The sequence below is a fragment of the Salmo salar genome, chromosome ssa20 (assembly GCF_905237065.1).
Source record: "Salmo salar chromosome ssa20, Ssal_v3.1, whole genome shotgun sequence".
NCBI classification, from domain to species: Eukaryota; Metazoa; Chordata; class Actinopteri; order Salmoniformes; family Salmonidae; genus Salmo; species Salmo salar.
The window spans coordinates 95,107,032-95,179,120 of record NC_059461.1 but is presented as its reverse complement, the minus strand read 5'-3'; the positions used below and the strand labels follow the sequence as shown (position 1 = coordinate 95,179,120).

Here is a 72,089-nt window from a genome sequence, read left to right as displayed (position 1 = left end):
ATCCATCGTTATATCCGAATAGCGGCGTTTTGTTCGTGCGTTCCAGACACTATCCGAAATAGTAAAGAAGTGTCGCGCTTGGCGCAATTCCTGACAATAAAATTCAAAGTATTCCATTGCCGTACGTCGAAGCATGTCAACCGCTGTTTAAAATCAATTTTTACGTCATTTTTCTCGTAGAAAGCGATAATATTCCGACAGGGAATCTCCTTTTCGGCAAACAGAGGAAAAAATCCCAAAGGCGGGGGCGGTCGGGGTCACGCGCATAAGCTAGTGTCTCTTGATGGGCCACTTGAGAAAGGCGATAATGTGTTTCAGCCTGGGGCTGGAATGACGACATTCTCTTTTTTCCCGGGCTCTGAGAGCCTATGGACGACGTGGGAAGTGTCACGTTAGAGCAGAGATCCTTAGTAAATGATAGAGATGGCAAAGAAGTTCCAGAAATGGTCAGACAGGCCACTTCCTGTAAAGGAATCTCTCAGGTTTTGACCTGCCATTTGAGTTCTGTTATACTCACAGACACCATTCAAACAGTTTTAGAAAATTTAGGGTGTTTTCTATCCATATGTAATAAGTATATGCATATTCTAGTTACTGAGTAGGAGTGGTAACCAGATTAAATCGGGTATGTTTTTTATCCAGCCGTGTCAATGCTGCCCCCTAGCCCTAACAGGTTAAAAACTGTAATATTTTCTGTTTCACCGGGTCGTGGCTGTGCATTGGCAGGACAGAACAGCTACATCGGGTAAGACGAGGGCTGGTGGTTTGTGTCCATGTCTAATATTAAGGAAGTCTTGAGATATTGCTCGCCTGAGGTAGAGTCCAACACTCAGACATGACTTTCAGACAGCCAGGGGTACACTCCAACACTCAGACATGATTTACAGATAGCCAGGGGTACACTCCAATACTCAGACATGATTTACAGGTAGCCAGGGCTACACTCTGACACTCAGACATGATTTACAGATAGCCAGGGGAACACTCCAACACTCAGACATCATTTACAGATAGCCAGGGGAACACTCCAACACTCAGACATAGTTTACAGATAGCCAGGGGCACACTTCAACACTCAGACATACTTTACAGGTAGCCAGGGGAACACTCCAACACTCAGACATAGTTTACAGATAGCCAGGGGAACACTCCAACACTCAGACATGACTTGCAGATAGCCAGGGGCACACTCAGACATAGTTTACAGATAGCCAGGGGTACACTCCAACACTCAGACATCATTTACAGATCGCCAGAGGAATACTCCAACACTCAGACATCATTTACAGACTGCCTGCAGAACACTCCAACACTCAGACATGATTTACAGATAGCCAGGGGAATACTCCAACACTCAGACATGATTTACAGATAGCCAGGGGTACACTCCAACACTCAGACATCATTTACAGATAGCCAGGGGAACACTCCAACACTCAGACATCATTTACAGATAGCCAGGGGAACACTCCAACACTCAGACATCATTTACAGATAGCCAGGGGAACACTCCAACACTCAGACATCATTTACAGATAGCCAGGGGCACACTCCAACACTCAGACATCATTTACAGATAGCCAGGGGTACACTCCAACACTCAGACATCATTTACAGATAACCAGGGGAACACTCCAACACTCAGACATCATTTACAGATAGCCAGGGGCACACTCCAACACTCAGACATCATTTACAGATAGCCAGGGGTACACTCCAACACTCAGACATAGTTTACAGATAGGCAGGTGAATACTCCAACACTCAGACATCATTTACAGATAGCCAGGTGAATGCTCCAACACTCAGACATAATTTACAGATAGCCAGGGGAACACTCCAACACTCAGACATGACTTGCAGATAGCCAGGGAACCACTCAGACATAGTTTACAGATAGCCAGGGGAGCACTCCAACACTCAGACATAGTTTACAGATAGCCAGGGGTACACTCCAACACTCAGCCATACTTTACAGGTAGCCAGGGGAATACTCCAACACTCAGACATAGTTTAGAGATACCCAGGGGAGCACTCCAACACTCAGACATAGTTTACAGATAGCCAGGGGTACACTCCAACACTCAGCCATACTTTACAGGTAGCCAGGGGAACACTCCAACACTCAGACATAGTTTACAGATAGCCAGGGGTACACTCCAACACTCAGACATCATTTACAGATAGCCAGGGGTACACTCCAACACTCAGACATATTTTACAAATGAAGCATTTGTGTTTAGGGAGTCCGCCAGATCAGAGGCAGTAGGGATGACCAGGGATGTTCTTTTTATAAAATATTTTTTAACCTTTATTTAACTAGGCAAGTCAGTTAAGAACAAATTCTTATTTAGAATGATACATCTGTGAATTGGACCATTTTCCTGTTCTGCTAAGCAATCAAAATGTAACGAGTACTTTTGATTGTCAGTGAAAATGTATTTTCTTTAGGAATGGAGTGAAGTAAAAGTTGTCAAAAATAGAAACAGTAAAGTAAAGTACAGACATGACCCCCAAAAACTACTTAAGTAGTACTTTAAAGTATTTTTACTTAAGTACTTTAAACATATGCTCTCTACCAAGAGAGTTCTCATCTGTATTTTTCATAGCCGTCTATTTACCACCACAAACCGATGCTGGCGCTAACACCGCAGTCAGCGACCTGTATAAGGCTGTTAGCAAGCAAGAAAATGCTAATCCAGAGGCGGCGCTCCTAGTGGCCGGAGGAATTTAATGCAGGGAAACTTAAATTCGTTTTACCTCATTTCTACCAGCATGTCACATGTGCAACCAGAGGGGGAGAAATCGAGATCACTTTTACTCCACACACAGAGACGCATACAAAGCTATGCCTCGCCCACCATTTGGTAAATCCGACCACAACTCTATCCTCCTGATTCCTGCTTACAAGCTAAAATGAAACCAGGAAGTACCAGTGACTCGCTAAATACGGAAGTGGTCAGATGACGCGGATGCTACGATCCAGGACTGTTTTGCTGCACAGACTGGAATATGTTTCGGGATTCATCCAATGGCATTGAGGAGTACAACACCGCAGTCACCGGCTTTATCAATAAGTGCATCGACGACGTCATCCCCAATGACCGTACGTACATATCCAAACCAGAAGCCGTGGATTACAGGCAACATCCACGGCTTTCTGAGAGCAGGACACTAATCCGGATGCTTATAACTACACCTTATAACTACGCTTATAACTACTAATCCGGACGCCTACTACACTCTAATGCTCTAACGCTCGTTGGATGTACGGACTACAAAGGGAAGCCCAGCCGCGAGCTGCCCAGTGACGCGAGCCTACCAGACAGGCTAAATGCCTTTTATGTTCACTTCGAGGCAAGCAACACTAAAGCATGCATGAGAGCCCCAGCTGTTCCATTATTAATTATTCATTAGAAAGACGGAGTGTAACCTGGCTCAGCCAGACTAGTTCAGAAAGTGTACCATCAGACGACGCCACAAGAGACGCAGACATGGAGCTTGATGGAGGACGAATGTTGCTCAGAGAAATGTATTTTCTTTACAGCTCTCCCTTTTTAAATCATATCAAATCCAATTTTATTGGTCACATACACATATTTAGTAGATGTTATTGCTGGTGTTGCGAAATGCTTGTGTTCTTATCTCCTACAGTGCAGTAGTATCTAAAAATTCACAACAATACACACAAATCTAAAAGTTACAAAAATGGAATTAAGAAATATATAAATATTTAATCGAGCAATCTCGGAGTGGTATTAACTCAAATACAGTAGAATCGAATCCAGTGTATACAGTTAGGGGGAAATTATTTCCCTCATTAAAATGCAAATCAATTTATAACATTTTTGACATGCGTTTTTCTGGATTTTTTTGTTGTTATTCTGTCTCGCATTGTTCAAATAAACCTACCATTAACAATATAGACTGATAATTTCTTTATCAGTGGGCAAACGTACAAAATCAGCAGGGGATCAAATACTTTTTTTCCCTCAGTGTATATATATGAGATATATATGAGATGAGTAAAACAGTATGTAAACATTATTTAAACATTATTAAAGTGACCAGTGATTCCAAGTCTATGTATATGGGGCAGCAGCCTCTAAGGTGCAGGGTTACGTAACTGGGTGGAAGCCACCTACTGATGGCTATTTAATAGTCTGATGGCCTTGAGATAGAAGCTGTTTTCAGTCTCTCGGTCCCAGCTTTGATGCACCTGTACTGACCTCGCCTTCTGGATGATAGCGGGGTGAACAGGCAGTGGCTCGGGTGGTTGTTGTCCTTGATGATCTTTTTGGCCTTCCTGTGACATAGGGTGCTGTAGGTGTCCTGGAGGGCAGGTAGTTTTCCCCCGGTGATGCGTTGGGCAGACCTCACTACCCTCTGGAGAGCCCTGCGGTTGAGGGCGGTGCAGTTGCCGTACCAGGCGGTGATACAGCCCCGACAGGATGCTCTCAATTGTGCATCTGTAAAAATATGTGAGGGTTTTAAGGGTCAAGCCAAATTTCTTCAGCCTCCTGAGGTTGAAGAGGAGCTGTTGCGCCTTCTTCACCACACATTTACATTTTAGTCATTTAGCAGACACTCTTATCCAGAGCGACTCATACATTTCATACATTTTTTCCCATACTGGTCCCCCGTGGGAATCAAACCCACAACCCTGGCGTTGCAAACACCATGCTCTACCAACTGAGCCCCACGGCACTGTCTGTATGGGTGGACCATTTCAGATTGTCAGTGATGTGTACGCCGAGGAACTTGAAGCTTTCCACTTTCTCCACTGCGGATGTGGATAGGGGGCTGCTCCCTCTGCTGTTTCCTGAAGTCCACGATCTGCTCCTTTGTTTTGTTGACATTGAGTGAGAGATTATTTTCCTGGCACCACTCCGCCAGGGGCCTCACCTCCTCCCTGTTGGCTGTCTCGTCATTGTTGGTAATCAGGCGTACTAATGTTGTGTCATCTGCAAACTTGATGATTGAGTTGGAGGCCTGCATTGCCACGCAGTCATGAGTGAACAGGGAGTACATGAGGGGGCACGCACCCTTGTGGGGACCCTGTGTTGAGGATCAACGAAGAAGAGATGTGGTTTCCTACCTTCACCACCTGGGGGGGCGGCCCGTCAGGATGTCCAGGATGGTGATTGCATTGTCTGTGGATCTACTGGGGCGGTATGAAAGTTGGATCTGGGTCTAGGGTGTCATGATATGATATGTCATGTCATGATATGATCCTTAACTAGCCTCTCAAAGCACTTCATGATGACAGAGGTGAGTGCTACCGTGCGATAGTCATTTAGTTTGTTTACCTTTTGCTTTCTTGGGTGCAGGAACAATGGTGGACATCTTGAAACAAGTGGGGACAACAGACTGGGATAGAGAGAGATTTAATATGTCCGTAAACACACCAGCCAGCTGGTCTGCGCGTGCTCTGAGGACACGACTAGGGATGCCATCTGGGCCGGCAGCCTTGCGAGGGTTAACAAGCATAAATGTCTTACTGACGTTGGGCATGGAGAAAGAGATCCCACAGTCCTTGGTAGCAGGCCGTGTTGGTGGAACTTTGTTATCATGGTTTCTGGGTGGGGGGGGGGGATGGAGGATGCGGGTGGGTGGATTGGGACTATCTTTGTATGCATTTACTTGAGTGGTTGTGGACCTGTAACCCCCCCTCCCCTCTGAAAAAGTGGTATCATAGAGAGAATCCAGGATTAGAGGAGTGGTATCATAGAGGAACCAGGATTAGAGGAGTGGTATCATAGAGGAACCAGGATTAGCGGAGTGGTATCATAGAGGATCCAGGATTAGAGGAGTGGTATCATAGAGGATCCAGGATTAGAGGGGTGGTATCATAGAGGATCCAGGATTAGAGTGGTATCATAGAGGAACCAGGATTAGAGGGGTGGTATCATAGAGGATCCAGGATTAGAGGAGTGGTATCATAGAGGATCCAGGATTAGAGGGGTGGTATCATAGAGGATCCAGGATTAGAGGGGTGGTATCATAGAGGATCCAGGATTAGAGGAGTGGTATCATATAGGAACCAGGATTAGAGTGGTATCATAGAGGAACCAGGATTAGATGACTGGTATCATAGAGGAACCAGGATTAGAGGAGTGGTATCATAGAGGATCCAGGATTAGAGGAGTGGTATCATAGAGGATCCAGGATTAGAGGAGTGGTATCATAGAGGAACCAGGATTAGAGGGACGGTATCATAGAGGAACCAGGATGAGAGGAGTGGTATCATAGAGGAACCAGGATTAGATGACTGGTATCATAGAGGAACCAGGATTAGAGGAGTGGTATCATAGAGGATCCAGGATTAGAGGAGTGGTATCATAGAGGAACCAGGATTAGAGGAGTAGTATCATAGAGGAACCAGGATGAGAGGAGTGGTATCATAGAGGAACCAGGATTAGATGACTGGTATCATAGAGGAACCAGGATTAGAGGAGTGGTATCATAGAGGATCCAGGATTAGAGGAGTGGTATCATAGAGGAACCAGGATTAGAGGAGTAGTATCATAGAGGAACCAGGATGAGAGGAGTGGTATCATAGAGGAACCAGGATTAGATGACTGGTATCATAGAGGAACCAGGATTAGAGGAGTGGTATCATAGAGGATCCAGGATTAGAGGAGTGGTATCATAGAGGAACCAGGATTAGAGGAGTAGTATCATAGAGGAACCAGGATTAGATGACTGGTATCATAGAGGAACCAGGATTAGAGGGGTGGTATCATAGAGGAACCAGGATTAGAGGAGTGGTATCATAGAGGCTTGGGAGGATCCAGGACATGTGATTCCAGGAGATGATTGTCTCTGGTCTGGGCCTTTGATGTCTGGGTGTAGATGGATGATGTTGTTGGGCATTGAGGTGTCAGAATGTTGTTTTAAGCAACCATGTTCATCACAGTGGGAAACTTATTTTTCATTATTTCATTTGTATTCCTTTCTTTGAGTTGTGCATTTCCAAATATCTTTTTTGTTGTTGTTGCAGTATGTGGACAGCATCCCTTATTTTGAAATGCCTTTATCCATAAACAAAGCACAGACAGTGCCATCCATATAGTACATTGTGCATTTGCAATGCTAAGGTTGTATTGTGCAGTGGTATAAAGTACTTCAGTAAAAAAATACTTTAAAGTACTAATTAAGTAGTTTGTTTTGTATCTGTATTTTACTTTTAATATTTTTGACCACTTTTACTTTTTACTTCACTACATTCCTAAAGAAAATAATGTAATTTTTTACTCCATACATTTTCCCTGACACCCAAAAGTTATATTTGTGACTGGTTTCAGGAAACTGGGCGTATGTAGCACATCACTATTTCACAGGAGAGACATTTCAACTTAAACGCGTATTTCTTTATCAAAATGCTTTCTGGAACATGTGAACTTTCATGTGTTTTAAATAATACATTTGTATTTGATGCGTAAATACGAATAAAACTCTTAAATTAAGTGCCTGGTTGGTTTAGCCACAGAAAAAGACAGGAATCTTCCCGCTAGTCATTGATTGGCTGAGATAATGGAGATACATTTGGATTGGTCTGCCATATAGCATGTGTCTGTCTATAACATCAGCTGTTCGGTATGTGTAGATAATCCTTTCTACCGCTGCGTTTTTGAAAGATAAAACGTTAGCCATCAATAACTACAAAAGTTTTGCTACTTTTCTTAACGACATTGATGACCTGAATGTAGCAGAGGCTATCGACAGATCAGTAGGAGGAAGTGATGGGCTATTTTCTACACACGCCACGGTCAGTGTGAATCGGAGTGACTTGACACAACGCTGGCCAAACAAGATGCAGCTACAAACAAAACAGAGTTATAAATGGTTCCAGTCTGCTGTGAAGTGATCATCCATGTCTACAGGTAAGAGTCTAGCTACATTTTCAGATATTATAACTTTCTAATTTTGTCAGAAAGTCTCTTTCATTGCAAGTTAAAGTGTACTGTTAGCTAGCTAGCAGAAGTTAGCTGACTGGTTCACTAGCTAGCTAGCTACATGTCTAAACAAAAGACTCAAAATAAAACAATGGACATGTCTAGATAATAGACCCATCCACTTAGCTAGATGTGATTACAGCCATCTATAGTATTACACCAACATGTCTAGATAATAGACCCATCCACTTAGCTAGATGTGATTACAGCCATCTATAGTATTACACCAACATGTCTAGATAATAGACCCATCCACTTAGCTAGATGTGATTACAGCCATCTATAGTATTACACCAACATGTCTAGATAATAGACCCATCCACTTAGCTAGATGGGGCTGTAGGGTGATTACAGCATTTCCTTCACATGACCCATCAATTTAGACAACAGTGTGTCGGGTAAAAGTCATCTAATAATTTTTAAAATCTATAATATATTTTTTATCTGGACACTTTCTGTTGTTGATATTGTTCGTATGCAAGTAACCATTTCACTGTATCGTTTACACATTCTATATATTGATTTAATTTGATATAATGTGTGTTTACCAAAGACGGTAATGTGAAGAACAACATGACCTGTACCAAAGTCAGATTAGGATCCAGGCCAAGGACAAAGTGTATTTTTACTTGGAGTTTTTCCTTATTCTAGGCTACTACTTTCACCACTTTTAGTCCTGAAATCTTTGGTTGGTTATTACACTACCTTACTCACTCTGTTTAGCACATGGCCTCTCATGTGAATTCTTAAAGAGATTGGTGGGGCTCAGGTTTAAGAGGGTGTGAATGATGCTGAATGGGTGTAGACAAAGAAGAGCTCTCCAGTAGGTTTACCAAAACATTCAAGGGTTATTTTCTCAAAAGTGGGGTTACAAGTTTGTCAACTTTCAAAGCACAATTACTTTCCCATTGTTCCTCAACTGCAGTGTATGATATGCCATTTTCTAGTCTCTACTTCTATCCAATGTAAACAACACCTTTTCAAAAGTTCTACATAAGAACGAATCGAGGAGGTCGGTCACATTTTTAAAGCTTAGCAGGACAGGAAAATGGTTCAATTCATGCACTTATGATCTGGCGGACTCACTAAACCCAAATGCTTTGTTTGTAATAAAGTCTGAGAGTTGGAGCGTGCACCTGGCTATCTAAAAATAAAAAAAAGTTGCCATCTGGTTTGTTTAATATAAGTAATTTGAAATGATTTATACTTTTACTTTTGATACTTAAGTATATTTTAGCAATTACATTTACTTTTGATTGTAAATATGTTTAAAACCAAATACTTTTAGACTTTTACTCAAGTCACCAAAGCCCCATTCACTAACCACCATTGCAACCTGTACGCTCTCGTTGGCTGGCCCTCGCTTCATACTCGTCGCCAAACCCACTGGCTCCAGGTCATCTACAAGACCCTGCTAGGTAAAGTCCCCCCTTATCTCAGCTCGCTGGTCACCATAGCAGCACCCACCTGTAGCACGCGCTCCAGCAGGTATATCTCTCTGGTCACCCCCAAAGCCAATTCCTCCTTTGGGCGTCTCTCCTTCCAGTTCTCTGCTGCCAATGACTGGAACGAACTACAAAAATCTCTGAAACTGGAAACACTTATCTCCCTCACTAGCTTTAAGCACCAGCTGTCAGAGCAGCTCACAGATCACTGCACCTGTACATAGCCCATCTATAATTTAGCCCAAACAACTACCTCTTCCCCTACTGTATTTATTTATTTTGCTCCTTTGCACCCCATTATTTCTATTTCTACTTTGCAATTTCTTCCACTACAAATCTACCATTCCAGTGTTTTACTTGCTATATTGTATTTACTTCGCCACCATGGCCTATTTATTGCCTTTACCTCCCTTATCTCACCTCATTTGCTCACATTGTATATAGACTTATTTTTCTACTGTATTATTGACTGTATGTTTGTTTTACTCCATGTGTAACTCTGTGTTGTTGTATGTGTCAAACTGCTTTGCTTTATCTTGGCCAGGTCGCAATTGTAAATGAGAACTTGTTCTCAACTGGCCTACCTGGTTAAATAAAGGACTTGTTCTCAACTAGCCTACCTGGTTAAATAAAGGTGAAAAAAATAAAATAAATATATAAAAAAAGTCGTATTTTAAAGGTTGACTCACTTTTACTGGAGTCATTTTCTATTAAGGTATCTTAATACCACCACTGGTATTCAAATCAAATCAAATTTATTTTTATATAGCCCTTCGTACATCAGCTGATATCTCAAAGTGCTGTACAGAAACCCAGCCTAAAACCCCAAACAGCAAGCAAAGCATGTGAAAGAAGCACGGTGGCTAGGAAAAACTCCCTAGGAAAAACTCCCTAGAAAGGCCAAAAACCTAGGAAGAAACCTAGAGAGGAACCAGGCTATGAGGGGTGGCCAGTCCTCTTCTGGCTGTGCCGGGTGGAGATTATAACAGCACATGGCCTAGATGTTCAAATGTTCATAAATGACCAGCATGGTCAGACAATAATAATCATAGTAGTTGTCGAGGGTGCAACAAGCACGTCCGGTGAACAGGTCAGGGTTCCATAGCCGCAGGCAGAACAGTTGAAACTGGAGCAGCACGGCCAGGTGGACTGGGGACAGCAAGGAGTCATCATACCAGGTAGTCCTGAGGCATGGTCCTAGGGCTCAGGTCCTCCGAGAGAAAGACAGAAAGAGAGAAAGAGAGCATATTTAAATACACACAGGACACCGGATAAGACAAGAGAAATACTCCAGATGTAACAGACTGACCCTAGCCCCCCGACACATAAACTGCTGCAGCATAAATACTGGAGGCTGAGACAGGAGGGATCAGAAGACACTGTGGCCCCATCCGATGAAACCCCCGGACAGGGCCAAACAGGCAGGATATATTGTGGAACATTCAGCATTTCAGGTTTATCTGGGGGTTTTATTGACATTTTTATGCCTACATTTATGTTTCCTTGGCTATTTCAATTAACCACGTTATGTATTTTTCCGTCGTCGCTGTCTTTGTTTTGGTCTGTAAAAAGAAGAAAAAAAAGAACGAGAAAACCCAGACCTCACGGGGAGCTAATTTAAACAACATCATTTGTCTTTTAAGACATATACGTGAATCCATTCTCCTTAATGAGAAATCTCAGCAGGGAACTTTTGCTTACATTCGTTATGCAAATGAAGGCGTGAGTGAAACAGCCTAACTTTTGTGATACAGGAAGACACGCTAACACAAATAAAGCCATCTGGTTGGTAACAGGTCTGGCTCTCTGAAGACAGGTAATGTTGGCGCAGCGATTTCGGTAAAGCTTTATTTTAAAGCCCGTTTTAAACTGGTACTTATGGTACCTGGATTTCACATGTTATAGTAAGTAAAAGACTCTTATGACGGTAAACACAATTATACTCAACATCCAAACCACTGTCTAACTACACAAGTATATACATATTCTGCGTCCCAACTGACATCCTATTCCCAATATAGTGAACTACATTGTAAAAAAAAACATTGTTGCATTATATAGGTAATTGGTAGGTAATTGGTAAAATGATGAAAGCGTTTGTTTACTCTAAAAATGCATTTCACCATATGGAGATTTGAAGTAATTAAACGTGACCTGCTGTATGGGTGACTACCATCAATAACGAGTTCAAGATTGCAGTCACTGCATCGCAGCATTGTTTATTGCTGAGCAGATTGTTTTGGACAAGGATACTATTGACTGCATGGATTACAGACTGCATGGATTACAGACTGCATGGATTGCAGACTACATGGATTGCAGACTACATGGATTGCAGACTACATGGATTGCAGACTACATGGATTACAGACTACATGGATTGCAGACTGCATGGATTACAGACTGCATGGATTACAGACTGCATGGATTGCAGACTACATGGATTGCAGACTACATGGATTGCAGACTACATGGATTACAGACTACATGTCTACCCAGACTGACTACATGGATTACAGACTACATGGATTACAGACTACATGGATTACAGACTACATGGATTACAGACTGCATAGATTACAGTGTTACATGTCTACCCAGACTGACTACATGGAATACAGTGTTAAATGTCTACACAGACTGAGGGCATGGATTACTTGGCAACAAGTTTTTTGATACATTTCCAAGTAAACTATTTTGTATTCAAAATAATCAACAATTTTAGTTCAATATGAAAACATTGCATTTCATATAGTCTTTGACATGATGATAAGAGGCCTGCAGACGTCCATGTTGACTTCAGGGAAGATTATCAGAACTATCTAATGTACAGAACTACTGAATACCATCTTTTACATTTTGAATTATTTAAGTGTATTTCAGCCTTCAACCAAGATGCTTTTAAAATATGTTTTTAATGTCAGAATTTAATTAGTTTTATTTAGATTTTCATTTCTCCTTCCTTTGTTATTGTATTATTTAACCATGTGGAGCACTTTGTTACTTAGTCTGTGGTAAAGGAGAGCTTCATCAGGCACAGTAGTGTGTGTGTGTGTGTGTGTGTGTGTGTGTGTGTGTGTGTGTGTGTGTGTGTGTGTGTGTGTGTGTGTGTGTGTGTGTGTGTGTGTGTGTGTGTGTGTGTGTGTGTGTGTGTGTGTGTGTGTGTGTGTGTGTGTGTGAAGGCTGGGGAGCACCAGTTCTTCTCCTAGCCTTTAACAGCTTCATTGGCTGTATTACAGTTAAACCCAGTGTACTGGACACTTCCACTCTCTATGTGTGTGTACCCAGTGTAGTGAAACCTACAGTAAAGCCCAGTGGAGTGAAGCCTCCAGTAAAGCCCAGTGGAGTGAAACCTACAGTAAAGCCCAGTGGAATGAAGACTCCAGTAAAGCCCAGTGTACTGAAGCCTTCAGTAAAGCCCAGTACAGTAAAGCCCAAATTGGTCTACATGGACAAGTTCTGGCCTGGTTTAGATCTTATCTGTCGGAAAGATATCAGTTTGTCTCTGTGAATGGTTTGTCCTCTGACAAATCAATTGTAAATTTCGGTGTTCCTCAAGGTTCCGTTTTAGGACCACTATTGTTTTCACTATATATTTTACCTCTTGGGGATGTCATTCGAAAACATAATGTTAAATTTCACTGCTATGCGGACGACACACAGCTGTACATTTCAATGAAACATGGTGAAGCCCCAAAATTGCCCTCGCTAGAAGCCTGTGTTTCAGACATAAAGAAGTGGATGGCTGCAAACTTTCTACTTTTAAACTCGGACAAAACAGAGATGCTTGTTCTAGGTCCAAGAAACAAAGAGATCTTCTGTTGAATCTGACAATTAATCTGGATGGTTGTACCGTCGTCTCAAATAAAACTGTGAAGGACCTCGGTGTTACTCTGGACCCTGATCTCTCTTTTGAAGAACATATCAAGACTGTTTCAAGGACAGCTTTTTTCCATCTACGTAACATTGCAAAAATCAGAAACTTTCTGTCCAAAAATGACGCAGAAAAATTAATCCATGCTTTTGTTACTTCTAGGCTGGACTACTGCAATGCTCTACTTTCCGGCTACCCGGATAAAGCACTAAATTAACTTCAGTTAGTGCTAAATACGGCTGCTAGAATCCTGACTAGAACCAAAACATTTGATCATATTACTCCAGTGCTAGCCTCCCTACACTGGCTTCCTGTTAAGGCAAGGGCTGATTTCAAGGTTTTACTGCTAACCTACAAAGCATTACATGGGCTTGCTCCTACCTATCTTTCCGATTTGGTCCTGCCGTACATACCTACACGTACGCTACGGTCACAAGACGCAGGCCTCCTAATTGTCCCTAGAATTTCTAAGCAAACGGCTGGAGGTAGGGCTTTCTCCTATAGAGCTCCATTTTTATGGAATGGTCTGCCTACCAATGTGAGAGACGCAGACTCAGTCTCAACCTTTAAGTCTTTACTGAAGACTTATCTCTTCAGTAGGTCCTATGATTAAGTATAGTCTGGCCAAGGAGTGTGAAGGTGAACGGAAAGGCTGGAGCAACGAACCGCCCTTGCTGTCTCTGCCTTGCTGGTTCCCCTCTTTCCACTGGGATTCTCTGCCTCTAACCCTTTTACAGGGGCTGAGTCACTGGCTTACTGGTGTTCTTCCATGCCGTCCATGGGAGGGGTGCGTCACTTGAGTGGGTTGAGTCACTGACGTGGTCTTCCTGTCTGGGTTGGTGCCCCCCCTTGGGTTGTGCCATGGCGGAGATCGTTGTGGGCTATACTCGGCCTTGTCTTAGGACGGTAAGTTGGTGGTTGGAGACATAGTGGTGTGGGGGCTGTGCTTTGGCAAAGTGGGTGGGGTTATATCCTGCCTGTTTGGCCCTGTCCGGGGGTATCATCGGATGGGGCCACAGTGTCTTCTGATCCCTCCTGTCTCAGCCTCCAGTATTTATGCTGCAGTAGTTTATGTGTCGGGGGGCTAGGGTCAGTCTGTTACATCTGGAGTATTTCTCTTGTCTTATCCGGTGTCCTGTGTGAATTTAAATATGCTCTCTCTAATTCTCTCTTTCTCTCTTTCTGTCTTTCTCTCGGAGGACCTGAGCCCTAGGACCATGCCTCAGGACTACCTGGTATGATGACTCCTTGCTGTCCCCAGTCCACCTGGCCGTGCTGCTGCTCCAGTTTCAACTGTTCTGCCTGCGGCTATGGAACCCTGACCTGTTCACCGGACGTGCTTGTTGCACCCTCGACAACTACTATGATTATTATTAATTGACCATGCTGGTCATTTATGAACATTTTAACATTTTAACATCTTGACCATGTTCTGTTATAATATCCACCCTGCACAGCCAGAAGAGGACTGGCCACCCCTCATAGCCTGGTTCCTCTCTAGGTTTCTTCCTAGGTTTTTGGCCTTTCTAGGGAGTTTTTCCTAGGGAGTTTTTCCTAGCCACCGTGCTTCTTTCACATGCTTTGCTTGCTGTTTGGGGTTTTAGACTGGGTTTCTGTACAGCACTTTGAGATATCAGCTGATGTACGAAGGGCTATATAAAAATACATTTGATTGATTGATTTGATTGAGTGTAGTGAAGCCTTCAGTAAAGCCCAGTGTAGTGAAGCCTTCAGTAAAGCCCAGTGGAGTGAAGCCTCCAGTAAAGCCCAGTGTAGTGAAGCCTCCAGTAAAGCCCAGTGTAGTGAAGCCTTCAGTACAGCCCAGTGTAGTGAAGCCTCCAGTAAAGCCCAGTGTAGTGAAGCCTTCAGTAAAGCCCAGTGTAGTGAAGCCTTCAGTAAAGCCTAGTGTAGTGAAGCCTTCAGTACAGCCCAGTGTAGTGAAGCCTTCAGTAAAGCCCAGTGTAGTGAAGCCTTCAGTAAAGCCCAGTGTAATGAAGCCTCCAGTAAAGCCCAGTGTAATGAAGCCTTCAGTAAAGCCCAGTGTAGTGAAGCCTCCAGTAAAGCCCAGTGTAGTGAAGCCTCCAGTAACGCCCAGTGTAGTGAAGCCTCCAGTAAAGCCCAGTGTAGTGAAGCCTTCAGTAAAGCCCAGTGTAGTGAAGCCTCCAGTAAAGCCCAGTGTAGTGAAGCCTTCAGTAAAGCCCAGTGAAGTGAAGCCTCCAGTAAAGCCCAGTGTAATTAAGCCTCCAGTAAAGCCCAGTGGAGTGAAGCCTCCAGTAAAGCCCAGTGTAGTGAAGCCTCCAGTAAAGCCCAGTGGAGTGAAGCCTCCAGTAAAGCCCAGTGGAGTGAAGCCTACAGTAAAGCCCAGTGTAATGAAGCCTCCAGTAAAGCCCAGTGGAGTGAAGCCTCCAGTAAACCCCAGTGTAGTGAAGCCTCCAGTAAAGCCCAGTGTAGTGAAGCCTTCAGTAAAGCCCATTGTAGTGAAGCCTCCAGTAAACCCCAGTGTAGGGAAGCCTCCAGTAAAGCCCAGTGTAGTGAAGCCTCCAGTATAGCCCAGTGTAGTGAAGCCTTCAGTAAAGCCCAGTGTAGTGAAGCCTCCAGTAAAGCCCAGTGTAGTGAAGCCTTCAGTAAAGCCCAGTGTAGTGAAGCCTCCAGTAAAGCCCAGTGTAGTGAAGCCTTCAGTAAAGCCCAGTGGAGTGAAGCCTCCAGTAAAGCCCAGTGTAGTGAAGCCTCCAGTAAAGCCCAGTGGAGTGAAGCCTCCAGTAAAGCCCAGTGGAGTGAAACCTCCAGTAAAGCCCAGTGTAGTGAAGCCTTCAGTAAAGCCCAGTGTAGTGAAGCCTCCAGTAAAGCCCAGTGTAGTGAAGCCTCCAGTAAAGCCCAGTGTATTCTCTCCACCTCCTCCAGGTGTTTTCCCCAGTGTATTTATCCCTGTGTTTCCTGTCTCTCTGCCCCAGTGTATTTTTCCCTGTTTTTCCTGTCTCTCTGTGCCAGTGTATTTATCCCTGTGTTTCCTGTCTCTATGTGCCAGTGTATTTATCCCTGTGTTTCCTGTCTCTCTGCTCCAGTGTATTTATCCCTGTGTTTCCTGTCTCTCTGTGCCAGTGTATTTATTCCTGTGTTACCTGTCTCTCTGTGCCAGTGTATTTATCCCTGTGTTTCCTGTCTCTCAGTGCCAGTGTATTTATCCCTGTGTTTCCTGTCTCTCTGCCCCAGTGTATTTATCCCTGTGTTTCCTGTCTCTCTGTGCCAGTGTATTTATCCCTGTGTTTCCTGTCTCTCTGCCCCAGTGTATTTTTCCTTGTTTTTCCTGTCTCTCTGTGCCAGTGTATTTATCCCTGTGTTTCCTGTCTCTATGTGCCAGTGTATTTATCCCTGTGTTTCCTGTCTCTCTGCTCCAGTGTATTTATCCCTGTGTTTCCTGTCTCTCTGTGCCAGTGTATTTATTCCTGTGTTACCTGTCTCTCTGTGCCAGTGTATTTATCCCTGTGTTTCCTGTCTCTCTGTGCCAGTGTATTTATTCCTGTGTTACCTGTCTCTCTGTGCCAGTGTATTTATCCCTGTGTTTCCTGTCTCTCAGTGCCAGTGTATTTATCCCTGTGTTTCCTGTCTCTCTGCCCCAGTGTATTTATCCCTGTGTTTCCTGTCTCTCTGTGCCAGTGTATTTATCCCTGTGTTTCCTGTCTCTCTGCCCCAGTGTATTTATCCCTGTGTTTCCTGTCTCTCTGTGCCAGTGTATTTATCCCTGTGTTTCCTGTCTCTCTGCCCCAGTCTATTTATCCCTGTGTTTCCAGTCTCTCTGTGCCAGTGTATTTATCCCTGTGTTTCCTGTCTCTCTGTGCCAGTGTATTTATCCCTGTGTTTCCTGTCTCTCTGTGCCAGTGCATTTATCCCTGTGTTTCCTGTCTCTCTGCCCCAGTGTATTTATCCCTGTTTCCTGTCTCTCTGTGCCAGTGTATTTATCCCTGTGTTTCCTGTCTCTCTGTGCCAGTGTATTTATCCCTGTGTTTCCTGTCTCTCTGTGCCAGTGTATTTATCCCTGTGTTTCCTGTCTCTCTGCCCCAGTGTATTTATCCCTGTGTTTCCTGTCTCTCTGTGCCAGTGTATTTATCCCTGTGTTACCTGTCTCTCTGTGCCAGTGTATTTATCCCTGTGTTTCCTGTCTCTCTGTGCCAGTGTATTTATCCCTGTGTTTCCTGTCTCTCTGTGCCAGTGTATTTATCCCTGTGTTTCCTGTCTCTCTGCCCCAGTGTATTTATCCCTGTGTTTCCTGTCTCTCTGTGCCAGTGTATTTATCCCTGTGTTTCCTGTCTCTCTGTGCCAGTGTATTTATCCCTGTGTTTCCTGTCTCTCTGCCAGTTCGTCTTGTATGTTCCTAGTAAACCAGCGTTTTTTTCCCCCGTACACCCTGCCTTTGCTATTGTCCTTTTTCTAGTTTTGGTTTTGACCCTTGCCTGTTCTGGACTCTGTACCCGCCTGCCTGACCTTTCTGCCTGCCTTGACCACGAGCCTGTCTGCTACTCTGTACCTCCTGGACTCTGATCTGGTTTTGTCTGTCCCTTTTGTCTGTCCACCACCGTTCTCTTGCCTACTCTTATTAAACATCTAAGACTCCAACCATCTGCCTCCTGTGTCTGCATCTAGGTCTCGCCTTGTGTAATGATACTATTAACCTCTATCAAGCAGTGAAAGACTCAATAGAATAAAAAGCTATTCGTAAAAATAAATAAAAAATCCACATCTGTTAAAACGTAATTAGATATTGTTGATGACACTTTTTGTAGATTTGAGAAGGTAATCATTAGACAATTTATGGATTATAAAGCAAAGAGTCACATTGGTTTATAATTTTAAGGCAGTATATCGTCACAATGGACCCAGCCCAGCCCAAAGCCTCTGAGTTACATTTACATGGTGTTCTGATCCAATGTCTGGTAATATCCTGAAGGTAGGGGTGGTTCCTTATTGTGAACCAATAAATAGGCTTATTGGCTAAGCCTTCCTTTACAAAAAAATCTAACACAAACTCTGGTATCCTGTTTGTGTGTCCGTGCGTGTGTCTGTCTCCGTTCCTGTGTTCATTCTCTTAAATAAAGGTTCCAGACTGGCTAGGTCACGTGTACTCAGACTCCCAATCCCCTGCAGACGACCAATAACACCTGGTAGTACAATTAGACAACACAACAATGACACCCAATCAATCCACTCGTTTGTCAATAAGGACAGTCGTCAACAAGTTGTCTGCTTAAAGCATTGACCGTTCACTGTTTGTCACTGTCTCTCCCAGAGCAATGTAATGGTTCAATACAGTATGTCTTCAGCTCTGTACAGCAGCAGCCCGATAACCTTTCACCAGACCAAGCAGGCCTATAACTTCAAGGTAGACCTTCTTTGGAAAACCTAATGGTACATACACACCAAGAAATCTGCCTGCCAAGAGGTATTCGTCACAGTAGGAGGCCGTTCCTTCTCTTGCTAGAACAAAGACGTACTGTACTGTACCTGCTGTGTACCAACCTGGTACTGACAAACCTGCCATTTATACTTGTAGAATCACAATGCTCCTCAGTGGCTGAGAACTAGACTTTGAGCCTTATCAGAAAAGCACAAATCTCAACGTGAGGAACCGACAGAAGTGACAAGAAAAGGATAAAAGACTTCTCCGTGTATAATCCACCCCTTTCATCACAATTGTTCAGCTGCAAGATTACATCTTGTTTTTTTCCTAGAGCAAGTATTTCAATATCTAGCTAAGGAGTTTTGTGCTTAAAGGATTTTTTTTGTGAGGTTCAGTTTGATAGTGAACCTGCTCATTAGTTATCTAGCTAGCTAACATTAGCTCGCTAACTGAGCCAGGCAGTAACACACTTCATATGAAACAAATGGGGTGGTAAGTGCACCACAATGCACACAACACGGAATGCTTTACCAAGCTAGCTCTCGATCATTTATTTCACTTTCGATTGTCCCGTACTGCCAGTGCCAGTTCGCTTGCTAGCTAATGTTAGCTAAACGGTTAGCATCGGCCTTTAGCAGGACAGAGTGAGCTAGCACGCAGCTGCTTCATTCAAAAACAAATCCATTGTGAATGAATTATAAATGTTGCTAGATAGTTATTTAGTGATGTCCTGTTTCAAATTCTAGCTAGCTAGCAACAACAGCGCAGTTTACTAGTTAGCTTACACTGGCTACAGCAGGCAAAAGCAACACTGCCACCTTGTGGCCTGGAGTATTTAAACGAAGCAAATTGGATATAAACATGTTCTATGTGAACAACAAAAACGTGAGCTGCCGACACTGGGCAGAGGTGCTAAGTACCTATCAGGCAGTCAGATTTCTCAGTGTGTCTGGGAGGCGTTTTTAAAAGACGGACTGGATGGACAGGACAGACAGGTGATTGGACATGACTGTCTCTGAAATTACAACACACGTGAACTTTTTTTCATAATTAATGTGAAGCAGCAATTTATCAGCCGTAGTCAATACATACTGTGCCTTGCAAAAGTGTTCACTCCCCTTGGCATTTTTCCTATTTTGTTGCATTACAACCTGTAATGTAAATTGTAAATAGATTTTTATTTGGATTTCATGTAATGGACATACACAAAATAGTCCAAATTGGTGAAGTGAAATTTTTAAAAAATATAATTTTTTTTAAATGCAACAAAATGTACAACTGAAAAGTGGTGAGTGCATATGTATTCACCCCCTTTGCCATGAAGCCCCTAAATAAGATCTGGTGCAACCAATTACCTTCAGAAGTCACATAATTAGTTAAATAAAGTCCACCTGTGTGCAATCTAATTGTCACATGATCTGTCACATGATCTCAGTATGTATACACCTGTTCTGAAAGGCCCCAGAGTCTGCGACACCACTAAGCAAGGGGCATCACCAAGCAAGCGGCACTATGAAGACCAAGGAGCTCTCCAAACAGGTCAGGGACAAAGTTGTGGAGAAGTACAGATCAGGGTTGGGTTATAAGAAAATATCAGAAACTTTGAACATCCCACAGAGCACCATTAAATCCATTATTAAAAAATGGAAAGAATATTGCACCTCAACAAACCTGCCAAGAGAGGGCCCCCCACCAAAACTCACAGACCAGCAAGGAGGGCATTAATCAGAGAGGCAACAAAGAGACCAAAGATAACCCTGAAGGAGCTGCAAAGCTCCACAGCGGAGATTGGAGTATCTGTCCATAGGACCACTTTAAGCCGTACACTCCGCCGAGCTGGGCTTTACGGAAGGGTGGCCAGAAAAAGCCATTGCTTAAAGAAAAAAATAAGCAAACACATTAGGTGTTTGCCAAAAGGCATGTGGGAGACTCCCCAAACATATGGAAGAAGGTACTCTGGTCAGATGAGACTAAAATTGAGCATTTTGGCTATCAAGGAAAACGCTATGTCTGGCGCAAACCCAACACCCCAAGAACACCATCCTCACAGTGAAGCATGGTGGTGGCTGTATCATGCTGTGGGGATGTTTTTCATCGGCAGGGACTGGGAAACTGGTCAGAATTGAATGATGGATGGCGCTTTGAGATTTGAGACTGGGGAAGAGGTTCACCTTCCAGCAGGACAATGACCCTAAGCATACTGCTAAAGCAACACTCGAGTGGTTTAAGGGGAAACATTTCAATGTCTTGGAATGGCCTAGTCAAAGCCCAGACCTCAATCCAATTGAGAATCTGTGGTATGACTTAAAGATTGCTGTACACCAGCGGAACCCATCCAACTTGAAGGAGCTGGAGCAGTTTTGCCTTGAAGAATGGGCAAAAATCCAAGTGGCCAGATGTGCCAAGCTTATAGAGATATACCCCAAGAGACTTGCAGCTGCAATTCCTGCAAAAGGTGGCTCTAACAAAGTATTGACTTTGAGGGGTGAATTTTCATTTTTTCACCTCTTCCACACTGACATTTCGGAATTCAAAAGTACAATTCTTGTCTTTCATAATTAGGTCTAGATATACTTGGATGTGTAGTGTTAGCGTTGGTTGCTGGCATGTCATCCCTAAGTTTGCTTATCTTGCCAATGAAAAAGTCATTAAAGTAGTTGGTAATATCAGTGGGCTTTGTGATGAATGAGCATCTGATTCAATGAATGAAGGAGCCGAGTTGGCTTTTTATCCCAAACTTTCATTTAAGGTGCTCCAAAGCTTTTTACTATCATTCTTTTATATAATTTATCTTTGTTTCATAGTGTAGTTTATGTCTGACCCATTGACCCCAGAGTAGATCTAATAGTATCTGACTGTTCCAACATAGTAGTATAATATAATAACATAGTAGTATAATATAATAACATAGTAGTGTAATATAGTAATATAGTAGTATAATATAATAACATAGTAGTATAATATAATAATATAGTAGTATAATATAGTAATATAGTAGTATAATATAATAACATAGTAGTATAATATAATAACATAGTAGTATAATATAGTAGTATAATATAGTAGTATAAAAAAGTACTATAGTAGAATAATATAATAATATAGTGGTATAATATAGTAATATAGTAGCCTATAGTAGTATAATATAGTAATATAGTAGCCTATAGTAGTATATTATAGTAACAAAGTAGTATAATGTAGTAACCATAGTATAATACAGTGGTATAATAGTAATACAGCAGTCTATATATAGTAGCTTATAGTAGTATAATATAGTTGCCTGTATGTATAGTAATATAGTAGCCTGTATATATAGTAACATAGTAGGCTATATACAGTTGAAGTTGGAAGTTTACATACACTTAGGTTGGAGTCATTAAAACTTGTTTTTTCAACCACTCCACACATTTCTTGTTAACAAACTATAGTTTTGGCAAGTCGGTTAGGACATCTAATTTGTGCATGACACAAGTGATTTTTCCAGCAATTGTTTACAGAGTATTTCACTTATACTTCACTGTATCACAATTCTAGTGGGTCAGAAGTTTACACTAAGTTGACTGTGCCTTTAAACATGTCACAGTATCCACAGAAAATGGTCCCCCTCCTCGGCCGGGCGGCGCTCGGCGGTCGTCGTCGCCGGTCTGTGTTTCTGTGTTCATTGTGTTTTGTCTGTCTAGGTCCGCACCTGTTTTCGTTTCTGTCATTAGTGGGGGGGTATTTAGTTTGTTCCTTTGGGGTTGTGTGTTGTGCGGGATTGTTGGTTTGTCAGCGGGTTTACGCTGTGGCCGTGTCTTCTCTATCGTTTTTTATTGGAGGATTTATTTTCTCGCCGGGCTGCGCCCCGTGCGTGATTTTCCCTTTGTGGATTACCTGTTTCCCTTTTGGGTATTGTGCACTCCCTGGCCCTTTTTGATCACCTAGTGTTTGGGTATGAATAAACTTCGAGCTACTAGACAATATCTCCTGCATTTGACTCTGCTCCTTCCTCTTGCCCTAAGCACCCGTGACAAAACAGCTTGGAATAAACCAGAAAAATAATGTCATGGCTTTAGAAGCTTCTGACAGGCTGATTGACATCATTTGAGTCAATTGAAGGTGTACCTGTGGATGTATTTCAAGGCCTACCTTCAAGCTCAGTGACTATTTGCTTGACATCATGGGAAAAACTAAATAAATCAGCCAAGACCTCAGAAAATCATCCTTGGAAGCAATTTCCAAATGCCTGAAGGTACCACGCTCATCTGTACAAACAATAGTACGCAAGTTTAAACACCATGGGACCATGCAGCCGTCATACCGCTCAGGAAGCAGAAGCATTCTGTCTCCTAGAGATGAACGTACTTTGGTGGGAAAAGTACAAATCAATCCCAGAACAACAGCAAAGGACCTTGTGAAGATGCTGGAGGAAACAGGTACAAAAGTATCTATAGCCACAGTAAAACGAGTCCTATATCGACATAACCTGAAAGGCCGCTCAACAAGGAAGAAGCCACTGCTCCAAAACCACCATAAAAAGCCAGACTACGGTTTGCAACTGCACATTGGGACAAAGATCATACTTTTTGGAGAAATGTCCTCTGGTCTTATGAAACAAAAATAGAACTGTTTGGCCATAATAACCATCATTATGTTTGGAGGAAAAAGGGGGAGGCTTGCAAGCAGAAGGACACCATCCCAACCGTGAAGCACGGGGGTGGCAGCATCATGTTGTGGGGTTGCTTTGCTGCAGGAGGGACTGGTGCACGTCACAAAATAGATGGCATCATGAGGTAGGAAAATTATGTGGATCTATATTGAAGCAACATCTCAAGACATCAGTCAGAAAGTTAAAGCTTGGTCGCAAATGGGTCTTCCAAATGGACAATGACCCCAAGCATACTTCCAAAGTTGTGGCAAAATGGCTTAAGGACAACAAAATCAAGGTATTGGAGTGGCCATCACAAAGCCCTGACCTCAATCCTGTAGACAATTTGTGGGCAGAACTGGAAAAGAGTTCCTCTGTCCAGTGTCGGTGTTCTTTTGCCCATCTTAATCTTTTATTTTTATTGGCCAGTCTGAGATATGGCTTTTTCTTTGCAACTCTGCCTTGAAGGCCAGCATCCCAGAGTTGCCTCTTCACTGGTTGACGTAGAGATGTTGAGACTGGTGTTTTGTGGGTACTATTTAATGAAGCTGCCTGTTGAGGACTTGTGAGGCGTCTATTTCTCAATCTAGACACTCTAATGTACTTGTCCTCTTGCTCAGTTGTGCACCGTGCACCGATGCTCCAGATATTCAACTAGTCTAAAGAAGGCCTGTATTGCTTCTTTAATCAGAACAACAGTTTTCAGCTCTGCTAACATAATTGCAAGAAAGATTTTCTAATTAAAACTATACACTAACACAACATGCCATTGGAACACAGGAGTGATGATTGCTGATAATGGGCCTCTGTATGCCTATTTCGATATTCCATACAAAATCTGCCGTTTCCAGCTCGATTAGTCATTTAGAACATTAACCATGTCTACATTGTATTTCTGATCAATTTGATGTTATTTTAATGGACAAAAAAACATGCTTTTCTTTAGAAAACAAGGACATTTCCAAGTGACCCTAAACTTTTGAATGGTAGTGTAGATACATTTTACATTTTACATTTTAGTCATTTAGCAGATGCTCTTATCCAGAGCGACTTACAGTAGTGAATGCATACATTTCATACAATTTCATACATTTTTTTCTGTGCTGGCCCCCCGTGGGAATCGAACCCACAACCCTGGTGTTGCAAACACCATGCTCTACCAACTGAGCTACAGGGAAGGCTGTAGTAAATAGTAAAGAATAGATAGTGAAGGATACAGTATACAATATATACTTATGAGATGAGTAACGCAAGATATGTAAACATTCTTAAAGTGGCATTATTAAAGTGACTAGTGTTCCATTTATTAAAGTGGCCAATGATATCAAGTCTGTAGGTAGGCAGCAGCCTCTCTGTGCTAGTGGTGGCTGTTTACCAATCTGATGGCCTTGAGAGAGAAGCTGTTTTTCAATCTCTCTGTCCCAGCTTTGATGCACCTGTACTGACCTCGCCTTCTGGATGTTAGCGGTGTGAACAGGCAGTGGCTTGGGTGGTTGTTGTCCTTGATGATCTTTTTGGCCTTCCTGTGACATTGGGTGTTGTAGGTGTCCTGGAGGGCAGGTAGTTTTCCCCCGGTGATGCGTTGTGCAGACCTCACCACCCTCTGGAGAGCCTTACGGTTGCGAAGGGTGCTGTTGCCGTACCAGGCGGTGATACAGCCCGACAGGATGCTCTCAATTGTGCATCTGTAAAAGTTAGTGAGGGTTTTGAGGGTCTCCGGCAGCCTCTGGAACTGCCGATCTGCAGCCAACAAGGCTGAGTTCATCTCAGCCTATGCTACCCTCCAGTCCCTAGACTTCCTGGCGCTGACGGAAACATGGATTACCACAGATAACACTGCTACTCCTACTGCTCTCTCTTCGTCTGCCCACGTGTTCTCGCATACCCCTAGAGCATCGAGCCAGCGGGGTGGTGGCACTGGAATCCTCATCTCTCCCAAGTGGACATTCTCTCTTTCTCCCCTGACCCATCTGTCTATCTCCTCATTTGAATTCCATGCTGTCACAGTTACCAGCCTTTCAAGCTTAACATCCTTATCATTTATCGCCCTCCAGGTTCCCTTGGAGAGTTCATCAATGAGCTTGACGCCTTGATAAGTTCCTTTCCTGAGGATGGCTCACCTCTCACAGTTCTGGGTGACTTTAACCTCCCCACGTCTACCTTTGACTCATTCCTCTCTGCCTCCTTCTTTCCACTCCTCTCCTCTTTTGACCTCACCCTCTCACCTTCCCCCCCTACTCACAAGGCAGGCAATACGCTTGACCTCATCTTTACTAGATGCTGTTCTTCCACTAATCTCATTGCAACTCCCCTCCAAATCTCCGACCACTACCTTGTATCCTTTTCCCTCTTGCTCTCATCCAACACTTCTCACTCTGCCCCTACTCGGATGGTATTGCGCCGTCCCAACCTTCGCTCTCTCTCTCCCGCTACTCTCTCCTCTTCCATCCTATCATCTCTTCCCTCTGCTCAAACCTTCTCCAACCTATCTCCTGATTCTGCCTCCTCAACCCTCCTCTCCTCCCTTTCTGCATCCTTTGATTTTCTCTGTCCCCTATCCTCCAGGCCGGCTCGGTCCTCCCCTCCTGCTCCGTGGCTCGACGACTCACTACGAGCTCACAGAACAAGGCTCCGGGCAGCCGAGCGGAAATGGAGGAAAACTCGCCTCCCTGCGGACCTGGCATCCTTTCACTCACTCCTCTCTACATTCTCCTCTTCTGTCTCTGCTGCTAAAGCCACTTTCTACCACTCTAAATTCCAAGCATCTGCCTCTAACCCTAGGGAAGCTCTTTGCTACCTTCTCCTCCCTCCTGAATCCTCCTCCCCTCCCCCCCTCCTCCCTCTCTGCGGATGACTTCATCAACCATTTTGAAAAGAAGGTTGACGATATCCGATCCTCGTTTGCTAAGTCAAACGACACCGCTGGTCCTGCTCACACTGCCCTACCCTGTGCTTTGACCTCTTTCTCCCCTCTCTCTCCAGATGAAATCTCGCGTCTTGTGACGGCCGGCCGCCCAACAACCTGCCCACTTGACCCTATCCCCTCCTCTCTTCTCCAGACTATTTCCGGAGACCTTCTCCCCTTCCTCACCTCGCTCATCAACTCATCCTTGACCGCTGGCTACGTCCCTTCCGTCTTCAAGAGAGCGAGAGTTGCACCCCTTCTGAAAAAAACCTACACTCGATCCCTCCGATGTCAACAACTACAGACCAGTATCCCTTCTTTCTTTTCTCTCCAAAACTCTTGAACGTGCCGTCCTTGGCCAGCTCTCCTGCTATCTCTCTCAGAATGACCTTCTTGATCCTAATCAGTCAGGTTTCAAGACTGGGCATTCAACTGAGACTGCTCTTCTCTGTGTCACGGAGGCTCTCCGCACTGCTAAAGCTAACTCTCTCTCCTCTGCTCTCATCCTTCTAGACCTATCTGCTGCCTTTGATACTGTGAACCATCAGATCCTCCTCTCCATCCTCTCCGAGTTGGGCACCTCCCGCGCGGCCCACGCTTGGATTGCGTCCTACCTGACAGGTCGCTCCTACCAGGTGGCGTGGCGAGAATCTGTCTCCGCACCATGCGCTCTCACCACTGGTGTCCCCCAGGGCTCTGTTCTAGGCCCTCTCCTATTCTTGCTATACACCAAGTCACTTGGCTCTGTCATATCCTCACATGGTCTCTCCTATCATTGCTATGCAGACGACACACAATTAATCTTCTCCTTTCCCCCTTCTGATAACCAGGCGGCGAATCGCATCTCTGCATGTCTGTCAGACATATCAGTGTGGATGACGGATCACCAGCTCAAGCTGAACCTCGGCAAGACGGAGCTGCTCTTCCTCCCGGGGAAGGACTGCCCGTTCCATGATCTCGCCATCACGGTTGACAACTCCCTTGTGTCCTCCTCCCAGAGTGCTAAGAACCTTGGCGTGATCCTGGACAACACCCTGTCGTTCTCCACTAACATCAAGGCGGTGACCCGATCCTGTAGGTTCATGCTCTACAACATTCGCAGAGTACGACCCTGCCTCACACAGGAAGCGGCGCAGGTCCTAATCCAGGCACTTGTCATCTCCTGCCTGGATTACTGCAACTCGCTGTTGGCTGGGCTCCCTGCCTGTGCCATTAAACCCCTACAACTCATCCAGAACGCCGCAGCCCGTCTGGTGTTCAACCTTCCCAAGTTCTCTCACGTCACCCCGCTCCTCCGCTCTCTCCACTGGCTTCCAGTTGAAGCTCGCATCCGCTACAAGACCATGGTGATTGCCTACGGAGCTGTGAAGGGAACGGCACCTCCATACCTTCAGGCTCTGATCAGGCCCTACACCCAAACAAGGGCACTGCGTTCATCCACCACTGGCCTGCTGGCCCCCCTACCTCTGAGGAAGCACAGTTCCCGCTCAGCCCAGTCAAAACTGTTCGCTGCTCTGGCACCCCAATGGTGGAACAAGCTCCCTCACGACGCCAGGACAGCGGAGTCAATCACCACCTTCCGGAGACACCTGAAACCCCACCTCTTTAAGGAATACCTAGGATAGGATAAAGTAATCCTTCTAACCCCCCCCCCCTTAAAAGATTTAGATGCACTATTGTAAAGTGGTTGTTCCACTGGATATCATAAGGTGAATGCACCATTTTGTAAGTCGCTCTGGATAAGAGCGTCTGCTAAATGACTTAAATGTAAATGTAATGTAATGTTTTAGGTGACAAGCCCAATTTTTTTCAGCCTCCTGAGGTTGTAGAGGCGCTGCTGCGCCTTCTTCACCACGCTGTCTGTGTGCGTGGACCATTTCAGTTTGTCCGTGATGTGTACACCGAGGAACTTAAAACTTTCCACCTCATCCACTGCTGTCGCGTCGATGTGGAAAGGGGGGTGCTTCCTTTGCTGTTTCCTGAAGTCCACGATCATCTCTTTTGTTTTGCTGACATTGAGTGAGAGGCTATTTTCCTGACACCACACTCCGAGGGCCCTCACCTCCTCCCTGTAGGCTGTCTCGTTGTTATTGGTAATCAGACCTACTACTGTTGTGACGTCTGCAAACTTGATGATTGAGTTGGAGGCGTGCATGGCCACTCAGTCATGGGTGAACAGGGAGTACAGGAGAGGGCTGAGAACGCACCCTTGTGGGGCCCCAGTGTTGAGGATCAGCGAAGTAGAGATGTTGTTTCCTACCTTCACCACCAGGGGGGCGGCCCATCAGGAAGTCCAGAACCCAGTTGCACAGGGCGGGGTCGAGACCCAGGGTCTCAAACTTAATGTTGAGTTTGGAGGGTAGTATGGTGTTGAATGCTGAGCTGTAGTCAATGAACAGCATTCTTACATAGGTATTCCTCTTGTCCAGATGGGATAGGGCAGTGTGCAGTGTGATGGCGATTGCGTCGTCTGTGGACCTATTGGAGCAGTAAGCAAATTGGAGTGGGTCTAGGGTGTCAGGTAGGGTGAAGGTGATATGATCCTTGACAAGTCTCTCAAAGCACTTCATGATGACAGAAGTGAGTGCTACGGGGCGATAGTCATTTAGTTCAGTTATCTTAGCTTTCTTGGGTACAGGAACAATGGTGGCCATCTTGAAGCATGTGGGAACAGCAGACTGGGATAGGGATTGATTGAATATGTCCGTAAACACACCAGCCAGCTGGTCTGCGCATGCTCTGAGGACGCGGCTAGGGATGCCGTCTGGGCCTGCAGCCTTGCGAGGGTTAACACGTTTAAATGTTTTACTCACGTTGGCTACAGAGAAGGAGAGCCCACAGTCTTTGGTAGAGGGCCCTGTCAGTGGCACTGTATTGTCCTCAAAGCGAGCAAAGAAGGTGTTTAGTTTCTCTGGAAGTAAGACGTCGATGTCCGCAACAGGGCTGGTTTTCTTTTTGTAATCCGTGATTGACTGTAGATCCTGCCACATACGTCTCATGTTTGAGCCGTTGAATTGCGACTCCACTTTGTCTCTATACTGACGCTTAGCTTGTTTGATTGCCTTACTGAGAGAATAACTACACTGTTTGTATTCTGTCATGTTTCCAGTCGCCTTGCCATGATTAAATGCGGTGGTTCGTGCTTTTAGTTTTGCGCAAATGTTGCATTCTATCTACGGTTTAGGGTTTAGGGAAGGTTTTAATAGGTCACAGTGGGTACAACATCTCCTAAACACTTCCTTACAAACTCGCTCACCGAGTCAGCGTATGCATAAATGTTATTGTCTGAGACTACTCGGAACATATCCCAGTCCACATAATCGAAGCAATCTTGAAGCGTGGAATCCGATTGGAATAATAGTATAATATAGTAGCCCATAGCAGAATATATTAGTAGTATAATGGTGTAATATTACTGGTGTAATATAGTATACTATAGTAGTATAATAGAGTAGCCTAGAGTGCTATAATAGAGTAGCCTATAGTAGTAAAATATATTAATATAGTAGTATAATATAGTATTCTATAGTAGTATACTATAGTAGCCTATAGTAGTAGAATAAAGTAGCCCATAGAGGAATATTTTAGTAGTATAATTATAGTAGCCTATAGAAGTATAATACAGTAATATAGTGGTGTAAAATAGTATTCTATAGTAGTATAATATAGTATTCTATAGTAGTATAATATAGTAGCCTATAGTAGTATAATATAGTATTCTATAGTAGTAGAATATAGTATCCTATAGTAGTATAATAAAGTAGCCTATAGAGGAATATTTTAGTAGTATAATTATAGTAGCCAATAGAAGTATAATACAGTAATATAGTGGTGTAATATAGTATTCTATAGTAGTATAATATAGTATTCTATAGTAGTATAATATAGCATTCTATAGTAGTATAATATAGTATTCTATAGTAGTAGAATAAAGTAGCCCATAGAGGAATATTTTAGTAGTATAATTATAGTAGCCTATAGTGGTGTAATACAGTAATATAGTGGTGTAAGATAGTATACTATAGTAGTATAATGGAGTAGCCTATAGTAGTATAATATAGTAATATATTAGCATAATATAATAGAGTATAGTAACATAATATAATAGTAGAGTAGCCTAGAGTGCTATAATAGAGTAGCCTATAGTAGTAAAATATATTAATATAGTAGTATAATATAGTTTCCTACAGTAGTATGATATAGTAATATGGTAGTATAATAAAGTAGCCTATAGTTGTATAATATAGTATCCAATAGTAGTATAATATAGTAGTATACTGTGGTAGCCTATAGTAGTATAATAAAGTAGACTATAATAGTATAATATATTAATATAGTAGTATAATGTAGTAATATAGTAGTATAATATAGTAGCCTATGGTAGTATAATATAGTATCCTTTAGTAGTATACTATAGTAGCCTATAGTAGCATAATTTAGTAGCATATAGAAGTATAATATAGTAATACAGTAGTATAATATAGTAATACAGTAGTATAATGTAGTAATACAGTAGTAGAATGTAGTAATACAGGAGTATAATGTAGTAATACAGTAGTATAATATAGTAATACAGTAGTAGAATGTAGTTATGTAGTAATATTACATAGTAGCCTGTAGTAGTATAATATAGTAATATTGTAGTACAATAAAGTAGCCTATAATATAGTGTAATATAGTATCCTATAGTGTAATATAGTAGTGTAATACAGTAATATAGTAGTATAATATAATAACCTATAGTAATGTAATATAATAGCCTATAGTAGTATAATATAGTAGTATAATACATTAATATAGTTGTATAATATAGTAATACAGTAGAACAATATAGTAGCCTACAGTAGTAGTAGTATAATAAAGTAGACTATAATAGTATAATATATTAGTATAGTAGTGTAATATAGTAATATAGCAGTATAATATAGTAGCCTATAGTAGAATGTAGTAGTATAAAGAGTAATATTTCCTTTGTTGGCAGAACTGAAAAAGCGTGTGCGAGCAAGGAGGCCTACAAACCTGACTCAGTTACACCAGCTCTGTCAGGAGGAATGGGTCAAAATTCACCCAACTTATTGTGGGAAGCTTGTGGAAGGCTACCCGAAATGTTTGACACAAGTTAAACAATTTAAAGGCAAGGCTACCAAATACTAATTGAGTGTATGTAAACTTCTGACCCACTGGGAATGTGATAAAATAAATAAAACCTGAAATAAATCATTCTCTCTACTATTATTCTGACATTTCACATTCTTAAAATAAAGTGGTGATCCTAACTGACCTAAGATAGGGGATTTTTAATAGGATTAAATGTCAGGAATTGTGTAAAACTGAGTTTTAAATGTATTTGGTGTATAAACTTCTAACTTCAACTGTATAAAGTAATATAGTAGCCTACCCATTGGTGAAAAGTTGACTTGCAACCAAAGAAAGAGGACATAGGCTACGTCCCAAATTGCACCTTATTCCCTATGTAGTGCGCTACTTTTGACCAGGACTCATAGCGCTCTGGTCAAAAGTAGTGACTATTATATGTAGGGAATATGGTTCCTTTTGGGACGCAAACATACTATAAGGTTAGCCATTAGACTAGCAGACTATAAAATTAGACAGATTCTGGAGCTGCTCAACTGAGGCAGTTAACAGAATCAGAGAAAATGGGGACAGACAAACACAGTCATCGTTTATTGTTTGGTTTGACTGTTATGTTTGTAAATACTGGAGGCATTTACTTTGCTCAGATGACGAGGCATTGTTATATTACACCAAAAACAACAACAACTCTTCGAGAAGAGCAGTGTTTTACTAAATTGATTATTTTGTGTTTTCTTAGCAGTTTGAATAAACACATAGGCAAGATTCAGACTCATAGCTGGACATCAAGCATCATAGCTGGACATCAAGCATCTGGAACATAGCTGGACATCAAGCATCTGGAACATAGCTGGACATCAAGCATCTGGAACATAGCTGGACATCAAAGATCTGGAACATAGCTGGACATCAAAGATCTGGAACATAGCTGGACATCAAGCATCTGGAACATAGCTGGACATCAAGCTTCTGGAACATAGCTGGACATCAAGCATCTGGAACATAGCTGGAGATCAAGCATCTGGAACATAGCTGGACATCAAGCATCTGGAACATAGCTGGACATCAAGCATCTGGAACATAGCTGGACATCAAGCATCTGGAACATAGCTGGACATCAAGCTTCTGGAACATAGCTGGACATCAAGCATCTGGAACATAGCTGGACATCAAGCATCTGGAACATAGCTGGACATCAAGCATCTGGAACATAGCTGGACATCAAGCATCTGGAACATAGCTGGACATCAAGCATCTGGAACATAGCTGGACATCAAGCATCTGGAACATAGCTGGACATCAAGCATCTGGAACATAGCTGGACATCAAGCATCTGGAACATAGCTGGACATCAAGCATCTGGAACATAGCTGGACATCAAAGATCTGGAACATAGCTGGACATCAAAGATCTGGAACATAGCTGGACATCAAGCATCTGGAACATAGCTGGACATCAAAGATCTGGAACATAGCTGGACATCAAAGATCTGGAACATAGCTGGACATCAAAGATCTGAAACATAGCTGGACATCAAGCATCTGGAACATAGCTGGACATCAAAGATCTGGAACATAGCTGGACATCAAAGATCTGGAACATAGCTGGACATCAAGCATCTGGAACATAGCTGGATTGCGGGGAGTAAAGATGGACAAGATTCCCAAACAAAGCAAATTCTCAGACTTGGAAGAAATTACGAAAGCACCGTCTGATCTCATTCCACAAACATTACACAGCTAGAAGCATGCAGAGATCTAGAGCAGAGCAGAGCCCTCTCTCACTGCAAATAAGATGGTCTCTCATAATGAAGTCGCTCTGACGTTTGAATGTTTGTTGCACATGAAAATATTATCAGGCTGTTCAGGCAGCTTTTATTGACACATTAGGCAACACTGAGAGACTCTGGTGGACAAGATGGAAGTCACCCTTTAGGAGACACTGAGAAACTCTGGTGGACAAGATGGAAGTCACCCTTTAGGAGACATTGAGAGACTCTGGTGGACAAGATGGAAGTCACCCTTTAGGAGACATTGAGAGACTCTGGTGGACAAGATGGAAGTCACCCATTAGGAGACACTGAGAGACTCTGGTGGACAAGAACAAAGTCACCCATTAGGAGACATTGAGAGACTGGTGGACAAGAACAAAGTCACCCTTTAAGACACTGAGAGACTCTGGTGGACAAGATGGAAGTCACCCATTAAGAGACATTGAGAAACTCCGGTTGACAAGAAGGAATTTGATAGCAGACACACTAAAACATTGATTAATGCATATCTGCATAAGTAGAGTCAGATTGTGATAATGTATAGATAACCACTGGTTCATTGGATTTCACTTCACTAGATAATCTAACTGAAATGAGACCTTAAAATAAAACTTGATATCTATGGGATTACATGGTGTGATAAAACACAGGTCAAACTCTTCAACATCTGTTAGAGGACTTTGATGTTGAACTGAGGGTCATGTTGAGATATAAAGTATCAGGCCCAGAACAGAGAATCTAGAGTATCAGGCCCAGAACAGAGTATCAGGCCCAGAACAGAGTATCAGGCCCAGAACAGAGTATCTAAAGTATCAGGCCCAGAACAGAGTATCTAAAGTATCAGGCCCAGAACAGAGTATCTAAAGTATCAGGCCCAGAACAGAGTATCTAAAGTATCAGACCAAGAGAGGAAATCCAAACCATACAATTCATAAACAACCGCCTACAGAGAGATACAGTTGCTTTTAAAGAGGGGCTTTGATGAGCTAGCCATTACGACAGCGGCCGTTACGACAGCGGCCGTTAAGACAGCGGCCGTTAAGACAGCGGCCGTTAAGACAGCGGCCATTAAGACAGCGGCCATTACGACAGCGGCCATTAAGACAGCGGCCATTAAGACAGCGGCCATTACGACAGCGGCCATTAAGTTGCGGCAGCGGCCATTTTGTGGCAGCCATTTCCAAATAGGAATATAACACTGGATCACCACTACATCCATCCAGTGGCTTGTCCTGTGTTGTCCTGTCCTGTGTTGTCCTGTCTTGGGTTGTCTTGTCCTGTCCTGTCTTGTGTTGTCCTGTCTTATCCAGTCCTGTCCTGTGTTGTGTTGTCCTGTTCTGTGTTGTCTTGTCTTGTGTTGTCATGTCCTGTCTTGTGTTGTCTTGTGTTGTCCTGTCTTGTCCTGTGTTGTCCTGTCTTATCCAGTCCTGTCCTGTGTTGTGTTGTCCTGTCTTGTCCTGTCTAGTCCTGTCCTGTCTTGTCCTGTGCTGTCCTGTATTGTCCTGTCTTGTGTTGTCCTGTCTTGTCCTGTCTTGTCTTGTGTTGTCTTGTGTTGTCCTGTGTTGAGTTGTGTTGGAGAACTGGCACCATATCTATTTAATCCTGGCTTTAGTCAGGGAGTGTCTTGTACTGTGTTGTCTTGTCCTGTCTTGTCCTTGTCCTTGTTCTTGTCCTGTCCTGTCTTATCCTGTCTTGTCCTGTCTTGGAAGACTGGCACCAGATCTATTTAATCCTAGCTTTAGTCAGGGAGTGTCTTGTACTGTGTTGTCTTGTCCTTGTTCTTGTCATGTCCTGTCTTTATCCTGTCTTGTCCTGTATTGGAGAACTGGCACCAGATCTATTTAATTCTGTCTTTTGTACGTCCCAATTGGGCAGTTAATTCAGATGCCCATTGGTGTTTGTCTTTAAAGGTTTTCTTTGGTCTTTGTATTGTGTCGGCATGTTGTGGGTGGTTCAGTGTCAGGGCTTTCCGTCAGAGGGACTCGGTATGTCTGAGAGTTGCTCTTCTGAGGCTCCATGTAGCCTGCACCCCTTTCACAGCTAATCTCGGTTTAGCATTTCCAAACAAAGCTCGGCTTTGTAGACACTCAAACAATCACATACAAGCCTCAGATCGACCCTTTTTCAAACAGCTTCACCGTCAAAACCTTGTGTTAGACTCTACGGCTCTTTCGTCTCTTTCTCTAGCGGACACGTTCAAGCGCCAGGTAGCCTAGCAGTTAAGTCCATTTGGCCAGTAACCAAAATGTTTATGGTTTGAATCCCCGAGCTAGCAAAGTGGAAAAATCTGCTGTTCTACCCTTGAGTAAGGCAGCTAACTCCCAAACAACGACTAATCGTCGGCCTCCGATGATGATGATGAAGGCATCACTCCGTACCTCTCTGATTCAGAGGGGTTGAATGCAGAAATCACATTTCAGTTGAAGACATTCAGTTGTGGCTGACTTTCACAAGTTCTTCCTGGGTCTTCCCTGGAGGCAGTGGTCTGTTTCAGAGCAAATAGTAGCACTAAAGACTCACATCCAGATCCTATAGTCACCAGGCCTTAGGCTAATGATCCTGTTTGTCTGAGGGTAGCAGTTATTGGCTGTCTCCACACGTTAGTACAAATGCAGCGTAAGCCCTTTCTCCCCACCAAGAGGTAAACATCTCCTTTTTTTCAGAGGCCAATGTGAGATATTGACGACTACTGACTGGCGACGACGTCGTTAATTTACTGTGTGTTCAGCGTGAGTCACGCCCTGTTCAATGTCTAGAGACTTTATTTTCTGTGTTTCATCTACAACAGAACTGTGCTGCTGTGTCAAATAATTTATTCTTAAGGTTTGAGACTCAAGAAGAAGAGAAATAAATGACACCAAGGTAACAAGAATGGTGATAGAATTACACTAAACGGCACCACCGCGATCCCTATGGGTCCTGTTCAGAAGTAGTCTGGAATAGGGTGCCATTTGGGACGCAGGCAAATTAGAGTTCTGATAAGGTGAAACGCCTATAAATGTCAGAACGCCATGCATAATACTATTTATTACTTAGCGCTGCCATGGTTCGACTTCATCTCTAAAGGTCAGACTACATGACTAATTTCAACTATTTTCTGCTGACGTGTTCTTTGATTCTAAAGCACTGCAGTTATAATACATATTAAGAGGAGTTATCACACATTCAGGGGAGTTATCACACATTCAGGGGAGTTATCACACATTCAGGGGAGTTATCACACATGCAGAGGAGTTATCACACTCATTCAGAGGAGTTATCACACATTCAGAGGAGTTATCACAGGCAATCAGAGGAGTTTCACAAGCAATCAGAGGAGTTATCACACTCATTAAGAGGAGTTATCAGGCATTCAGAGGAGTTATCACACACATTCAAAGGAGTTATCACACACATTCAGAGGAGTTATCACACTCATTCAGAGGAGTTATCACACACATTCAGAGGAGTTATCACACACATTCAGAGGAGTTATCACACACATTCAGAGGAGTTATCACACACATTCAGAGGAGTTATCACACACATTCAGAGGAGTTATCACACTCATTCAGAGGAGTTATCACACTCATGCAGAGGAGTTATCACACTCATTCAGAGGAGTTATCACACTCATGCAGAGGAGTTATCACACTCATTCAGAGGAGTTATCACACTCATTCAGAGGAGTTATCACACTCATTCAGAGGAGTTATCACATCATTCAGAGGAGTTATCACACATTCAGAGGAGTTATCACACATTCAGAGGAGTTATCACACATTCAGAGGAGTTATCACGCATTCAGAGGAGTTATCACACATTCAGAGGAGTTATCACACATTCTCATATGTACTCTGGTAGGTAAGGGTGCTCTCGAGAGGCTAGATGTTCGTTACCATTCGACATCAGATTTGCCACCAGTGCTCCTTATAGGACACATCACTTCACTCTATACTCCTCTGTAAACTTGTCATCTCTGTATACCCGTTGCAAGACCCACTGGTTGATGCTTATTGATAAAACCCTCTTAGGCCTCACTCCCCCATTATCTGAGATATCTACTGCAGCCCTCATCCTCCACATACAACACCCGTTCACTCCCCCCTATCTGAGATATCTATTGCAGCCCTCATCCTCCACATACAACACCCATTCTGCCAGTCACATTCTGTTAAAGGTCTCCAAAGCACACACATCCCTGGGTCGCTCCTCTTTTCAGTTTGCTGCAGCTAGCGACTGGAACGAGCTGCAACAAACACTCAAACTTCACAGTTTTATCTCAATCTCTTAATTCAAAGACTCAATCATGGACACTGACAGTTGTGGCTGCTTCGTGTGATGTATTGTTGTCTCTTCCTTCTTGCCCTTTGTGCTGTTTTCTGAGCCCAATAATGTTTGTATCATGTTTTGTGCTGCTACCATGTTGTGATGCTATCATGCTGTGTTGTCATGTGTTTCTGCCATGCTATGTTGTGGTCTTGGGTCTCTCTTTGTGTAGTGTTGTGGTGTCTCTCTGGTCGTTATGTGTGTTTTGTCCTATATTTTTATTATTATTACATTTTATTTATTCCCCGTCCCCGCAGGAGGCCTTTTGCCTTTTGGTAGGCCGTCATTGTAAATAAGAATTTGTTTTTAACTGACTTGTCTAGTTAAATAAAGGGTAAATAAATAACAAATATTTTAAACAACATAATCTTTAACATGTCTGGGATAGGGGGCAGTATTTTCACGGCCGGATAAAAACGTACCCGATATAAACAGGTTACTACTCTGGCCCAGAAACGAGAATATGCATATTATTAGTAGATTTGGATAGAAAACACTCTAAAGTTTCTAAAACTGTTTGAATGGTGTCTGAGTATAACAGAACTCATATGGCAGGCAAAAACCTGAGAAGATTCCAAGCAGGAAGTGGCCTGTCTGCGAATTTGTAGTCCTTCTGTTGCTTCTCTATCGAAACTACAGTATCTGAGCTGTTATGTGACACTTTAAGGCTTCCATTGGCTCTCTAAAGCCTTCAGAAACCGGATTGAGGCGTCTCCTGTCTCTGGGCAGATAACAGGAGCACAGTTTGTCAGTGGACTGCCTGGTGACAGAGAGATTGGAGATGCGCGTTCACGAGACCTCGCCATTTTTTCTCTTCCTTTTTGAATGAATACAGCATTGTCCGGTTGGAATATTATCGCTATTTTATGAGAGAAATAGCATAAAAATTGATTTTAAACAGCGTTTGACATGCTTCGAAGTACAGTAATGGAACATTTCAACATTTTTGGTCTGGAAACGCGCTTGCGCGTTACCCTTTGGATAGTGACCTGAACGCACGAACAAAACGGGGGTATTTGGACATAACTATGGATTATTTGGAACAAAAACAACATTTGTTGTGGAAGTAGCAGTCCTGGGAGTGCATTCTGACAAAGAACAGCAATGGTAATACCATTTTTCTAATAGTAATTCTGAGTTTAGTGAGCCCCGAAGTTGGCGGGTGTCTGAATAGCTAGCCTGTGATGGCTGAGCTATGTACTCAGAATATTGCAAAATGTGCTTTCGCCGAAAAGCTATTTTAAAATCTGACATAGCGATTGCATAAAGGAGTTCTGTATCTATAATTCTTAAAATAATTGTTATGTATTTTGTCAATGTTTATGATGAGTAATTTAGTAAATTCACCGGAAGTTTTGGGTGGGAATGCTAGTTCTGAACATCACATGCTAATGTAAAAAGCTGTTTTTTGATATAAATATGAACTTGATTGAACAAAACATGCATGTATTGTATAACATAATGTCCTAGGAGTGTCATCTGATGAAGATCATCAAAGGTTAGTGCTGCATTTAGCTGTGTTTTGGGTTTTTGTGACATATATGCTTGCTTTGAAAATGGCTGTGTGATTATTTTTGGCTGTGTACTCTCCTAACATAATCTAATGTTTTGCTTTCGCTGTAAATCCTTTTTGAAATCGGACAATGTGGTTGGATTAACGAGAGTCTTATCTTTCAAATGGTGTAAAATAGTCATATGGTTGAAAAATTGAAATTATTGCATTTTTGAGGTATTTGTATTTCACGCCACGTTCTTCCATTGGATATTTGGCGAGGCGTTCCGCTAGCGGAACGTCTAGTTTTAAGGTCCCACAGCCGAGCAGTGAATTTCAAGATTCAACCATAAAGACCAGGGAGTTTTTCCAATGCAATACTAGCCTAAATGACAGAGTGAAAAGAAGGATGCCTGTATAGTAGTGGTCACCATTCCTAGTCGATCTCCAAGGCATTCCTAGTCGATCTCCAAGGCATTTCTAGTCGATCTCCAAGGCATTCCTAGTCGATCTCCAAGTTATTCCTAGTCGATCTCCAAGGCATTCCTAGTCGATCTCCAAGGCATTCCTAGTCAATCTCCAAGGCATTCCTAGTCAATCTCCAAGGCATTTCTAGTCGATCTCCAAGGCATTTCTAGTCGATCTCCAAGGGATTTCTAGTCGATCTCCAAGGCATTTCTAGTCGATCTCCAAGGCATTTCTAGTCGATCTCCAAGGCATTCCTAGTCAATCTCCAAGTTATTCCTAGTCGATCCCCAAGGCATTTCTAGTCGATCTCCAAGGCATTCCTAGTCAATCTCCAAGGGATTTCTAGTCGATCTCCAAGGCATTTCTAGTCGATCTCCAAGGGATTTCTAGTCGATCTCCAAGGCATTTCTAGTCGATCTCCAAGGCATTCCTAGTCGATCTCCAAGGCATTTCTAGTCGATCTCCAAGGGATTTGTAGTCGATCTCCAAGGCATTTCTAGTCGATCTCCAAGGCATTTCTAGTCGATCTCCAAGGCATTCCTAGTCGATCTCCAAGGCATTCCTAGTCGATCTCCAAGGCATTCCTAGTCAATCTCCAAGTTATTCCTAGTCGATCCCCAAGGCATTACTAATCGATCTCCAAGGCATTCCTAGTCGATCTCCAAGGCATTCCTAGTCGATTTCCAAGGCATTCCTATTTGATAATTTCTATAAAAACCCAACTATAAAATGTTGCGTTCCTATGGTTTTTATTCTGTTGGCAGAAACTGTGCAGATCTGATTGGCCGGCAGGTGCACTTGATTCAGCAGCCCTAGCGCCAGGAAGAGTGTTCACATTTTGAACCATTTCATGTATCGGAAGGTAGAAATCTGCGTACCCCGCATGCCAAGAGAGCAAATCAAGTGCACCTATAGGCCGCCTGCCGGCCAATCAGATCTGCACAGTTTCCTCGAGCCAAAGACTAAAATGAATCCTCGAAAGCACAGCAAAGTTGATACTGTGAGATTACAAAACATGTAAAACCATGACTATAGAGAGACTCAACAAATACAGCAAAGAGCTGTTGTTTTTATTGAGCGAGTTCATGTTTAAGTTGTTATTCAGCATGGTCAACACTTTGATGATCCACTCGTGCTACAACCAGCACTGCAGCCGCAATGAAGGAGTATAAGAAAGTGTTCCGATACGCATAGCATTGTTATAATTAGAGGCTTGTAACATGAATTGGTGCATGAGGCAGAAATAATGCAGTGCAACTTGAGTTTCACCATCGCCTGGAAGACAGTGTCTCCTTTTCTCAACGAAGGGAGGGAGAGCGGAGGGACGGTGAGACGGGTGAGAGGCAGCCTCCCCTCAGACTGACCATCAGATGCAGGCCATCTGTTCAGTAAAAAAAAAAAAAATGCAATTATCTATTACCAGTGTGATCATGTGCCTACTTTATTTTTAAACGAATAAAAAATGTTCTGAGAAGAACAACGTTGGCAGGGCAATTCCAATATGCAGTTATAATGTAGTGGGCCTATAGCCTACTGTGATAATGTAGTGAGCCTATAGCCTACTGCACAAACCTCATTGCTACACAACTGTTTTTAAGTGGTTAATGTTGCAAAGGTTTTTTCAGTCATGTTTATTTCTAAATCTGAGTGGTAGATCTCAGCTTGCATTTTGACTCAAAGTGAGAATGACTCAGAAATTGATATTGACTCAGAAAAAAGTGACCACTGCTGTACATAATATAAGTATTCCAAAACATACATCCTGTTTGCATCAAGGCACTAAATACTGCAAACTACACTGGAGATGAATTCACCTTTCAGCAGGACAATAACCTAAAACACAAGGCCAAATCTACACTGGAGATGTTTACCAAGAAGACAGTGAATGTTCCTGAGGGGCAGTTTTGAAAATGGTTTTCTAGCAGTGATCAACAAACAATTTGACAGAGCTTAAAGAAGATTGAAAATAATAATGGGCAAATATTGTAGAATCCAGGTGTGGAAAGCTCGTAGGGACTTACTAAGAAAGACTCACAGCTCTTAGAGAGTTACTCAGAAAGACTCACAGCTCTTAGAGAGTTATCCAGAAAGACTCCCAGCTCTTAGAGACTTACCCAGAAAGACTCACAGCTCTTAGAGACTTACCCAGAAAGACTCACAGCTCTTAGAGACTTACCCAGAAAGACTCACAGCTCTTAGAGACTTACCCAGAAAGACTCACAGCTCTTAGAGGGTTCCATGTAGAACCTGGAACCAAAATGGGTTCTTCCATGTAGAATCAGGAACCAAAATGGGTTCTTCCATGTAGAATCAGGAACCAAAATGGGTTCTTCGAAGGCCTGGAGAGCTGAAGGTCTGGAGAGCTGAAGGTCTGGAGAGCTGAAGGTCAGGAGAGCTGAAGGTCAGGAGAGCTGAAGGTCTGGACAGCTGAAGGTCTGGACAGCTGAAGGTCAGGACAGCTGAAGGTCTGGAGAGCTGAAGGTCTGGAGAGCTGAAGGTCTGGACAGCTGAAGGTCAGGAGAGCTGAAGGTCAGGAGAGCTGAAGGTCTGGAGAGCTGAAGGTCTGGACAGCTGAAGGTCTGGACAGCTGAAGGTCTGGACAGCTGAAGGTCTGGACAGCTGAAGGTCAGGAGAGCTGAAGGTCTGGAGAGCTGAAGGTCTGGACAGCTGAAGGTCTGGACAGCTGAAGGTCAGGAGAGCTGAAGGTCTGGACAGCTGAAGGTCTGGACAGCTGAAGGTCAGGACAGCTGAAGGTCAGGACAGCTGAAGGTCTGGAGAGCTGAAGGTCTGGAGAGCTGAAGGTCAGGAAAGCTGAAGGTCTGGACAGCTGAAGGTCTGGACAGCTGAAGGTCTGGAGAGCTGAAGGTCTGGACAGCTGAAGGTCTGGAGAGCTGAAGGTCTGGAGAGCTGAAGGTCTGGACAGCTGAAGGTCTGGACAGCTGAAGGTCAGGAGAGCTGAAGGCCTGGAGAGCTGAAGGTCAGGAGAGCTGAAGGTCTGGACAGCTGAAGGTCAGGAGAGCTGAAGGTCAGGACAGCTGAAGGTCAGGAGAGCTGAAGGTCAGGAGACCTGAAGGTCAGGAGAGCTGAAGGTCTGGACAGCTGAAGGTCTGGACAGCTGAAGGTCTGGAGAGCTGAAGGTCTGGACAGCTGAAGGTCTGGACAGCTGAAGGTCAGGAGAGCTGAAGGCCTGGAGAGCTGAAGGTCTGGACAGCTGAAGGTCTGGACAGCTGAAGGTCTGGAGAGCTGAAGGTCTGGACAGCTGAAGGTCTGGACAGCTGAAGGTCTGGAGAGCTGAAGGTCTGGACAGCTGAAGGTCTGGACAGCTGAAGGTCAGGAGAGCTGAAGGCCTGGAGAGCTGAAGGTCAGGAGAGCTGAAGGTCTGGACAGCTGAAGGTCAGGAGAGCTGAAGGTCAGGAGAGCTGAAGGTCAGGAGAGCTGAAGGTCAGGAGAGCTGAAGGTCAGGAGAGCTGAAGGTCAGGAGAGCTGAAGGTCTGGACAGCTGAAGGTCTGGACAGCTGAAGGTCTGGAGAGCTGAAGGTCTGGACAGCTGAAGGTCTGGACAGCTGAAGGTCAGGAGAGCTGAAGGCCTGGAGAGCTGAAGGTCAGGAGAGCTGAAGGTCTGGACAGCTGAAGGTCAGGAGAGCTGAAGGTCAGGAGAGCTGAAGGTCAGGAGAGCTGAAGGTCTGGACAGCTGAAGGTCTGGAGAGCTGAAGGTCTGGACAGCTGAAGGTCTGGACAGCTGAAGGTCTGGAGAGCTGAAGGTCAGGAGAGCTGAAGGTCTGGAGAGCTGAAGGTCTGGACAGCTGAAGGTCTGGACAGCTGAAGGTCAGGAGAGCTGAAGGTCAGGAGAGCTGAAGGTCAGGACAGCTGAAGGTCAGGAGAGCTGAAGGTCAGGACAGCTGAAGGTCAGGAGAGCTGAAGGTCAGGAGAGCTGAAGGTCAGGAGAGCTGAAAGTCAGGAGAGCTGAAGGTCTGGACAGCTGAAGGTCTGGACAGCTGAAGGTCTGGAGAGCTGAAGGTCTGGACAGCTGAAGGTCTGGACAGCTGAAGGTCTGGAGAGCTGAAGGTCAGGAGAGCTGAAGGTCAGGAGAGCTGAAGGCCTGGAGAGCTGAAGGTCAGGAGAGCTGAAGGTCAGGAGAGCTGAAGGTCTGGAGAGCTGAAGGTCAGGAGAGCTGAAGGTCTGGACAGCTGAAGGTCTGGACAGCTGAAGGTCTGGACAGCTGAAGGTCAGGAGAGCTGAAGGTCAGGAGAGCTGAAGGTCAGGAGAGCTGAAGGTCAGGAGAGCTGAAGGTCAGGACAGCTGAAGGTCTGGAGAGCTGAAGGTCTGGAGAGCTGAAGGTCTGGACAGCTGAAGGTCAGGAGAGCTGAAGGTCAGGAGAGCTGAAGGTCAGGAGAGCTGAAGGTCAGGAGAGCTGAAGGTCAGGACAGCTGAAGGTCTGGACAGCTGAAGGTCTGGAGAGCTGAAGGTCTGGACAGCTGAAGGTCAGGAGAGCTGAAGGTCTGGACAGCTGAAGGTCTGGACAGCTGAAGGTCTGGAGAGCTGAAGGTCTGGACAGCTGAAGGTCAGGAGAGCTGAAGGTCAGGACAGCTGAAGGTCAGGAGAGCTGAAGGTCAGGAGAGCTGAAGGTCAGGAGAGCTGAAGGTCAGGACAGCTGAAGGTCTGGACAGCTGAAGGTCTGGAGAGCTGAAGGTCTGGACAGCTGAAGGTCTGGACAGCTGAAGGTCTGGACAGCTGAAGGTCTGGAGAGCTGAAGGTCTGGACAGCTGAAGGTCTGGACAGCTGAAGGTCAGGAGAGCTGAAGGCCTGGAGAGCTGAAGGTCTGGACAGCTGAAGGTCTGGACAGCTGAAGGTCTGGAGAGCTGAAGGTCTGGACAGCTGAAGGTCTGGACAGCTGAAGGTCTGGAGAGCTGAAGGTCTGGACAGCTGAAGGTCTGGACAGCTGAAGGTCAGGAGAGCTGAAGGCCTGGAGAGCTGAAGGTCAGGAGAGCTGAAGGTCTGGACAGCTGAAGGTCAGGAGAGCTGAAGGTCAGGAGAGCTGAAGGTCAGGAGAGCTGAAGGTCAGGAGAGCTGAAGGTCAGGAGAGCTGAAGGTCAGGAGAGCTGAAGGTCTGGACAGCTGAAGGTCTGGACAGCTGAAGGTCTGGAGAGCTGAAGGTCTGGACAGCTGAAGGTCTGGACAGCTGAAGGTCAGGAGAGCTGAAGGCCTGGAGAGCTGAAGGTCAGGAGAGCTGAAGGTCTGGACAGCTGAAGGTCAGGAGAGCTGAAGGTCAGGAGAGCTGAAGGTCAGGAGAGCTGAAGGTCTGGACAGCTGAAGGTCTGGAGAGCTGAAGGTCTGGACAGCTGAAGGTCTGGACAGCTGAAGGTCTGGAGAGCTGAAGGTCAGGAGAGCTGAAGGTCTGGAGAGCTGAAGGTCTGGACAGCTGAAGGTCTGGACAGCTGAAGGTCAGGAGAGCTGAAGGTCAGGAGAGCTGAAGGTCAGGACAGCTGAAGGTCAGGAGAGCTGAAGGTCAGGACAGCTGAAGGTCAGGAGAGCTGAAGGTCAGGAGAGCTGAAGGTCAGGAGAGCTGAAAGTCAGGAGAGCTGAAGGTCTGGACAGCTGAAGGTCTGGACAGCTGAAGGTCTGGAGAGCTGAAGGTCTGGACAGCTGAAGGTCTGGACAGCTGAAGGTCTGGAGAGCTGAAGGTCAGGAGAGCTGAAGGTCAGGAGAGCTGAAGGTCAGGAGAGCTGAAGGTCAGGAGAGCTGAAGGTCTGGAGAGCTGAAGGTCAGGAGAGCTGAAGGTCTGGACAGCTGAAGGTCTGGACAGCTGAAGGTCTGGACAGCTGAAGGTCAGGAGAGCTGAAGGTCAGGAGAGCTGAAGGTCAGGAGAGCTGAAGGTCAGGAGAGCTGAAGGTCAGGACAGCTGAAGGTCTGGAGAGCTGAAGGTCTGGAGAGCTGAAGGTCTGGACAGCTGAAGGTCAGGAGAGCTGAAGGTCAGGAGAGCTGAAGGTCAGGAGAGCTGAAGGTCAGGAGAGCTGAAGGTCAGGACAGCTGAAGGTCTGGACAGCTGAAGGTCTGGAGAGCTGAAGGTCTGGACAGCTGAAGGTCAGGAGAGCTGAAGGTCTGGACAGCTGAAGGTCTGGACAGCTGAAGGTCTGGAGAGCTGAAGGTCTGGACAGCTGAAGGTCAGGAGAGCTGAAGGTCAGGACAGCTGAAGGTCAGGAGAGCTGAAGGTCAGGAGAGCTGAAGGTCAGGAGAGCTGAAGGTCAGGACAGCTGAAGGTCTGGACAGCTGAAGGTCTGGAGAGCTGAAGGTCTGGACAGCTGAAGGTCAGGAGAGCTGAAGGTCAGGACAGCTGAAGGCCTGGAGAGCTGAAGGTCTGGACAGCTATTGTGTTTAAATTTGGGGAAAGTTTTCCTTCTTTTTTTTCTCGCCTGAAGAAATCCTGTTCAAAAGACCCCCTGCCTCAAAACAGGACTTGGGGCGGCAGGTAGCCTAGTGGTTAGAGGAGGCAGGTAGCCTAGTGGTTAGAGGAGGCAGGTAGCCTAGTGGTTAGAGGAGGCAGGTAGCCTAGTGGTTAGAGGAGGCAGGTAGCCTAGTGGTTAGACGAGGCAGGTAGCCTAGTGGTTAGACGAGGCAGGTAGTCTAGTGGTTAGAGGAGGCAGAAAGCCTAGTGGTTAGAGGAGGCAGGTAGCCTAGTGGTTAGAGGAGGCAGGTAGCCTAGTGGTTAGAGGAGGCAGGTAGCCTAGTGGTTAGAGGAGGCAGGTAGCCTAGTGGTTAGAGGAGGCAGGTAGCCTAGTGGTTAGAGGAGGCAGGTAGCCTAGTGGTTAGAGGAGGCAGGTAGCCTAGTGGTTAGAGGAGGCGGGTAGCCTAGTGGTTAGAGGAGGCAGGTAGCCTAGTGGTTAGAGGAGGCAGGTAGCCTAGTGGTTAGAGGAGACAGGTAGCCTAGTGGTTAGAGGAGGCAGGTAGCCTAGTGGTTAGAGGAGGCAGGTAGCCTAGTGGTTAGAGGAGGCAGGTAGCCTAGTGGTTAGAGGAGGCAGGTAGCCTAGTGGTTAGAGGAGGCAGGTAGCCTAGTGGTTAGAGGAGGCAGGTAGCCTAGTGGTTAGAGGAGGCAGGCAGCCTAGTGGTTAGAGGAGGCAGGTAGCCTAGTGGTTAGAGGAGGCAGGTAGCCTAGTGGTTAGAGGAGGCAGGTAGCCTAGTGGTTAGAGGAGGCAGGTAGCCTAGTGGTTAGAGACAGGTAGCCTAGTGGTTAGAGGAGGCAGGTAGCCTAGTGGTTAGAGGAGGCAGGTAGCATAGTGGTTAGAGGAGGCAGGTAGCCTAGTGGTTAGAGGAGGCAGGTAGCCTAGTGGTTAGAGGAGGCAGGTAGCCTAGTGGTTAGAGGAGGCAGGTAGCCTAGTGGTTAGAGGAGGCAGGTAGCCTAGTGGTTAGAGTAGGCAGGTAGCCTAGTGGTTAGAGGAGGCAGGTAGCCTAGTGGTTAGAGGAGGCAGGTAGCCTAGTGGTTAGAGGAGGCAGGTAGCCTAGTGGTTAGAGGAGGCAGGTAGCTTCTGGTTAGAGCGTTGGGCTAGTAACCGAAAGGTTGTTGGATTGAATCCCAGAGCTGACAAGGTAAAAATCTGTGGTTCTGCCCTTGAACAAATCAGTTAACCCACTGTTCCTAGGCTGTCATTGTAAATAAGAATTTATTCTTAACTGACTTGCCTAGTTAAATAAAGGTTAGACAAAGGTTATATTTCAAAAAATGTAAATACAGTCCCACATCTTAGAAATCACATGATATAATGTTTGTAACCAAAAATGATTGTTTCTGTAAAGGTTTTCGTAAGGAGAAGCGGACCAAAGTGCAGCGTGTGTGTCGTTCCACATTTTATTTATACTGTGAAACTATGCAATACATAAACTAAAGAACAAAACAACAAACCGTAACGCAGAGTTGAAACATACACTACTCAAAAACAATCTCCCACAAACCCAGGTGGAAAAAAACCCTACTTAAGTATGATATCCAATTAGAGACAACGAGGACCAGCTGCCTCTAATTGGAGATCATCCCAAACAAAACCCCAACATAGAAAGACAAAACTAGACCCTGACAACATAGAAAACATAGAAAAAAAACCTGTCACGCCCTGACCTACTCTACCATAGAAAATAACATCTTTCTATGGTCAGGACGTGACAGTACCCCCCCCCCCCCAAAGGTGCGAACTCCGACCGCACATAAACAAAATAACAAACCCCCCCCCCAAAAAAGGGAGGGTAGGGTGGGTAACTACTGTCGATGGCGGCTCTGGTGCAGTACACATAACCTTCCCATCCCGTGGATCCTCCAACAGAGGAGGCGGCTCCGGTTCGGGGCGTAACCCCCGCTCCGCCCGCTGATCCCTCTGCTTCTGTAACACCGGACCGTGGATCATCGGAGGAGGAGGAACCGGACTGTAGATCGTCGCCTGAGGCTCTGTACTGCAGACCGCCGCCGGAGGTTCCGGGCTGCGGGCCGCCGCCGGAGGTTCCGGGCTGCGGAACCGCCGCCGGAGGTTCCGGGCTGCGGGCCGTCGCCGGAGACTCCGGACTGCGGGCCGTCGCCGGAGACTCCGGGCCGTCGCCGGAGACTCCGGACTGCGGGCCGTCGCCGGAGGGTCAGGACTGGGGAACGTCGCCGGAGGGTCCGGACTGGGGAACGTCGCCGGAGGTTCCGGACTGGGGAATCTCTCAGGAGGGTCAGGACTGGGGAACCTCTCAGGAGGGTCAGGACTGGGGAACCTCTCAGGAGGGTCCGGACTGGGGAACGTCTCAGGAGGGTCCGGACTGGGGAACCTCTCAGGAGGGTCAGGACTGGGGAACCTCTCAGGAGGGTCAGGACTGGGGAACCTCTCAGGAGGGTCAGGACTGGGGAACCTCTCAGGAGGGTCCGGACTGGGGAACCTCTCAGGAGGGTCCGGACTGTGGGCCGTCTCAGGAGGTTCCGGACTGTAGGCCGTCTCAGGAGGTTCCGGACTGTAGGCCGTCCCAGGAGGTTCCGGACTGTAGGCCGTCTCAGGAGGTTCCGGACTGTAGGCCGTCCCAGGAGGTTCCGGACTGTAGGCCGTCTCAGGAGGTTCCGGACTGTAGGCCGTCTCAGGAGGTTCCGGACTCTAGGCCGTCGCCGGAAGCTCCGGACTGGGAACTGTCGCCGGAAGCTCCGGACTGGGAACTGTCGCCGGAAGCTCTGGTCTGGGAATGCGCCATGGAGGCCTGATGCGTGGGGCTGGCACAGGTGGCGCCAGACTGGTAACACGCACCTCAGGGCAAGTGCGAGGAGAAGGCACAGGGCGTACTAGGCTGAATAGACTCACTGGAAGCCGGGTACGTGGGGCAGGCACAGGATATACTGGGTCGTGGAGGCGCACTGGAGATCTCGAACGTAGAGCTGGCACAACCCGCCCTGGCTGGATGCTCAACCTAGCTCGACAAATGCGGGGCGCGGGCACAGATCGCACCGGCCTGTGAATGCGCCCTGGCGACACAGTGCGCATCACCGCATAACACGGTGCTTGCTTCGTCACTCGCTCCCCACGGTAAGCACGGGGAGTTGGCTCGGGTCTCCAAGCTGACTCTGCCAATCTCCCCGTGTGCCCCCCAAAAAATGTTTTTTAGGGCTGCCTCTCACACTTGCCTCGTGGCTGGTATAGTGCCTCGTAATATCGCCACTCAGCTTTAGCTGCCTCAATTTCCTCTTTCGGACGGCGATACTCCCCAGCCTGACTCCAGGGTCCTTTCCCGTCCAGAATTTCCTCCCAAGTCCATTCCTGTTTCTCTTGGGCACGATGCTTGGTCCTTTGGTGGTGGGAGATTCTGTCACAGTTTTCGTAAGGAGAAGCGGACCAAAGTGCAGCGTGTGTGTCGTTCCACATTTTAATTATACTGTGAAACTATGCAATATATAAACATAAACTAAAGAACAAAACAACGAACCGTGATGCAGAGTTGAAACATACACTACTCAAAAAACAATCTCCCACAAACCCAGGTGGAAAAACCCCCCACTTAAGTATGATATCCAATTAGAGACAACGAGGACCAGCTGCCTCTAATTGGAGATCATCCCAAACAAAACCCCAACATAGAAATACAAAACTAGACACTGACAACATAGAAATAGAAAACATAGAAGAAGAAAAACCTGTCACGCCCTGTCCTACTCTACCATAGAAAATAACATCTTTCTATGGTCAGGACGTGACAGTTTCAATGAGAAAAAAAGTCAAAATCACATCCTCAAAGAAAACTACTGTTTACTGTGTCTGTCTCTGGAAAGCACTGGAAAGGCCTGATCACATCCTCAGACACAATAAACAGTAGTTTTCCTTGTCTCTGGAAAGCACTGGAAAGGCCTGGCTTAGTACGGTTCAGTTGGCTGGTTACAGAAAGCTACCATCAAATTGGTTGGCTAAGACAGGCTTCTCCAGAGAGACCTGCAGCCTGTCAGCTAGTGTTGGAGGGGAGTTTGACTTTCATCCCTCCTGTCTATTCTCTTTGGCATACACCAGGCCTTTAATGTACAGCATATCTCTAGTCATACACCAGACCTTTAATGTACAGTATATCTCTAGTCATACACCAGGCCTTTAATGTACAGCATATCTCTAGTCATACACCAGACCTTTAATGTACAGTATATCTCTAGTCATACACCAGGCCTTTAATGTACAGTATATCTCTAGTCATACACCAGGCCTTTAATATACAGTATATCTCTAGTCATACACCAGACCTTTAATGTACAGCATATCTCTAGTCATACACCAGGCCTTTAATATACAGTATATCTCTAGTCATACACCAGACCTTTAATGTACAGTATATCTCTAGTCATACACCAGGCCTTTAATGTACAGTATATCTCTAGTCATACACCAGGCCTTTAATATACAGTATATCTCTAGTCATACGCCAGGCCTTTAATTTACAGTATATCTCTAGTCATACACCAGGCCTTTAATGTACAGTATATCTCTAGTCATACACCAGGCCTTTAATGTACACTATATCTCTAGTCATACACCAGGCCTTTAATATACAGTATATCTCTAGTCATACACCAGGCCTTTAATATACAGTATATCTCTAGTCATACACCAGGCCTTTAATTTACAGTATATCTCTAGTCATACACCAGGCCTTTAATATACAGTATATCTCTAGTCATACACCAGGCCTTTAATATACAGTATATCTCTAGTCACACACCAGGCCTTTAATGTACAGTATATCTCTAGTAAATTCAGGCTGAAACACAACAAAATGTGGAAAAAGTATATGGGTATGAATACTCTCTGAAAGCACTGTATCTGTACTGCTGATTCAGTATGACTGCTGTAAATATTAATGTTTTGGTCATTTAGCAGACACTCCTATCCAGAGAGACTTACGGGTCTATCAGAGTCCATAACGTATACCTGTACACACTGCAGTGTTCTAGAATATCAGAGTCCATAACGTATACCTGTATACACTGCAGTGTTCTAGAATATCAGAGTCCATAACGTATACCTGTACACACTGCAGTGTTCTAGAATATCAGAGTCCATAACGTATACCTGTACACACTGCAGTGTTCTAGAATATCCAGCCATTGGTTTTCATATGTTTGAATCCTCCGCTTGACTCAAGTCATTTCTCCAACTGTCAACACATTCAAATGATTAGAGGACGCGTACGCGGAGCCGCATTGGTTCGGGAATGCTGGTGAGGTGCGTGTGTTCGGGTTGTGAGTCCCCCCGCGGATGATGGTCTCAGAGCCGCTATGTCACAATGGGACACCAGACTATCGTGACGATGCCTTCTGTGGACTCTGAATTACAGTCAGTTCAACTAAAGTAGGTCCTCTCAAAAAAAAGGTGAATATAAAACAAAAACGGGAGAGAAAGGTCATGTGATCTTCTCCGAGTTTCTTTTGTCCTTTAACATCAGGTTCTGCTCCGACACGTTTAACCACAGCAAGGTTAGTGATTTCAACAACAGAGCCTTGTGATTAACATAAATCGAGGAGCTGTCAGTCAGGAGCTGTGACCAGCATCGCTGGTGATGGGAGGACAGAGGAAAGTAGTTAGATAAGCCTATTGTCTTTGTCTGTTAAATACTGTGACCTTGAGTCATTGAGCCCCTGTCACCCGGAGCATCCTCACTGATCGGATGCACCTTTTAGCTTCCACCTTTCTGCCTGAGTGGGGACAGGGGGGAGAGGAGAGGGGAGAGGGAAGAGGGGAGAGGGAAGAGGGAAGAGGGGAGAGGGAAGAGGGAAGAGGGAAGAGGGAAGAGGGAAGAGGGAAGAGGGAAGAGGGAAGAGAGGAGATGGGAGATGGGAGATGGGGAGATGGGGAGAGGGGAGAGGGGAGAGAGGAGAGAGGAGAGAGGAGATGGGAGATGGGAAGAGGGTAGATGGGAGAGGGGAAGAGAGGAGAGGGAAGATGGGAGAGGGGAAGAGAGGAGAGGGGAAGAGGGAAGAAGGGAGAGGGAAGAAGGGGAGAGGGGAGATGGGGAGAGGGAAGAGAGGAGAGGGAAGAGAGGAGATGGGGAGAGGGAAGAGAGGAGAGGGAAGAGAGGAGAGGGAAGAGAGGAGAGAGGAGATGGGGAGAGGGAAGAGAGGAGAGGGAAGAGGGGAGAGGGGAGATGGGGAGAGGGGAGAGAAGAGAGGGAAGAAGGGAGAGGGGAGATGGGGAGAGGGGAGAGAGGAGAGGGAAGAGAGGAGAGAGGAGATGGGGAGAGGGAAGAGAGGAGAGGGAAGAGAGGAGAGGGAAGAGAGGAGAGAGGAGATGGGGAGAGGGAAGAGAGGAGAGGGAAGAAGGGAGAGGGAAGAAGGGGAGAGGGGACAGGGGAGAGGGAAGAGGGGAGATGGGGAGAGGGGAGATGGGGAGAGGGAAGAGAGGAGAGGGAAGAAGGGGAGAGGGAAGAAGGGGAGAGGGGACAGGGGAGAGGGAAGAGGGGAGAGGGAAGAAGGGGAGAGGGGACAGGGGAGAGGGAAGAGGGGAGAGGGGAGATGGGGAGAGGGGAGATGGGGAGAGGGAAGAGAGGAGAGGGAAGAAGGGGAGAGGGGAGATGGGGAGAGGGAAGAGAGGAGAGGGAAGAGAGGAGAGGGAAGAGAGGAGAGAGGAGATGGGAGAGGGAAGAGGGAAGAGAGGAGAGGGGAGAGGGAAGATGGGGAGAGGGGAGAGGGGAGAGGGGAGAGGGGAGATGGGGAGAGGGGACAGGGGAGAGGGAAGAGGGGAGAGGGGAGATGGGGAGAGGGGAGATGGGGAGAGGGAAGAGAGGAGAGGGAAGAAGGGGAGATGGGAGATGGGGAGAGGGGAGATGGGAGAGGGGACAGGGGAGAGGGAAGAGAGGAGATGGGGAGAGGGAAGAGGGAAGAGAGGAGAGGGGAGATGGGGAGAAGGGAGAGGGAAGAGAGGAGAGGGGAGATGGGGAGAAGGGAGAGGGAAGAAGGGAGAGGGGACAGGGGAGAGGGGACAGGGGAGAGGGGACAGGGAAGAGGTTCTTACCATGTTTCTGCCTGATTGGGGACAGGGGTGCAGCGGAGATGGCAGGCAGGTAGTCAGGCAGGAAGAGACACACACACACACACCGTATGTTTTAAGATGTCACAGCATATAACCTGATCTGTAGAACTATGCAGTCTATATAGACTCAGGCCTGGGCAACTCAAGTCCTCGGGGGCCTGATTGGTGCCACAGTTTTGCCCCAGCTAACACACCTGACTCCAATAATCAACTAATCATGATCTTCAGTTTAGAATTCAATTAGTTTAATCAGCTGCTAGGGATGGGGGAAAAATGTGACACCAATTAGGCACCTGAGGACTGGAATTTCCCAGGACTGCAGGAAGCGTTTTACAGAAACATCTTGTAAATATCCCCCAAAATTAGCCTTGAAAGTATCATCTCTCTGAAAGAACTGTGTGCAGTTTCATCTCAAATAAAAAATAAAAACATTGTCCATTTTGTTGATTGCTCAGACTCCACGTGCAACAGTCTCAGTGGGAGGAACACTTAGTTGGATCAGTTTGTAGATAACTGTTAGCAAAAGGCCTAACGTGCTTCTAATGGGAATGCAGAGGCATTGGTCCCATCTTGGACATTGAAGAGGAGACATTCATCATTCCTGCCTGGCTGTTCTAAGGAAAATAATGAATGACGTGGAAGGTGTGTTCCATGATGTGCTGCCGGAGTGGAACCACCCTCCCACGGAGTTAAATTATTTTCCAGAGAACGCATAAAGCCCCGAGATGATTATCCCTTTTATACCGTGGCTATAATTTAACATACAGTGCCATGTAAAATTATTCACCCCCCTTGGCATGTTTCCTATTTTTTGCATTACAACCTGTAATATAAATAGATTTTTATTTGGATTTTATGTAATGGACATACACAAAATAGTCCAAATTGGTGAAGTGAAATTAAAAAAATTACTTAATTTTTTAAAATGCAACAAAATGTACAACTGAAAAGTGTTGCGTGCATATGTATTCACCCCCTTTGCCATGAAGGCCCTAAATAAGATCTGGTGAAACCAATTACCTTCAGAAGTCACATAATTAGTTAAATAAAGTCCACCTGTGTGCAATCTAATTGTCACATGATCTGTCACATGATCTCAGTATGTATACACCTGTTCTGAAAGGCCAAAGAGTCTGCAACACCACTAAGCAAGGGGCACCACCAAGCAAGCAGCACAATGAAGACCAAAGAGCTCTCCAAACAGTTCAGGGACAAAGTTGTGGAGAAGTACAGATCAGGGTTGGGTTATAAAAAAATATCTGAAACTTTGAACATCCCACGGAGCACCATTAAATCCATTATTAAAAAATGGAAAGAATATGGCACCACAACAAACCTGCCAAGATAGGGCCGCCCACCAAAACTCACGGACCAGGCAAGGAGGGCATTAATCAGAGAGGCAAAAAAGAGACCAGAGATAACCCTGAAGGAGCTGCAAAGCTCCACAGCGGAGATTGGAGTATCTGTCCATAGGACCACTTTAAGCCGTACACTCCACAGAGCTTGGCTTTACGGAAGGGTGGCCAGAAAAAATCCATTGCTTAAAGAAATAAATAAGCAAACCCGTTTGGTGTTTGCCAAAAGGCATGTGGGAGACTCCCAAAACAAATGGAAGAAGGTACTCTGGTCAGATGAGACTAAAATTGACCTTTTTGGCCATCAAGGAAAATGTCTGGCGCAAACCCAACACCTCTCATCACCCCGAGATCACCATCCCCACAGTGAAGCATGGTGGTGGCAGCATCATGCTGTGGGGATGTTTTTCATCGGCAGGAACTGGGAAACAGGTCAGAATTGAAGGAATGATGGATGGGTGCTAAATACAGGGAAATGACATTTACATTTTACATTTTAGTAATTTAGCAGACGCCCTTATCCAGAGCAATTTACAGTAGTGAATACATACTTTTCATACATTTCATTTTCATTTCATGCATTTTTATTTTATTTTTATTTTATAAATTTTTTTGTACTGGCCCCCCGTGGGAAATTATTGAGGGAAACCTGTTTCAGTCTCCAGAGATTTGAGACTGGGAAAGAGGTTCACCTTCCAGCAGGACAAAGACACTAAGCATACTGCTAAAGAAACACTTGAGTGGTTTAAGGGGAAACATTTAAATGTCTTGGAATGGCCTAGTCAAAGCCCAGACCTCAATCCAATTGAGAATCTGTGGTATGACTTAAAGATTGCTGTACACCAGCGGAACCCATCCAACTTGAAGGAGCTGGAGCAGTTTTGCCTTGAAGAATGGGCAAAAATCCAAGTGGCCAGATGTGCCAAGCTTATAGAGATATACCCCAAGAGACTTGCAGCTGCAATTCCTGCAAAAGGTGGCTCTAACAAAGTATTGACTTTGAGGGGTGAATTTTCATTTTTTCACCTCTTCCACACTGACATTTCGGAATTCAAAAGTACAATTCTTGTCTTTCATAATTAGGTCTAGATATACTTGGATGTGTAGTGTTAGCGTTGGTTGCTGGCATGTCATCCCTAAGTTTGCTTATCTTGCCAATGAAAAAGTCATTAAAGTAGTTGGTAATATCAGTGGGCTTTGTGATGAATGAGCATCTGATTCAATGAATGAAGGAGCCGAGTTGGCTTTTTATCCCAAACTTTCATTTAAGGTGCTCCAAAGCTTTTTACTATCATTCTTTTATATAATTTATCTTTGTTTCATAGTGTAGTTTATGTCTGACCCATTGACCCCAGAGTAGATCTAATAGTATCTGACTGTTCCAACATAGTAGTATAATATCTGTGGTATGACTGAAAGCTTGCTGTACACCAGCAGAACCCATCCAACTTGAAGTAGCTGGAGCAGTTTTGCCTTGAAGAATGGCCAATAATCCCAGTGGCTAGATGTGCCAAGCTTATAGAGATATACCCCAAGAGACTGGCAGTTGTAATTGCTGCAAAAGGTGGCTCTATAAAGTATTGACTTTGGGGGGATGAATGGTTATGCACACTCAAGTTCTCTGTTTTTTGGTCTTATTTCTTGTTTGTTTCACAAGATAAAATATTTTGCATCTTCAAAGTGGTAGGCAGGTTGTGTAAATCAAATGATACAAACCCCCCCCCAAAAAAAAAATCAATTTTAATTCCAGGTTGTAAGGTAACAAAATAGGAAAAATGCCAGAGGGTTGAATACTTTTGCAAGCCACTGTATTTACAGCTAGAAATGTGTTCATTGGTTCCCAATACAAACTATTTGAACCAAGATTTAAAAATAACTGATGTTGCCACAAGATGGAGGGAAAGTTGGACCATAAGTAACAAAATTACATTTAACGAAAATGTAAGTTTAATACAGTATAAACTAATTATATACCATTTATTGTAGAGGAGACAAAACTCATAAATTCTACAACACAACGGCAGAGTCATTTATTAAGTGTAAAACTAACAGTGACTTAATAATCCATGTTGGAGTTAGAAAATTGGCTGTCAGAAGTAATACAATGTAAACGTACTTTCAATATGTCTGTCTGTATATTTCAAGACATGTTATATGGGGCTGTAGTGAGATACCCAATGGGCTGGACGATTCTCTTATCAGTCATCTTCAAAAAACCTGCAGGTCAATCAATCCACCATTATTAACACAATGGAAAAACTGAGTGATTTATCATTGAAATATTGAAGTAGCAGGGACAGCCGAGAAAAATAAATTGGTACAATTTCAGGCCATGTGGCAAACAATAATACAGGCACTATGGATGGGGTGTTGGTATATGGGTCTGGACAGATGAGAAGTAGTTGATTGTTTGTATGTGTAAGATGTTGTTCGTATGTGCATATGTTTGTATATGGAGTGAATGAAATGTTTTACTTTTTATGGTAGGTAGAAATGTGTTCAACATCCACTGAAATAGCTCGCAATATATCTAGATAGCTAAAGTAGTTTCCTTGGTAACCAACCAAAAATACTTGCTAGTTCAGCTAACCAAACCATCAGTCATAGCTTGCTTTTATGAAAATCGAATTCAACAATGTCAATAATGTTTTCAATTCTACTTTTGCTTTCAAAAGCATCTCAAACATAGAACATGTAAGAATGAACTGTAGCCATTGAATTCTACCGTGTTGATATACTGTGAGTTATAGGGAAGGCATGCTCTAGAATGCCCTTCAAGCCAATAAGAAACGAGGATTCAACATTGACTGACAGACAGACAGACAGACAGACAGACAGACAGACAGACAGACAGACAGACAGACAGACAGACAGACAGACAGACAGACAGACAGACAGACAGACAGACAGACAGACAGACAGACAGACAGACAGACAGACAGACAGACAGACAGACCAGATTAAACATTCTCAGAGGGTCGGGAAAGAGAGAGAGAGAGAGAGAGAGAGAGAGATTTGGGTCAAGGCCTGTTACAGGAATATTAATATACTTTAGTCCTAGATAACGCCATTTCATTAGACTACTAAACACAATACAATGCATCCCAAATGGCACCCTATTCCCTATTTAGTGCACAACTTTAGACCAGGGCCCTATTCCCAATTTAGTGCACTACTTTAGACCAGGGCCCTATTCCCTATTTAGTGCACAACTTTAGACCAGGGCCCTATTACCTATTTAGTGCACTACTTTAGACCAGGACCCTATTACCTATTTAGTGCACTACTTTAGACAAGGACCCTATTACCTATTTAGTGCACTACTTAAGACCAGGGCCTGTGAATAATGTGATATCTAATAGGGTGCTGTTTGGGATGGGGACAGAATGTGCTGGTCCTGATCAGTGCAGAACAAGGCCTTTTGGGATTCAAAGAAACACCAGGCAATATGGATGAAGTCAGAACCACCAAGCAATATGGATGAAGTCAGAACCACCAAGCATTATGGATGAAGTCAGGACCACCAGGCAATATGGATGAAGTCAGAACCACCAAGCAATATGGATGAAGTCAGAACCACCAAGCAATATGGATGAAGTCAGAACCACCAAGCAATATGGATGAAGTCAGAACCACCAAGCAATATGGATAAAGTCAGGACTACCAGGCAATATGGATGAAGTCAGGACCACCAGGCAATATGGATGAAGTCAGAACTACCAGGCAATATGGATGAAGTCAGGACCACCAGGCAATATGGATGAAGTCAGAACCTCCAAGCAATATGGATGAAGTCAGGACAAACAGGCAATATGGATGAAGTCAGAACCACCAGGCAATATGAATGAAGTCAGAACCTCCAGGCAATATGGTTGAAGTCAGGACCACCAGGCAATATGGATGAAGTCAGAACCACCAGGCAATATGGATGAAGTTAGAACGTCCAGGCAATATGGATGAAGTCACGACCACCAGGCAATATGGACGAAGTCAGGACCTCCAGGCAATATGGTTGAAGTCAGGACCACCAGGCCATATGGATGAAGTCAGGACCACCAGGCAATATGGATGAAGTCAGAACCACCAAGCAATATGGATGAAGTCAGAACCACCAAGCAATATGGATGAAGTCAGGACCACCAGGCAATATGGATGAAGTCAGAACCACAAGGCAATATGGATGAAGTCAAAACAACAAGGCAATATGGATGAAGTCACGACCACCAGGCAATATGGATGAAGTCACAACAACAAGGCAATATGGATAAAGTCACGACCACCAGGCAATATGGATGAAGTCAGAACCACCAGGCAATATGGATGAAGTCAGAACCTCCAGGCAATATGGATGAAGTCAGAACCACCAGGCAATATGGATGAAGTCAGGACCACCAGGCAATATGGATGAAGTCAGAACCACCAGGCAATATGGATGAAGTCAGGACCACCAGGCATTATGGATGAAGTCAGGACCAACAGGCAATATGGATGAAGTCAGGGCCACCAGGCAATATGGATGAAGTCAGGACCACCAGGCAATATGGATGAAGTCAGAACCTCCAGGTAATATGGATGAAGTCAGGGCCAACAGGCAATATGGATGAAGTCAGGACCACCAGGCAATATGGATAAAGTCAGGACCACCAGGCAATATGGATGAAGTCAGAACCACCAGGCAATATGGATGAAGTCAGAACCTACAGGCAATATGGATGAAGACAGAACCACCAGGCAATATGGATGAAGTCAGGACCACCAGGCAATATGGATGAAGACAGAACCACCAGGCAATATGGATAAAGTCAGGACCACCAGGCAATATGGATGAAGTCAGAACCACCAGGAAATATGGATGAAGTCACGACCACCAGGCAATATGGATGAAGACCGAACCACCAGGCAATATGGATGAAGTCAGAACCACCAGGCAATATGGATGAATTCAGGACCACCAGGCAATATGGATGAAGTTAGAACATCCAGGCAATATGGACGAAGTCAGGACCACCAGGCAATATGGATGAAGTCAGAACCTCCAGGCAATATGGATGAAGTCACGACCACCAAGCAATATGGATGAAGTCAGAACCTCCAGGCAATATGGATGAAGTCACGACCACCAGGCGATATGGATGAAGTCAGAACCACCAAGCAATATGGATGAAGTCAGGACCACCAGGCAATATGGATGAAGTCAGAACCACCAAGCAATATGGATGAAGTCACGACCACCAGGCGATATGGATGAAGTCAGAACCACCAAGCAATATGGATGAAGTCAGAACCACCAGGCAATATGGATGAAGTCAGAACTACCAGGCAATATGGATGAAGTCACGACCTCCAAGAAATATGGATGATGTCAGGTTAGACAGAAAAATGCACCTTATTTTTTGGAAATGTACCAAGTATTTACTTAAACAGTGGGACATGTGTGTTTTATGGCGTCCACTCCAGCTTCCTGGGGATAAAACCTACAGCTGGCATTCCAGTGACTTGATGTGGGGTTGTTGTAACTGGGAAAGAGAGGAGTAGAACAAAGGCCTCAATGCTTCTTAGACTTCCTGGCCTGGGAAATTAGGCCAGGGTCGGAGGTGAAGATAACGCCAGGGGCAGATAAAGACAGGATGAGCCCAAAGTGGCTTATGGTGCCCCCCAGTCTATATGGGAGGGGTGGAACCAAGCATTCTGGGTATTAGCTAGATAGACTGTGCATTATCTGTATGATTCAGGCTCCCAGCCTAATAGTCAGAACGAGACTGTTGGGCTGACGGTTTCATATTTGCAATACTTCTTCGATACTAAATAAAAATGCTTGTTTAAAGAAATGACCAAGTCTCTCTCAGTACTGAAATTCCACGACACAATACCAACAGGCAATATGGATGAAGTCACGACCACCAGGCAATATGGATGAAGTCACAACAACAAGGCAATATGGATAAAGTCACGACCACCAGGCAATATGGATGAAGTCAGAACCACCAGGCAATATGGATGAAGTCAGAACCTCCAGGCAATATGGATGAAGTCAGAACCACCAGGCAATATGGATGAAGTCAGGACCACCAGGCAATATGGATGAAGTCAGAACCACCAGGCAATATGGATGAAGTCAGGACCACCAGGCATTATGGATGAAGTCAGGACCAACAGGCAATATGGATGAAGTCAGGGCCACCAGGCAATATGGATGAAGTCAGGACCACCAGGCAATATGGATGAAGTCAGAACCACAAGACAATATGGATGAAGTCAAAACAACAAGGCAATATGGATGAAGTCACGACCACCAGGCAATATGGATGAAGTCAGAACCACCAGGCAATATGGATGAAGTTAGAACGTCCAGGCAATATGGATGAAGTCACGACCACCAGGCAATATGGACGAAGTCAGGACCTCCAGGCAATATGGTTGAAGTCAGGACCACCAGGCCATATGGATGAAGTCAGGACCACCAGGCAATATGGATGAAGTCAGAACCACCAAGCAATATGGATGAAGTCAGAACTACCAGGCAATATGGATGAAGTCAGGACCACCAGGCAATATGGATGAAGTCAGGGCCAACAGGCAATATGGATTAAGTCAGGACCACCAGGCAATATGGATGAAGTCAGAACCACCAGGCAATATGGATGAAGTCAGAACCACCAGGCAATACGGATGAAGTCAGAACCACCAGGCAATACGAATGAAGTCAGAACCTCCAGGCAATATGGTTGAAGTCAGGACCACCAGGCCATATGGATGAAGTCAGGACCACCAGGCAATATGGATGAAGTCAGAACCACCAGGCAATATGGATGAAGTTAGAACGTCCAGGCAATATGGATGAAGTCACGACCACCAGGCAATATGGACGAAGTCAGAACCACCAGGCCATATGGATGAAGTCAGGACCACCAGGCAATATGGATGAAGTCAGAACCACCAAGCAATATGGATGAAGTCAGAACCACCAAGGAATATGGATGAAGTCAGGACCACCAGGCAATATGGATGAAGTCATAACCACAAGGCAATATGGATGAAGTCAAAACAACAAGGCAATATGGATGAAGTCACGACCACCAGGCAATATGGATGAAGTCAGAACCACCAGGCAATATGGATGAAGTCAGAACCTCCAGGCAATATGGATGAAGTCAGAACCACCAGGCAATATGGATGAAGTCAGGACCACCAGGCAATATGGATGAAGTCAGAACCACCAGGCAATATGGATGAAGTCAGGACCACCAGGCATTATGGATGAAGTCAGGACCAACAGGCAATATGGATGAAGTCAGGGCCACCAGGCAATATGGATGAAGTCAGGACCACCAGGCAATATGGATGAAGTCAGAACCACAAGACAATATGGATGAAGTCAAAACAACAAGGCAATATGGATGAAGTCACGACCACCAGGCAATATGGATGAAGTCAGAACCACCAGGCAATATGGATGAAGTCAGAATCTACAGGCAATATGGATGAAGACAGAACCACCAGGCAATATGGATGAAGTCAGGACCACCAGGCAATATGGATGAAGACAGAACCACCAGGCAATATGGATAAAGTCAGGACCACCAGGCAATATGGATGAAGTCAGAACCACCAGGAAATATGGATGAAGTCACGACCACCAGGCAATATGGATGAAGACCGAACCACCAGGCAATATGGATGAAGTCAGAACCACCAGGCAATATGGATGAATTCAGGACCACCAGGCAATATGGATGAAGTTAGAACGTCCAGGCAATATGGACGAAGTCAGAACCACCAAGCAATATGGATGAAGTCAGGACCACCAGGCAATATGGATGAAGTCAGAACCACCAAGCAATATGGATGAAGTCAGAACCACCAGGCAATATGGATGAAGTCAGAACCTCCAAGAAATATGGATGATGTCAGGTTAGACAGAAAAATGCACCTTATTTTTTGGAAATGTACCAAGTATTTACTTAAACAGTGGGACATGTTTGTTTTATGGCGTCCACTCCAGCTTCCTGGGGATAAAACCTACAGCTGGCATTCCAGTGACTTGATGTGGGGTTGTTGTAACTGGGAAAGAGAGGAGTAGAACAAAGGCCTCAATGCTTCTTAGACTTCCTGGCCTGGGAAATTAGGCCAGGGTCGGAGGTGAAGATAACGCCAGGGGCAGATAAAGACAGGATGAGCCCAAAGTGGCTTATGGTGCCCCCCAGTCTATATGGGAGGGGTGGAACCAAGCATTCTGGGTATTAGCTAGATAGACTGTGCATTATCTCTATGATTCAGGCTCCCAGCCTAATAGTCAGAACGAGACTGTTGGGCTGACGGTTTCATATTTGCAATACTTCTTCGATATTAAATAAAAATTATTGTTTAAAGAAATGATCAAGTCTCTCTCGGTACTGAATTTCCACAACACAATACCAACTGGCAATATGGATGAAGTCAGAATTACCAGGCAATATGGATGAAGTCAGGGCCACCAGGCGATATGGATGAAGTCAGAACCACCGGGCAATATGGATGAAGTAAGGACCACCAGACAATATGGATGAAGTCAGAACCTCCAGGCAATATGGATGAAGTCACGACCACCAAGCAATATGGATGAAGTCAGGACCACCAGGCAATATGGATGAAGTCAGAACCACCAAGCAATATGGATGAAGTCAGAACCTCCACGCAATATGGATGAAGTCAGAACCACCAGACAATATGGATGAAGTCAGAACCACCAAGAAATATGGATGAAGTCAGAACCACCAAGAAATATGGATGAAGTCAGAACCACCAAGCAATATGGATGAAGTCAGAACCACCAAGAAATATGGATGAAGTCAGAACCACCAAGCAATATGGATGAAGTCAGAACTACATGGCAATATGGATGAAGTCAGAACTACCAGGCAATATGGATGAAGTCAGGACCACCAGGCAATATGCATGAAGTCAGGGCCCACAGGCAATATGGATGAAGTCAGAACCTCCAGGCAATATGGATGAAGTCAGAACCACCAAGCAATATGGATGAAGTCAGGACCACCAGGCAATATGGATGAAGTCAGAACCTCCAGGCAATATGGATGAAGTCAGAACCACCAAGCAATATGGATGAAGTCAGGACCACCAGGCAATATGGATGAAGTCAGAACCACAAGGCAATATGGATGAAGTCAAAACAACAAGGCAATATGGATGAAGTCACGACCACCAGGCAATATGGATGAAGTCACAACAACAAGGCAATATGGATAAAGTCACGACCACCATTCAATATGGATGAAGTCAGAACCACCAGGCAATATGGATGAAGTCAGAACCTCCAGGCAATATGGATGAAGTCAGAACCACCAGGCAATATGGATGAAGTCAGGACCACCAGGCAATATGGATGAAGTCAGAACCACCAGGCAATATGGATGAAGTCAGGACCACCAGGCATTATGGATGAAGTCAGGACCAACAGGCAATATGGATGAAGTCAGGGCCACCAGGCAATATGGATGAAGTCAGGACCACCAGGCAATATGGATGAAGTCAGAACCTCCAGGTAATATGGATGAAGTCAGGACCACCAGGCAATATGGATGAAGTCACGACCACCAGGCAATATGGATGAAGTCAGAACCACCAGGCAATATGGATGAAGTCAGAACAAACAGGCAATATGGATGAAGACAGAACCACCAGGCAATATGGATGAAGTCAGGACCACCAGGCAATATGGATGAAGACAGAACCACCAGGCAATATGGATGAAGTCACGACCACCAAGCAATATGGATGAAGACCGAACCACCAGGCAATATGGATGAAGTCAGGACCACCAGGCAATATGGATGAAGTCAGAACCACCAGGAAATATGGTTGAAGTCACGACCACCAGGCAATATGGATGAAGTCAGAACCACCAGGCAATATGGATGAAGTCAGAACCACCAGGCAATATGGATGAATTCAGGACCACCAGGCAATCTGGATGAAGTTAGACCGTCCAGGCAATATGGACGAAGTCAGAACCTCCAGGCAATATGGATGAAGTCAGGACCACCAGGCAATATGGATGAAGTCAGAACCACCAGGCAATATGGATGAAGTCAGAACCTCCAGGCAATATGGATGAAGTCACGACCTCCAAGAAATATGGATGATGTCAGGTTAGACAGAAAAATGCACCTTATTTGTTGGAAATGTAACAGCTTCTTTAACAGTCACTTTAACAGTGGGACATGTGTGTTTTATGGCGTCCACTCCAGCTTCCTGGGGATAAAACCTACAGCTGGCATTCCAGTGACTTGATGTGGGGTTGTTGTAACTGGGAAAGAGAGGAGTAGAACAAAGGCCTCAATGCTTCTTAGACTTCCTGGCCTGGGAAATTAGGCCAGGGTCGGAGGTGAAGATAACGCCAGGGGCAGATAAAGACAGGATGAGCCCAAAGTGGCTTATGGTGCCCCCCAGTCTATATGGGAGGGGTGGAACCAAGCATTCTGGGTATTAGCTAGATAGACTGTGCATTATCTGTATGATTCAGGCTCCCAGCCTAATAGTCAGAACGAGACTGTTGGGCTGACGGTTTCATATTTGCAATACTTCTTCGATATTAAATAAAAATTATTGTTTAAAGAAATGATCAAGTCTCTCTCGGTACTGAATTTCCACAACACAATACCAACTGGCAATATGGATGAAGTCAGAATTACCAGGCAATATGGATGAAGTCAGGGCCACCAGGCGATATGGATGAAGTCAGAACCACCGGGCAATATGGATGAAGTAAGGACCACCAGACAATATGGATGAAGTCAGAACCTCCAGGCAATATGGATGAAGTCACGACCACCAAGCAATATGGATGAAGTCAGGACCACCAGGCAATATGGATGAAGTCAGAACCACCAAGCAATATGGATGAAGTCAGAACCTCCACGCAATATGGATGAAGTCAGAACCACCAGACAATATGGATGAAGTCAGAACCACCAAGAAATATGGATGAAGTCAGAACCACCAAGAAATATGGATGAAGTCAGAACCACCAAGCAATATGGATGAAGTCAGAACCACCAAGAAATATGGATGAAGTCAGAACCACCAAGCAATATGGATGAAGTCAGAACTACATGGCAATATGGATGAAGTCAGAACTACCAGGCAATATGGATGAAGTCAGGACCACCAGGCAATATGCATGAAGTCAGGGCCCACAGGCAATATGGATGAAGTCAGAACCTCCAGGCAATATGGATGAAGTCAGAACCACCAAGCAATATGGATGAAGTCAGGACCACCAGGCAATATGGATGAAGTCAGAACCTCCAGGCAATATGGATGAAGTCAGAACCACCAAGCAATATGGATGAAGTCAGGACCACCAGGCAATATGGATGAAGTCAGAACCACAAGGCAATATGGATGAAGTCAAAACAACAAGGCAATATGGATGAAGTCACGACCACCAGGCAATATGGATGAAGTCACAACAACAAGGCAATATGGATAAAGTCACGACCACCATTCAATATGGATGAAGTCAGAACCACCAGGCAATATGGATGAAGTCAGAACCTCCAGGCAATATGGAGGAAGTCAGAACCACCAGGCAATATGGATGAAGTCAGGACCACCAGGCAATATGGATGAAGTCAGAACCACCAGGCAATATGGATGAAGTCAGGACCACCAGGCATTATGGATGAAGTCAGGACCAACAGGCAATATGGATGAAGTCAGGGCCACCAGGCAATATGGATGAAGTCAGGACCACCAGGCAATATGGATGAAGTCAGAACCTCCAGGTAATATGGATGAAGTCAGGACCACCAGGCAATATGGATGAAGTCACGACCACCAGGCAATATGGATGAAGTCAGAACCACCAGGCAATATGGATGAAGTCAGAACAAACAGGCAATATGGATGAAGACAGAACCACCAGGCAATATGGATGAAGTCAGGACCACCAGGCAATATGGATGAAGACAGAACCACCAGGCAATATGGATGAAGTCACGACCACCAAGCAATATGGATGAAGACCGAACCACCAGGCAATATGGATGAAGTCAGGACCACCAGGCAATATGGATGAAGTCAGAACCACCAGGAAATATGGTTGAAGTCACGACCACCAGGCAATATGGATGAAGTCAGAACCACCAGGCAATATGGATGAAGTCAGAACCACCAGGCAATATGGATGAATTCAGGACCACCAGGCAATATGGATGAAGTTAGACCGTCCAGGCAATATGGACGAAGTCAGAACCTCCAGGCAATATGGATGAAGTCAGGACCACCAGGCAATATGGATGAAGTCAGAACCACCAGGCAATATGGATGAAGTCAGAACCACCAGGCAATATGGATGAAGTCAAAACAAACAAGGCAATATGGATAAAGTCACGAGCACCAGGCAATATGGATGAAGTCAGAACCACCAGGCAATATGGATGAAGTCAGAACCACCAGGCAATATGGATGAAGTCAGGACCACCAGGCAATATGGATGAAGTCAGAACCACCAGGCAATATGGATGAAGTCAGGGCCACCAGGCAATATGGATGAAGTCAGGACCAACAGGCAATATGGACGAAGTCAGAACCACCAGGGAATATGGATGAAGTCAGGGCAACCAGGGAATATGGATGAAGTCAGAACCACCAGGCAATATGGATGAAGTTAGGGCCACCAGGCAATATGGATGAAGTCAGGGCCACCAGGCAATATGGATGAAGTCAGAACCACCAGGGAATATGGATGAAGTCAGGGCCACCAGGGAATATGGATGAAGTCAGAACCACCAGGCAATATGGATGAAGTCAGAACCACCAGGGAATATGGATGAAGTCAGGGCCACCAGGGAATATGGATGAAGTCAGAACCACCAGGCGATATGGATGAAGTCAGGGCCACCAGGCAATATGGATGAAGTCAGGACCACCAGGGAATATGGATGATTCAGAGAGGCTTTACTATTTCAGTATGGAGGGGAAATGAATCAGATGGCCTGTCCTGAACCTTCAAGCTTGACTTGATCTCTCTCATTTCAAAGGGCTTTATTGGCATGGGAAAGATATGTTTATATTGCCAAAGCAAGTGAAATAGATAATAAACAAAAGTCAAATAATGTTTTTTATTTTTATTTATAGTAAATATTACACAAAAGTTCCAAAAGAATAAGGACATTTCAAATGTCTATATACAATGTTGTAACTATGTGAAAATAGTTTATGTACAAAATTGACAATATATAAACATAAATATGGGTTGTATTTACAATGGTGTTTGTTCTTCACTGGTTGACCTTTTCTTGTGGCAACAGGTCTCAAATCTTGCTGCTGTGATGGCACACTGTGGTATTTCACCCAGTAGATATGGGAGTTTATCAAAAATTGATTTGTTTTCGAATTCTTTGTGGGTCTGTATAATCTGAGGGAAATATGTGTCTCTAATATGGTCATACATTTGGCAGGAAGTTAGGAAGTGCAGCTCAGTTTCCACCTCATTTTGTGGGCAGGGTGCACATAGCCTGTTTTCTCTTGAGAGCCAGGTCTGCCTGACCCCTCCTGTCTCAGCCTCCAGTACTTATGCTGCAGTCGTTTATGTGTCGGGGGGCTAGGGTCAGTCTGTTATATCTGGAGTATTTCTCCTATCTTATCCGGTGTCCTGTGTGAATTTAAATATGCTCTCTCCAATTCTTTCTTTCTCTCTCTCTCTCTCTCTCTCTCTCTCTCTCTCTCTCTCTCTCTCTCTCTCTCTCTCTCTCTCTCGCTCTCTCGGAGGACCTGAGCCCTAGGACCATGCCTCAGGACTACCTGGCATGATGACTCCTTGCTGTCCACCTGGCCGTGCTGCTGCTCCAGTTTCAACTGTTCTCCAGACTCGGCAACGCCATGGACAGTGTGCTGGCAACCATCCTGTGTTTGGAATGTGAAGTTCCTCCAGTCTCCAGCACCGGTTCCGGCACCAGCCCCCACACCACTACCTGCCTCGGTCCCATCTGAGCCGGTACGCTGAATACCTCTGTCCCTCCCGGAGCACTTTGACGGCGCGCCAGCGAGATGCTGGGATTCCTTCTGCAATGCGACCTGTACCTCGCTCTCTACGCCGAGGTTGTCTCCGGAAGAGACAGGGTTGCCACCGTCATCTCGGCACTGACCGGATGGGCCCTGGACTGAGGTGCCGCGGTCAGGGAAATGGGCGGACCTGAGGTTGAGTCCTACGAGCACTTCACCCTGATTCAATCAATCAAATGTATTTATAAAGCCCTTTTTACATCAGCCGATGTCATAAAGTGCTGTACAGAAACCCAGCCTAAAACCCCAAACAGCAAGCAATGCGGATGTAGAAGCATGGTGGCTAAGAAAAACTCCCTAGAAAGGCAGGAACCTAGGAAGAAACCTAGAGAGGAACCAGGCTATGAGGGGTGGCCAGTCCTCTTCTGGCTGTGCCGGGTGGAGATTATAACAGTACATGGCTAAAATGTTCAAACGTTCATAGATGACAAGCAAGGTAAAATAATAATAATCACAGTAATTGTCGAGGGTGCAACAGGTCAGCAACCCAGGAGTAAATGTCAGTTGTTTTTTCATAGCCGATCATTCAGAGTTAGAGACAGCAGGTGCGGTAGAGAGAGTCGATAACAGCAGGTCTGGGACAGGTTGCACGTCCGTTGAACAGGTCAGGGTTCCATAGCCGCAGGCAGAACAGTTTAAACTGCGCAGCAGCATGACCAGGTGGACTGGGGCCTGCCAGGAGTCATCAGGCCAGGTAGTCCTGAGGCATGGTCCTAGGGCTCAGGTCCTCCGAGAGAAGAGAAAGAGAAAGAGAAGAGAGAGATAATTAGAGGTAGCATACTTAAATTCACACAGGACACCGGTTAAGACAGGTGAAATACTCCAGATATAACAGACTGACCCTATGTCAAATCATCCTGTGGAGGGCTGAGAAGAGGGTGAGCACCTTCTCCAACCAGGGATCTAGGACCACATCGAAGTTCCCTCTGGAGTTCCGGACCATCGCAGCCTCCACCAGATGGAACAAGTTGGCTCTGGTCAACGTGTTCAGCAGCGGACTGCGGGAGGAGGTACAGATGGAGTTAGCCTGCCGTGATGACAACCTGATCATCAGCATGGCGATTTGTTTGGACAACCTCCTGCGGTCCCGACGAAGTCCTGTGCAGAATCTGGAGCCCATGGCTACACCTGCTCCGTGGCCAGAGCCGATGGAGGTGGGCTCTGCATGTTTGCCCGAGGCAGAGCGTAGGAGAAGGAGGAATCTGAGCCTCTGCTCCTATTGTGGAGAAAGGGGTAATTTCTCTCCAACCTGCCCTCTAATAGGTGAAGAGGTGACAAGCCAGGGAGTTCTCCTGTGCCAACCCAAGTAGGATGCAAGATCTCCCCTCCTTTTCTGTCAGCTCAACCAGTGTGTTTTCCCATTAAAGTCCCTTAAATCCTCTAGCCCCTCACTCCCGTTAGCTTTGATTGATTCTGGAGCTGCACTGGCCACTGCATTACGCATTCCTTTGGTTCCCCTACAGTCACCCATTCCGGTTCGAGTTTTCTCTAAGACCCAGGCTACACGCCTGCCTCCTCATCGCCCCTGAGACTGTGCCATTGACCTGCTGTCTGACGCAGACCTCCCAAGAGGACATGTCTATCCCCTCTCCTTTGCGGAGACCGAGGCCATGGAGACATGCGTACAGAAGAGCCTCAAGCTTTTTTTCTTTTTTTTAAGAATGATGCGCCCCTGCATTGATTATCGAACTCTCACCGTTAAGTTCAGCTATCCTTTACCCCTCATCCCAATCATCATCGAACAAATGCAACCTGGATGCTTCGCTGACCAGGGATTTACACCATCGACGCCCTGAACGACCCGCACCGCGTCCCTGTGGTCGTCCCCGAGGCCGGTGTCGTCCCACTGCAGCGTGTCCCTGTGGTCGTCCCCGAGGCCGGTGTCGTCCCACTGCAGCGTGTCCCTGTGGTCGTCGCCGAGGCCGGTGTCGTCCCACTGCAGCGTGTCCCTGTGGTCGTCCCCGAGGCCGGTGTCGTCCCACTGCAGCGTGTCCCTGTGGTCGTCCCCGAGGCCGGTGTCGTCCCACTGCAGCGTGTCCCTGTGGTCGTCCCCGAGGCCGGTGTCGTCCCACTGCAGCGTGTCCCTGTGGTCGTCCCCGAGGCCGGTGTCGTCCCACTGCAGCGTGTCCCTGTGGTCGTCCCCGAGGCCGGTGTCGTCCCACTGCAGCGTGTCCCTGTGGTCGTCCCCGAGGCCGGTGTCGTCCCACTGCAGCGTGTCCCTGTGGTCGTCCCCGAGGCCGGTGTCGTCCCACTGCAGCGTGTCCCTGTGGTCATCCCCGAGGCCGGTGTCGTCCCACTGCAGCGTGTCCCTGTGGTCGTCGCCGAGGCCGGTGTCGTCCCACTGCAGCGTGTCCCTGTGGTCGTCGCCGAGGCCGGTGTCGTCCCACTGCAGCGTGTCCCTGTGGTCGTCCCCGAGGCCGGTGTCGTCCCACTGCAGCGTGTCCCTGTGGTCGTCCCCCGAGGCCGGTGTCGTCCCACTGCAGCGTGTCCCTGTGGTCGTCCCCGAGGCCGGTGTCGTCCCACTGCAGCGTGTCCCTGTGGTCGTCCCCGAGGCCGGTGTCGTCCCACTGCAGCGTGTCCCTGTGGTCGTCCCCGAGGCCGGTGTCGTCCCACTGCAGCGTGTCCCTGTGGTCGTCCCCGAGGCCGGTGTCGTCCCACTGCAGCGTGTCCCTGTGGTCGTCCCCGAGGCCGGTGTCGTCCCACTGCAGCGTGTCCCTGTGGTCGTCCCCGAGGCCGGTGTCGTCCCACTGCAGCGTGTCCCTGTGGTCGTCCCCGAGGCCGGTGTCGTCCCGCTGCAGCGTGTCCCTGTGGTCGTCCCCGAGGCCGGTGTCGTCCCGCTGCAGCGTGTCCCTGTGGTCGTCCCCGAGGCCGGTGTCGTCCCGCTGCAGCGTGTCCCTGTGGTCGTCCCCGAGGCCGGTGTCGTCCCGCTGCAGCGTGTCCCTGTGGTCATCGCCGAGGCCGGTGTCGTCCCACTGCAGCGTGTCCCTGTGGTCGTCCCCGAGGCCGGTGTCGTCCCACTGCAGCGTGTCCCTGTGGTCGTCCCCGAGGCCGGTGTCGTCCCACTGCAGCGTGTCCCTGTGGTCGTCCCCGAGGCCGGTGTCGTCCCACTGCAGCGTGTCCCTGTGGTCGTCCCCGAGGCCGGTGTCGTCCCACTGCAGCGTGTCCCTGTGGTCGTCCCCGAGGCCGGTGTCGTCCCGCTGCAGCGTGTCCCTGTGGTCGTCCCCGAGGCCGGTGTCGTCCCGCTGCAGCGTGTCCCTGTGGTCGTCCCCGAGGCCGGTGTCGTCCCGCTGCAGCGTGTCCCTGTGGTCGTCCCCGAGGCCGGTGTCGTCCCACTGCAGCGTGTCCCTGTGGTCGTCCCCGAGGCCGGTGTCGTCCCACTGCAGCGTGTCCCTGTGGTCGTCCCCGAGGCCGGTGTCGTCCCACTGCAGCGTGTCCCTGTGGTCGTCGCCGAGGCCGGTGTCGTCCCACTGCAGCGTGTCCCTGTGGTCGTCCCCGAGGCCGGTGTCGTCCCACTGCAGCGTGTCCCTGTGGTCGTCCCCGAGGCCGGTGTCGTCCCACTGCAGCGTGTCCCTGTGGTCGTCCCCGAGGCCGGTGTCGTCCCACTGCAGCGTGTCCCTGTGGTCGTCCCCGAGGCCGGTGTCGTCCCACTGCAGCGTGTCCCTGTGGTCGTCCCCGAGGCCGGTGTCGTCCCACTGCAGCGTGTCCCTGTGGTCGTCCCCGAGGCCGGTGTCGTCCCACTGCAGCGTGTCCCTGTGGTCGTCCCCGAGGCCGGTGTCGTCCCACTGCAGCGTGTCCCTGTGGTCGTCCCCGAGGCCGGTGTCGTCC

At 45.9% G+C, this 72,089-nt stretch overlaps 1 protein-coding gene across 1 annotated transcript; it reads right to left on the bottom strand.

Annotated features, from left to right (window-relative positions):
• Positions 1–41,960: 41,960 nt before the first annotated feature.
• Positions 41,961–69,384, bottom strand: LOC123729200 (extensin-2-like). Its single transcript, XM_045703432.1, has 13 exons — positions 69,161–69,384; positions 48,009–48,232; positions 45,360–45,521; positions 44,928–45,041; positions 44,672–44,785; positions 44,464–44,577; positions 43,984–44,337; positions 43,776–43,889; positions 43,312–43,569; positions 43,056–43,169; positions 42,848–42,961; positions 42,402–42,721; positions 41,961–42,305 (listed from the first exon to the last, which is right to left on the bottom strand). Exons 1-13 carry the CDS (start codon positions 69,382–69,384, stop codon positions 41,961–41,963), a joined length of 2,571 nt encoding a protein of 856 aa, XP_045559388.1.
• Between the last annotated feature and the right edge of the window lie 2,705 nt (positions 69,385–72,089).

What these genes read in the sequence shown, in the direction of transcription:
- LOC123729200 (XM_045703432.1), bottom strand. Translation starts at nt 69,384, where the DNA reads ATGGGCTCCAGATTCTGCACAGGACTTCGTCGGGACCGCAGGAGGTTG. An exon ending in GATGTGGTCCTAGATCCCTG is followed by an intron (nt 48,233 to 69,160) that starts GTTGGAGAAGGT and finishes CCCTCCTGAGAG; the next exon opens with GTTCCCCAGTCCGGACCCTC. An exon ending in AGCTCTCCAGACCTTCAGCT is followed by an intron (nt 42,722 to 42,847) that starts GTCCAGACCTTC and finishes CCTGACCTTCAG; the next exon opens with CTGTCCAGACCTTCAGCTCT.